The following is a 60948-nucleotide window of genomic DNA, read 5'->3' on the forward strand; positions in this document are numbered from 1 at the left end:
TAAGAAAAAGTTGCTCTCGTTGCAATTGGCATGCTGATGCATTCCACGGAGAGAGAAGAGGAGAAAAAAAAGAAATACAAAAGAAAGAGCATGGTCCATTGAGAATGATGGGTTTCTCAATTTAAAAAAACGGCCTTTTTTTTGCAGGTGAGACACCCACATGCTGGAATACACAGGGGCAGCATCATGGTGTCTCCCTTGTCACTGTTCGCCCCCTTTCCGTTCGTGTCTGGGACTCGGGGGGCTGCCCTTTGGCTGTGCTACTGCCGTCTGGGCCAGGCGATGCTTTGGTGGTAGGATCGAGTAGATGCCACCGGCGTCGCCGTCGGAGGATCCCGGCGAATTTCCGGAGATCCTGAGAGATCATAGACATGTGACAGCAACAAATACGATGTCGTCTCTCGCCGGCATGTGGACAGCCAGCCGATCCGTACGCCCTGCAAGCAACGGCATTTTCGTGACATATAAGGTTTCAGTTTTCTGCATGACGACTACACCTTTCTGCTTGGAAATCGACGTGCTAAAATTTGACAACTGCGCAACGAAGTGAAATCATCCGAGTTACTTGCACAAGATAACAAATTTAACGCTGACGTAAAGCCAAACTTTTAGTGCCTGGAAGATTGTTGCCGAAAAATTCAACGAGCACGGATAGCAAAAATCCACTCAAATTTCCGATCGGCCGGGTGTTCTATCTCCTGACACACATGTTCTTTTGATCTTTTCTATGTCTAGGAGGCTAGGAGGTATATAATGACGTATGCAAAAGGGGAAAAAAAGATCCTTTAGACCTTTCCATTGATCTTGTTCTCCAAAAAAGTGCCCTGGCCATCCACAGCGCGTCGCCGTAGTGGTGCTTGAAATGGAGAGAGAAGAACTAGGCTCCGCTCCGCACAGTGCAGCTACCGATGCCCGCGCCAGAAAAATGGAGAGCGGCGCATGCACACTGCAACAGTTATACAAAAGAAGAATTCGAGAGTATTACGTGCTAGCTCCTCTTCCTCCGCCAACTTGTAGGCGAACTACTGTGCTCGAAACTGAATACGCCAGCTGCGCGTGCGCGTTATCTCTCCTCTTTTCACGCTATCAGTCTGACGGGCCGAGCGAGACCATTGGCCAGCAGACGAAGCTAGACCAAAGCTCCCAACTTTGACATTATGTAAAAAGAAGATTCCCATCACATCAAACTTACGGTACATGCATGAAGTACTAAATGTAGACGAAATCAAAAACTAATTGCACAGTTTTGTTGTACTTTGTGAGACGAATCTTTTGAGCCTAATTAGTCAATATTTGGACAATAATTCACAAATACAAACGAAACGCTACAGTTGCGCATTTATGGTAAAATACCAATTTGACCACTCCCAAATTGGAAACTAAACAAGGCACTAGACACGACCGCCGACCGGTGGTGGTGTGACGCGCAGTGGTTCTCGCGCCTGCACCCGGCCGTGGCTGGCTGGTCGCGGGAGCACGGCTCGCCCATAAAAACGTCGGACAAGTACGCGTACTGGCCGGTCCGGCCGTCCAAGGCAGGCACCGCGCACGAGCGAGGGCCCGCCGGGTGAAGATGCACATTGAAGCGCCGACTCGGCCGCTGGTAGCCGGCAGCGGCAGGGGCGCGTCCGGGTCGCTGGATCCTGGTGCCGCCGGGTCAGGGCGGATCGCGAGAAGGATCCGGTGATCCGACTATCTGAGGAGGACTGGCACGTCAGGACGATCAGCTGATGCCTAGGGTACTGTATCGGTCGGTGCAGCACTGCAGCTTTGTTCCCCTGCCGTCTGGTCCGGTCCGGCCCGGCCTGCCGATCAGGAGTCAGGACAGGGCTTGGTGCCCAGAGTGTCTACTTGGCAGGAAGGCAGTTTCTCCTTTTTCTTTTATCTATGACTACCTTCTGCTGGATCCTGGAGTCGGTGACGCCTGCTGGTGATCGATGAAGTGAAGCAGGACATTTGAATTGGCGATCTCCTGCCGGCCGGATCCTCCTGTGAGTCTGTGACTGACGACGACTCTTTGATCAAAGAAGCTGCGTAGGAGAGTACTCAGCGCTGCTGCACGGGAGGGGATACCGTCCGACCGCGTGGGACCTTGCGTGTTCGCGTGCCCGATGCTGAAGATTTTTCTGCTGCAACTGCTGCTTCAGGGGAAGTGTTGAGACGATATGCTTTGCTTCCAAAACTTGTACGTACATCGTGATCCAACGCTGAATCTCGAGTTTATTTGAAACTTTTATCACAAAAAGCGACCTATCTTGCTTCTTTGGTATAGTAACTCATTTGGTGCTTGGCAGCTTTTTCAGTCACTTTGGTGTGATCGATGTTTTGCTGGGGACGACGGTGGCCTTGAGCGCCAATGAAGCTACTACTACCACTAGCACAAGGAGACACGCGGTGCCCTTGATGACACTATGCTTCCAAGGAAGATGTCATTGTTGACTAGTTAAGTCTTATCAAATAACAATAAGTTGAAATATAAAGTGAGTTGTTCATCTTTTCCTATCAGGTTATCTACGTGATACTATGAGGACATGGTTTTTTTTTTCCGCGTAACACCTTTATGTTTCACATTGGCCCTAAGACAGTATTAGGAAATACTAGTGGCTATCATTATAAGACACTACATGTGTAGAAAAGACATTATGCCTTTGACTTCCTTTTGCAAAAAATTTTTATGTAAAATCTGAAAATAAATTGCATGAATAGGGACTATAATATTGCATAATTCTCCAAAATTTCAAGGTGAATTATAATGTGCGCATGATTTTTCCCTAAAAGGTGTCAACTTAAGAGCATAATGGTCTTTGGCCTCTCCTCTAGTGTGCTACAAATAAAATCACAATTATGTGGCATTACAAGTACTCATGTTGCTGTACTAATTTTAAAATTAGTTCGCGATATGAAAATTAGACATGTTGTGGATTTTTTGAATTTATTTTGGTGATGCAGTGATCTTGTTGGGAATTACAAACATACATCGTAAAGAAAACTGTTAAAATTTGTATTTTGGGAACCATGTTTGTATCCAAAACACTAAGTATTTGTGATTGGAGATAGTAATAAATACTTAAACTTTAGACATATATGCACTTATGTTTGTCGTACAAAAGAGAAGAATTACAAAAGAATATCATATGGATTTTGGAGAAAATTTACTAATGATCCCTTGGAAACTCCTGCTTGCTGTTTGAATTGCAAGTGACGAGAAAAGGGGTAGACTAATACCCTAGTGACTAGACGTTGCTGATATGCCCTAAGACTAAGCATGGAGGTCAGCTCCAACTCCAGGATAACAAACAAACTGCCTGGATCTTTTGCTTGGTTGTCTGCCCTCGCGTGTAAGGCAAGGAAAGCAAGCAAAGGGATGCTACCTCCTGATATCAACATATCATCCTCAAAAAATCTCCTCACAGAGTAGCTGCACACATAGCGGTGCAGGGAAGTAGGAAATTATTCTTGACATGATGTGAGCCTGACCCAATGGGCACATAACAAATCACAAAACAAACACGAAGGTAAGAGCCTCTAAAGACACTAGTCTAATGCAATAATCAAAACTACAAGCTGATGAGAGTTTGTTGAAAAGGTTGCTCTTCGTGCAGCTGCAATTGACACGCTGATGCATTCCAGATAGAAGAAAAAGGAAAGGAGGAGGACAAAAAATCAGAGAAAGGGCATGGTCCATGCCATTTAGGTTTCTCAGCGAAAAAGATGATCTTTTTGGCAGGCGAGATACCACATGCCGGAATATACAGGATCAGCATCATGGTGTCTACCCTGTTACTGTTCCTACCCCCTTAATGTTCGTGTCCTGGGCTACTGACATGTGTGGTCGCGTGATGCCCTGGTAGTTGGATCGGTAGATGCCACCGGCGTCGCTGTCGATGGATCCCGGCGAATTTCCGGGGATCTTGAGAGATCGTGGACATGTGACAGCAACAAATACGATGTTTCTTGCCCGGCTTGTGGACAGGGACAGCCGATCCGTAAGCAACGGCGTTTTTGGGGACAGATGTCTTTTTTTTTTGAAATGATTGGGGACAGATGTCTCGTCCATCTCTCCTCTGTATGACACATCAGCATCTTTTAGCTTGGAAATCGAACGTGTTAGGGGGTGTTTGAGCCTAGGCTAATTCGTGAGACGAATCTATTAAGTCTAATTAATCCATCATTAATAAATGGTTAGTATAGCACCACATTGTCAAATCATGAACTAATTAGGCTTAATAGATTCGCCTCACGGACTCTCTCTATGTAATTTCCTAATTAGTATCTAAACATCTGATGTGACAGGGCTAAATTTTAGGCCCTTGAGCCAAACACCCTAGGCACAGCAAAGAAGTAATTTTGTTATTTTGTTTTTGAATTATCTGCACAAGAGGACAAGTTTTTTACAATTACACTGATGGCTACAGGAGCATGAAGAAGGTAGGGCTGAAGGCAGCATGAGCATACTGCCAGACTATTTGAGTGTTGACGTTGCACAAGAGCCAACTACAAAAATCCACTCAATTGATTGGAAAATCCCGAGAATCAGGTCTTTACATCAAATACGATATGATCCAATTATCTCAAGTTTTTGGAGTAGTCCAGAAGAAATATAAATGAAAACAAAAAGGCAGATGGGGTAGCAAGCATTGCACAAAGCGGCTTCTTTTTCACACAGGAAGCTAGTACGGAGTACAAGGCAACATCAAACTGAACATGATACTGAACGCTTCTTCCTCAACGGGACTTGTGGAGATTCGGGAACGGTCCATGAACATGCTCGGGCATGAAATCGTGCCTCGTCAGGATCCCAACAACGAGAGGTATCTGGCTCTCTGCAATGGACAAGAAAGAAATTAGCTAAAGGCACAGGTTTGTCAAAAAAGCATGACAGGTTATGCAACAATAGGAATTCAAAACAATGCCCGATGCTGCAATATTTGATCACCGGAGTAAAGCGTCAAGGAAGGAAGCTCACCATGGAGTCTTGGGCACAACCAAAATGTGCCTTAATCCCCTGATGCCGCGGCCTGTTCCAAGTGACATTTTTCTCACCACTGTGTATTCTGAGGTATCTGTTCTGGGAATCTGGGATGGAGCCTGGCTTGGTGAAACCAAAGTGACCACATCTTTGCAGCGCGAAGCCAGCTCCCACTGGTTTTCACTTTTCACCGTCTCTTTCATGAAGCACTTGTCCCTTCAGCAAAACTGCACTGCGCTGCAACGGTTCTGCTGCTCAGGCGCGTCACAGGGAGAGCGAGCGGCCGCTGCCTGATGACCATCTGTGCATGAGCTCGCCCAGGCACAGCACGGCGTACACAAGCAGGACGAGCTTGAAGAGCAGAGGGAAGTACTGCGAGAGCTCCATCCTCGACGAGTGCAGGACCTGCAGTGACAGCAGCAAAGCGAAGCCGATCAGCGTCGCGCAACAGATCTTGCCTTCTCAATTTTCTTCTCCTGTGATGGAACAACCAGAGGCGTGGGGGTGGCAGTGACGTACCATCGCGAGACCGGTGAGATGTCCCCGCGGGCCCGACGCCGTCGCGGCGCCGACGGGAGCGCGGTGGTCGGAGGGCGGCGGCGGCGTTATCGGCGCACTCTTGGCCACGGCCTCGCGCGGCGCGGAGCCCTTGTGCCTGGCGGCGGAGCAGCTCCGGACTATGCGCTGGACGTCCTTGCTCTGCAGGGGCTTCACAATGAAGTCCTCGGCGCCAGCGTTCAAGCATCTGTTGTTGTCAGTAACAGAGGAGTTAAGAGCTCGTTACGATCAGTCGCCTGCCAGGACGTATGATTCCATCACACAATCAATGGTCAAGATTTTGTATGGGTGCGCAAATTTGAAGACGAAATCTTTGTCTGGTACTACCAGTCCTTGATAATTACGAGTAACTCATAATGGGAGAAAGCAGGTCGAGGAGTACAGTAGGCTGAGTGAACTTTTACTGAACAGCCATGATGCATTACAGCAAGGTTTATAAGGGCTTTAACCCATCAAGAACTGTCAGGATGTTTTTCAGCAGACATTCAGAGGGAACAAAGGCACCAAATTTGCACAAAAACTGAAACTGAAAAAACGAAAGAAACTAAATACTCCTGGAACAGGAGGGTTACCTGCTGATCCGCTGGGGCTCGTTCTCTGACGACATGACGACCACCGGTATCGGCCTCAGGGTGTTCAGCGCCTGGAAAACACCCGTGAAATTTGCAGTGTGTGAGGGTGAGACAATGAAATTTGCGTACGCGTTTCAGCAAATGCGGTGATTTGTATGCAATGCATGCTTGTGTGCTTACCTTGATGGCCTTGAGAAGGTCATAGCCAGTCACCTCAGGCATGGAGTAGTCGGTGAGCACCATGTCGATGGCCTGCTCCTGCAAAATGCCGCAAGCTCAACTTTTAGCCTGGTATTTTTTAAACCACTGTTGGAAGCACTGCACTGAAATAGAGGGAATGCAGGAAAGAAAACGAATAGGGACAGGATTCTGTTGGAGTCTGCACTGTCCCTACTCTCTCGTCTGGTGCTGAGCTTTTGCAAGGCATGAAGCAGAGAAACCATACCCGAGCAAGCTTCCTCTAATGCAGCACTGACACTATCATAAGCATGGCACTTTTTTACTGTTAGGGGCAGTGGTACTACACTACAGCTTTTTTTCAGGCTGTTGTGCCTTTGGACGCCATGAAAATTGAAAAGTGGTGACCATGTGCTTCCAGGAGAGAGAGGAGAAGGGAAGAACAGAAGCCGTCACGCGTACGGTACGGCGCGGCACCATGCGTTGTGTGTGAGGTGTGGTGTAAACCAGCACGGGATGCCGGGTCAGTCTTCTGCTAGCTACAGCAAGCTGAATTCTCCTCTTCGCACCAGCTAGTAGGAGATGATCAGAAACTGTCAAACGGATGGTGATGAGAGCAAGGATTTTTACCTTGCCGTCCTTGAGGCCGAGGAACTCCATGGCCTTCTTCGCGCTGTCGACGGCGATGACTGCAAGCAAACTGAGCTAGTCAGACCCCAGCAGTGTTGTCAAGCAAATTGAGCCCGTCAGACTCCGCCGCCAGCTCTGTAACCAGAGTCAGAAAGAGCAAGCAACAAGAGGAAGTAGCAGAGTGCTACTACTGTGCAGGCTGTGCTGACCATGGAAGGAGCCGGCGCAGGAGTTGCTGCTGCTGAGCAGGAGCTGCGCCACCCGGCGGTCGACGGGCGAGTCGTCCACCACCAGCACCCTCGTCACCCCCTCCTCCACCTCCGCTCCTCCTACCTCCATGTATTCTCTCCCTCGGTCTCGGTGTCTCTACAACAGACAGCAGCGGGGGAAACTTCTAGTCGTGGTAAGAAAGAGGATCGCCGGCTGCTCTTATAAGCGTGACGCCACCACACAACCAAGAAACGGCCAGGCGGAAGAGGGAGAGGGCGAGGGCCGAGGGGTGAAGTGTCAGGCGTGTGAGCGAGCGGAGGGAAAAGAGAGGCTCTGATGAAGGAGAAGAGCAGGAGCGTGTGGGCCCCAACTCGCGTGCGAACGAAGATGCTATGACGATATGTGGGGCCATGCCTGATGGCCCACATATCATTGGCAGGACGTCTCGCGTGGCACGGGAAGGGGGAAATGCCTTTTCGCTCTACCCTAAGATTTTGCTGTCGGGGAATCTCTCCATGCTCTCCTCCAGTTCCTCTTCTTCTTGCGCGCTTTTTTTTTTTGTTCCTCTCTCAAATCATTTTCGTCTCTTTTCCTTTCTCCGAGACCTTTTTCTTGGATCGCCAAAAAAAAGAAAGATTATGCGTCGAAGAGGAAATTTTGCTTTTGGCTAATCTCAACCGTTGAGGTTGCTGGAAGGGCCATTTGGGTGATTGAAGCGGACGGATATGATTTGATTCGCGGCAGTGGCTTTCTTTTCTTGATGTCACTTGTCAGCTAGATACGGTGGGATTTATGAAAGGCAGCACGTGGATTCGGTCCTGCCTGCTGTCATGCGTCCGCTGGTTTTGTTCCGGCGCTACAATTTGCATTGCATTGCATGGTTGGTTTGGTCAAATGGGAAACGGGGAAGGGGTAAGGTGTTGAACTTTGGTATAAGCTGAGCATAGTGTGTGTGTGTGGGGGTACTTCCCCGTTTCAAATTATAAGTCACGCAGGTTTGTTTAAGTTAAGTTTATCTAACTTTTACTCAGTTTATAAAAAAAAATATTAACATCTGTAGCACTACAAGAATTTATAATTCGAAATAGAGGGAGTACCATAAATGATTAATGGATAAGTGGCCAGTTGATACTATCTTTATCATTTTTCAAAAAGAAAACTCGCATAGTTGTATCTCACTGCATATCAACAGAACCATTAAACTGGGACGGTCTCAAATTATGTGGCCCCTCGCTCATGCCACCACTCAAATTGACTTGCATTTAGCAGGGCCTTTTGAAAATGTTTCAAGCAAACAATCTGCTAGGCTTAAGCTTTGCTACACATGTATGCAAAGGGGGAAAAGGGATCCTTGATGCCTTTCTATTGATTCTGTTCTCCAAAAGATGCCTTGGGATATATAGATTGCACATGCCAAGCCTGCATCAAATAAAGCCGCGCAGCAGCACCATAATGAACAGGCGCAGGGCCTTTTTAGGTTCTTCACACACAAAAGTTCCTTTGCCTTGAGATCTCGCCATTATTTGGCCTGGTAAGCGAGCGAAAGCAGCTTTGGAGATCTCCCCAGCACTGACGACCCTCTTTTAAGCTTTGACCCGTCGATTGGTTGTGCATGATTTGTGATCTCCACACAGCAATTATATTATACACCTGCAACCCCTGTTGCTTGCGAATCACAGCGTATCTCGTGGCTCTGCTACGAAGAACTTATTACGCCAAAGGTTTGATGCAGATAGGCCACGGATTACGTACATGCGCCAAAGATCGGCGGTGCAGACACATACTGGTGATCTCTGTTTCCTCGTACGCAACTTTAACAACTCGATCAGGTCTCTGGTAGGAAAACGGAGTACACATCGCAGACGAGACCACGCATGATGAGCCGGGCAGCGCGTTTGTACAGGGGATCCGAGGAAAGCAACGTATACGCATGCACGGGGTGGTGAAGGGCAGGTCGCGTCGGTTCCGTGCGTCCATGCTCAGACCTCCGATCCTTCTGACACGACGTGTGACCCGTCAAATCGATGCGCTTAGGATTAGTAGCTGTCGGAGTTCAGGAGGGGACAGATTAATGGCTGCACGCTCGGACCGATCCTCCGGCACGGCGCTCGTGGTGGGAGGAGGTGGTCTCGGCGAGAGGTAAATGGAAGAGAGGAATCGCTGGCGGCTGGCAGGGTGTTATCAGGGGTGGGGACGTGGGGCTGGGCTTAAAGGCTAAACGCCCGGAGATCTCTGCAAGATCCTCGATGGAATGGAGTTGGTGCAACGGTGGATCTCAGCAATTATGTAGATACATAATTAATTCTACTCGGTAATATACCCAATTAAGAAGAGTTATTAGAGATACTTTTAGCATTGCTACTATCTTAATAATTTTTTAAAATAGATAGTTTTTATGGGACGGAGGGAGTATGGCTCGAACTCTTAGGCGAACTGGCGGCCTCTCTTGTCACGCCACCGTCGGACGGTCCGGAGACGTGCGCGCGGCCGAAGAGAAGCAGGACGGCGAGCAAGCGTACCCAACCCGCGGCAGAGCACGCGAGGCCGGCCAGTCCCTTCACCGGACCTGTCGTCGCACGGGTTCCGGTCCATTACGCGGGCGCGGGCGCACGGCTGCCTTCATAAACCTTGGCCACGTACGTACGGGCACCGCGCTCCGGCCGTACTCGGCCGCGACGACCGGCCAGCGCGCGGCCAAGCCCATTGAAGCGCCGAAAGCGGGGTGGCGGGCCATTACCTCCGGGATCCGCCGTACGCGCTGCCGCGGTACGCGCGCGGCGCGACCGGCGCACGGGCGGGTTCGGTGGCTCGGGCTAGCGTACTCCGTACAGCAGGAGCAGGCAGGGGCACGGAAGCCGAGGTTGGCGCGTCGGACTCGCCGGATCCCGCGCGGCAGGGCGGGGCGAATCGCCAGGAGGATCCCGCCATCCGTGGACAGCAGGCCGGCGCGCGCACCAGGCCGACTGCCTACTGGTGGCTTTCTGCTCCTGCCTTCTCAGGACTTGGGTGGCCCGCGAGATCTTGCCGGACGGCAGTTTCTATCCACGTCTTACTTCGACGTCGACTTCTTGCGAGATCTGTGGGGGCGTTTGGTTCCTTTGCTTATTTTTAAGCAAGTGTCACATCAATGTTTAGATACTAATTAGGAGTATTAAATGTAGGCTATTTACAAAACCCATTACATAAGTGGAGGCTAAACAGCGAGACGAACCTATTAAGCCTAATTAATCCATCATTAGCAAATGTTTACTGTAGCAACACATTGTCAAATCATGGACTAATTAGGCTTAATAGATTCGTCTCGTCGTTTAGCCTCCACTTATGTAATCGGTTTTGTAAATAGTCTACATTTAATACTCCTAATTAGTATCTAAACATTCGATATGACGGGTGCTTAAAAATAAGCAAACGAACCAAACCAGGCCTGTGTCCGGCGGAGCGGATGACGCCGTGGCGATCTGTGAAGTGGAGGCACCGCTGGCTCAGCTGTTCAGCGTGCAGATCAGCAGCTACCGGTTCAAGTGAAGTAGGAGCCCACCTTTCGAGTGGAGAAAACTCTTGCTCGAACGGATTGGGCGTTTCATCGATCCGAATCAAGAACCGGCGCGCCGCATCTGATCGGAGTATCTGACTGACGAGGGGACGGGACGAAGGCCACAGCCCGTCCCGGTCCCGTCCTCCCCGCGGCGGCGGACCTCGATCCCGGGGTGCAAGTGCAGCACGGAGGTTGGCGCGTCGGGGCCAGTGGTTCCTCGCAAACTGGCCAGGCGGATCGGATCGCGAGCCGAGGATACGGTGTTAATGTTTGGTATCCGGCCGGGGATAGGCAGCAAGATCAGTGCCGTCTGCTGCAGGGAGCCGAGGAAACGCAGCAGCTTTGAACAGCGCTTGCGTCTTCTGACAGGATCTATCTATTATCTTAATACAATAATATTAAAAGAAGTCATCACGTTCGCTAAGGAGGTTAAAAAATTATCAAATTAATCAGAAAAAAGAAAAATATACACCATTAAATTTATAAAGATCTAACAGTCTCAACTAATAATACTGAACGATCAAATCATATCAGGCAAGAGTCCATGTCTATACAAGAGTTGGATCTCTAATAGTCCACCTTCCCTCTTTCCTCCACCTTTATTAAATAAAAACATAATAATAAATAGCATGGCACGCAATAGGTACGTCATCATATAATCTAATTGGCAACATCATCATGTGCTGAAGAAGAAAGTGCAAGCATGAGGGAACGCAATCTGACTTAAGGGTTCCTTCACGTTGGTGGAGAAGAAGACATGAGGAAAGTAGAAAAGCAGCCTGATCGCAGGAAAGGCTAATGGCCACGGTCTCTATGCGCTGCACTGTTGTTTTGTTTTCTTCATAGAGCCAGGAAAACGGGCCCGAGCTATGCAGATGACGATGTAGAAGAGTAGCGTTGGAGCTTTAGATATTGGCCAAGTATGGGTCAGGAGAGGCGATGATGGGGAGATCGCAACAAGGAACCACGTTCATGCTGTCACCTGGGATAGTTGCCTCTCGATGCCCAAACTTAGGTGCGCTTGGCAAAGGTTCCAAAACTGATTCTTGGTTGAATCCAGCAGGAGCTCTGCCAAACAGTTTTTCAGACAGAAGTGATTCTCTACTGATTTTGTAAAGTAATTATCTGAAATGAACTAGAGCTGAAAAAGCAGCTTCTCCTAATTTTGTGAAGTGATTCTCCATCCTGATTTTAAGAGTTTATGCTAAAGAATCAAAGAGAATTGCTTTCAGCAAAATAATCACTTCTTTGAGAGAATCAGCTCCCATAGAGAATTAGAATCAGATGGAGCTCTACCAATACCCTTAAAAATTCGGGAACGTATTTGGTGCAAACCATCTACCCCGTGCAATCTTGGAAACTATGAATTAAGGACACAAGATGCTAATCCAATGGATAGGGTTAGTGGTGGGATTATTTTGCAGTTAAGCACCCCCACCTACCAACCACTTTTGCATATCATGGAAAAGGTGCTGCATCAAAAGTGGCCGGCGGTGGAGGGGCTTAACTGCAAAATAATCCCACCACTAATCCTATCCATTGGATTAGTATCTTGTGGTCTCTATTCATAGTTTCCAAGGTTACACGAGGTAGATGATTTGCACCAGATACGTTCCCTAAAAATTCACATCCTGTATGGAAGACTTAAAGAAACTGTTCCTGCCGCTAAGACGCTGACTTACCACGCACTATGCTGTGTGCGTTTTAGATTTTCAAAAGAGGGATGTGACAAGACCACGGGACGACAAAGAGGGAAGAGTTTTGTTCCTGGCTTCCTGCACGGAAATGGATAGCTGCGAAGCTGCTGTGGAATAAAGAAAATCCAGGAACGGTGGGCTACTGCAATTGAGTTCAGTAAATAAAAAAGATTAAGGAACTATCACGTGTCCTCTATCATTGACAGATCTCGACCATCAAGGAGGAGTGTAGCGGCAATATTTTTCTCCACGTTAGAAGGTTGTGCAGTCTGCATGTCCATAAATGGGTAGCAAAACTGTAACACCCATGCTATCTTAACTTCATCTATGGATGGTGGGACCCAGCTATCAGCATGTGAAGGAGAGATACAAGAGGGAGTCGCATGAGCGGGGAGGCATCGAATAGAAACTGAATCATAAATTGGACCGGGAGTTTTCCCTTTCATGCTCATCCTCGGCGGCGACCATCTCACGTCACGGAGATCTCGCCGGTGGCCACGAGAGAATTTATCTAGTGAGAGCTTGTTATCTTCCTTACGTCTCGATCCTCACCGCCGGTGGCCTTGGGGTTGTGACAATTGATTATCAGAGCTCGCGATCCTCAGCTTCTTCTTTGCGTGCGCCGTTGGATGACATGGCGTTGCAGTTGGAGGAGGAGTTGTGGATGACAACGAACAGGAGCCCGGACTAGCTGCGCACCACGGGTTGGAGCAAACTAGTGGCAACTCGTGAAGCAGAGAGACGTGACCGCAACATGCACTCAGAATAGATGTGGCCAAGCCATGGGGAGCGACAAGAGGTCGTGGTTGGGCGCCCTCATCCTCTACTATCATGAGGTGAGATGATTTCGAGGGATGGTGGCATCAATTTGCTGTAGCAAGCACCTGCTTTGTTGTCTACCTCCGAGGTGTTTCTTGAAATGCCACAACAGGGGAGCATGCACATGTTGTTTGATACAATGCCTTTTGAGGTTACATGGGATGAGGATATGCAAGATGACATTGATACACACGAAGGCCTATTGCAGCAATTAGCCTTGGGTGTGGATGATAAGAACACAAAGGGTTCTGCACATGTGTTGCTCGATGGAATGTCCAGCCAGGAGGTTGCACAGAAGGTGTGTGATGAAATGCTTGGCAATGTTGTGTGGGATGAGCAAATGTCATCCGAGCTCGACATGAATAATGACTTATTGCAATTGCTAGCTCCCGGTGGAGGGTACCCAGATGATGACCAGGTTGTTGATGGCTCCTCAGGAATCATGGAGTTTGGATTGATTGATGCAAACCATATTTTTGTGGAAGAGATCGATGAGGACAGCATACTAGTTTGTGAGGAAGGCATGGATGATGAGCTAACTCTTGAGAGAAACACTCCTTTTCTCTTGGGATTTGGTATGGATCATGTGAATGAGATGCCAGTCAATGTCGATTCGCATGATGGCCTATCACAACAGCTAGCAAGTGGTAGAGAGTATGTGTATGATGAGAAGATGAAGTCTACTATTGAGCATGACTTTGGTCTTAGTCCACCTGTTAGTACTCAAGAGGAGATGGGTATTGGATCATTTTGTGAGGGTGCTAGAGCAAGCTCTTATTGTGAAAACTGGGAGACATCACTTTGGGCAGGGAAATGGAGCAATCATTGTATTGGAATAAATGACAGTGCTGCTAGAGCTGTACAAACTCAAGGATTTCTACTTATTGATGATTGTTGCAAACAAGCTTGTGCATATGCCTCGCAAGGGGATTGCAAAAGATATGTTAGAAGCAGCATTGACATATTGGACCAAATCACATGCAGATTGCTTAATTAAGCTACAAACACCTACGAGTTATGAGCTTTGCCATGGAAAACAGAGGACTGGGCAGGAACCTGAAGAAATATCACTAAAAGTTATGAAGCTATTGACTGTGTGATTTTGAAAATAAGTAGCACAGAATATGTGTTAAAAGAATCGCCACCATGGAGAAGAAGTGACATACTTGATCATCCACCTGATGGCCAGAAGTTGAATTGTGCCAATAAAAACACGATCATTTGTGGAGGAATGCAAGGAGTAAAGAGGCTGTAGCTTGTGTATGTTGAATTATATGTTGAATTAAAGCCTTGGAAGCATAGTGTCTTTAGCACTAGCATGATTAGCATGAAGGTTGATTGCTTAGTGCTTGGCAACACACAATTGTAGGCTCGGTATGGTTTCAGTCAAGGGAGCAATGCCACTCACATTGCGCTAAAAAAAATACTAATCAAAAGGGCAAGTCTAATAGTGTGGTAAGATTTAGTGCCACATTATTGCTACTCACATAGAAGCAACTTGGTGAAGATGCAAATGTCCAAGGGCAATGAGTGGAAATGTAGTGCTTTCAGCTCAGAAGAAGTTGACCAACAACCTGATCTACACAAGAATACATACGTTTCTGCAAGGCAACGGGATCCTGGAGGAGTAAACAATTTTCTCACAAGGTGTCTAAATAAATGCTAAACATACAGTGAGCAGAAAGGAGTATACTTTGCAAGGAATCATTTTGCTTGGAGACAACCAACTTTTCAAGCGGGCGGAAGTGTAACACCTTGGTCTAGGGATGGTGGGGCCCAGCTGTCAGCGTGAAAAGGAGAGATACAAGTGGGAGTCGCATGAGAGGGGAGGCATCGAATAGAAACTGAATTAGAAATTGGATCAGGAGTTTTCCCTTTCATGCTCATCCTCGACAGCAACCATCTCACATTACAGTGATCTCGCCGGCGGCCACAGGAGAATTTATCCAGCGAGAGCTAGTTATCTTCCTCACATCCTGATCCTCACCACCGGTGGCCTCGGGGTTGTGACAAAAATACTAAGCATCGATATAAAATATCTGAACTTTGTAGTCGGTTTTAGAGTTGAGATTTTGCTCATTGTAAGAGGAAGAGATGGTTCATGTTCACTATTGGGCTCGATTTTCCAAACCAAAAGGAGCAGACAAAACATAAGTTTGTAAATTGTAATTTGGAGCTCACGGGCTCACGCCACAACTTATAGCAACTTCAACAAATCTTCTAAACAACCCCTACTCTAACTTTAAAGGGTCAAGTAAAAAATATGCGCTCCAGCAGGTCCTCTACTAGACTCCCTATTCTGGAGAAGCCTCCAAATTTTCCTCCCCACCCTCCATTCCTACGGGTCTCTAGATAGGCCTCTATCCATAGGGGCTATTCACTACTAGAAAACGAGATATCCTTCCTCAACAAAAATCTTGGAAATGAATTGGACCTAGGCATTAGTCTCGGGTCTAAATTTTGTAGTTCTCGGAGACATTTTAGTCCTGATTTTTTAACACCAATGGGACTAACGAGATGTCTTTAGTCCCTAGGTATTTCAACCAAGGTTGAGACTTTTAGTCCTAATTTGGTTATCCAAGTTGGGAAATGGGTTCTTTAAGGGTGCGTTTGGTTCCAGGGATGGAGCAGGATGGGACGGGACGATCCAAAAATGAGTGTTTGGTATGGAGTCACGAGGTACAGGTCCATCCTGAAATGGGAATATTCCCGTTAGATTTGGGATGACCCCATCCCTCCAAATCGAGTAGACGGGCTCGTCCCCGATCGATGTCATCTTGCTCCGTCAGCCCCGATCGACGTCGTCTTGCTCCATCAGCTGGCGGGGGCGCTTTGTCTCAGGCATGCCCTGGGCCCTGCCCACTGCTGCCGGTAGGGAAGCTCGTCCTGGGCGGCGGTGCAGGTGAGCACCTAGCCACGGCCGCCAACGCGTTAGCGCATCCCGACCTTGCGCCACCCGAGCTCGCGATGCCAGAGACGAGCGGGGCTTCGCCCGAGCTCCATGGATTCATGAATACGAGTAGTAAAATGGGTTAGCAACGCATCAATGAAACTTCGATTGCAAGTGATTGTGTTTGGATTCAACAGGGATTGTGAATTTTACCCAAGAGTGGCTGGCAGCTTTGACGAGAGTGAAGGTAAAGAACAGAAGAGAGAACAGAGGAAGAAGATGGGAAAGTGAGGCTGACACACGGGTCCCACAGGATAGATGAATAACGGTGTTAGAGTCTCATCCATCATGTTCGACCCGGTCCCTCATACCAAACATGAAATTGGGACGAATCCATCCTCCTTAACCAAACAGCAGATGAGACGGTCCCATCCCACAAAACAGGGATGGGACCATCCCATCCCATATTGTCTGTGAACCAAATACATCCTAAGGTTTTCCAACAGGGACTAAAGAGGAGTTTTCCTATAGTGATCGCTGAAGTTGGAGAAAAGTTTTTATGACCCTTTAGAAAATAGATAAAACTCCATTTGATCGATCTTTGGGAGGTTTTAATTTGAGGGCTATTTTAACATATATTTATTCATAAATTCATCCCCCGCTCAGCAGTAGTATATACCCGGCGGGCGCCCACCATGCACCACATCATTTATATGCATAGCGCTAACGAGAGGATTTGTGGTCGTATAATTATTATTTCTTTTGAAGGCTAAAGTCCGAAGTCTAGAGGCTCTATGGAACTTAATTTGTCCATCGGTTGTTTAGAATAACTTAAGTAGAAGCAAGGAAGATCAAACACAAAATTGATGATGAGAAGGGCAAAAAGTTTTCAAAGAAGTAGCAATAGAAGTGAAACACTATTTTGCTGCATGCTTCAGAATTAGCATAGGATTCTCAAGTATTTTTTATTGCATCCACTCTTTTCTTGCTACTTTTTTATAATAAACTAAATGGTAAAAAGATTAGAAGAAGAAAATACAAATATATTGGACATTTCTGCTCAACTAATTAAAAAACCATATAGGCCCATAACTCCAAAGTTGTATGTAAATATTAAGAAAAAAATGGAGGAGTGTCTTCTTCGGCAATACTCAACGCTTTTAGTGTGACAATGCTCTAACTATGCATTTAAATGGTATGTCAAGCAAAATCTTCGCAAACTAACAAAACAAAGAAAGCTAAATTTCACTTGAGCATTTTAAGGCCTCCAACGCAAGTTTTCTTTTGTGTGTCATATATTTGTGCCAATTGTAGTTTAGAGATGGTGAGTACATAAAAGAAGAAAATCCAAGTACTCAGAAGCTGTTCAAAACCTGGATTTGTATATTTAGTTAAAATTAGTTTATATTGAAAATCACATTTACTTTGCGCATGAATTACAATTGCTATTTCTGTAAATAAAGCATACTACCATTATAAACAAAATCTAAAAAAGCGAACTGAGGGCCTGTTTGTTTCCACCCTCCTAAAATGTTAGCTCGTAAAAAGTGACTAAAAAGTGACTAAAGAGACAAACACTATGACTAAAAGTGACTAAAAACTTTTAGGAGGCTTCAATTTCTTTAGGAGCTCCACCCCTCCTAAAACCTCCTAAAGCCCATCCTGGACCCCCATTGTCCTCATTTATTGTCCTCCTCTCTCTCTCTCACCCTCCTTCCCGCCTAGGCCCCCGCATTCCGCCCGCCACCGGCGTCCTCCCCACTCGGCCCCGCCGGCGGCGTCCTTCCCGCCGCCCGCCCGCCGCCGCACGACACCCCTAACCCCGCCGCCCCCGCTCCCTTGCGCCGCCGCACGGGCCGGCCGGGCGCTCCCCCACCGGATCCCCCCGCCGCCGGATCCGGGCGAGGGAGGAACGGGAGGGGGGCGGTGCCAGGGAAGAAGAGGAGGGGAGAGGCGCAGCGGCTGGGATTCGAAGGGAGGGGGCGACGCCAGCGGACGGACCAAGCGCCAGTGGAGGGGCGGTGCGGCGCCGGCGATGGGCAAGCCAAGCGCCGGCGGAGGGGTGGTGCGGGGCTGGCGGAGGGGCGATGCAGGGGCCGGCAACAGACGAGCCTAGCGCCGGTGGAGGGGCGGTGCGACGCCGACAGAGGGGCATGCAGGGGCATGGAGGAAGGGCATCTTGAGTATTTTACACTTCATTAATTGCCTTTAGTCACTTTTAGAAGGTGGAACCAAACATACTTTTAGGAGAGGAGGTGCCTAAAAACTGCCTAAAAACCTTTAGGAGCTAAAACTTTAGGAGGTGGAAACAAACAGACCCTGAGTTATATTAGTTTCGTTATATTCCTCGAAGTTTACAAATCACCATTAATGTAAGAAAACAAAAAAGTGAGATATGGAGAGAGAACCACGTAGCAAAAAGATCTATGTACCCATTCGACGAAAAGTGTGTGGCCTTGGGAGCGAAGCAGCTATGATAGAATGCGTCAGCTGGAGATCTTGACGAAGTACGAAGAAGACAAGGTCAAAATGACATCCGACAAAGGTAGTGATATAGATGGGAAGTGAATACCTCGGTCCGAGTTACTTGGAAAAACAATGACAATAGAACAACATAAAAATCATTTGAATAATTTGTTTTTTAAGTAAAAAAACCTAAATGTTAGTATGTAAAAACTGCTAGCTTCCCCCGCTATTTGTGCGGACCATCTTGCTAGTTTATTTCGTACAGCATGGAGGTAGCTGATGAGTAAAATATACACTACCTTGTATATTACTCGTACCTCTGTTGCAAATACTTGTCGTCTAGGATTTATTTTTTTCTTATAAATTTAGTTAAATACACAAAAAATCATGTGTGGAGTTCTCGTAGGCTATTTCATGGTACTATCACAATGCAGATTGGTAATAAAAATGCTTTTCAAGACTATGATCATGCCTTCTTTAAAAATTTAAAAACTATGTTTATGTCAATATATTACTCCATCCATCCTAAATTACCAACATATCCTAGTAGTGTTTGGTTGCTACGGCTATATCCTACAAGTAAGCAAGCAGGTCAGCTCTGAGACAAGAAACCGCAAGGATCTTTTGCCTGCCCTCTCGTGAAAGGCAAGGCACAAGGCAAGCAAAGCATCTGTGTTGCCTCCCATACCAACATATACCATCATCAACAACAAAAAAATCCCGCAGAGTTAGCTGCACTCATATGCCCTTGTAGGATGTAGGAGCTCATCTGGCAGTCTCAACATGATGGCCTAATCCTGTTTGCTCACATGGGCTGTAACCCTGCAGCTGAACCAGCAGCCATCATCATCATCATCCCCAGAGAGGCAACAAGGGGCAGAGGCAGACACAGAATCTCCATCCAATAATTCAAACTGCTGAAGCAGGTAAAGAGATTGTTGAATTAAATTACCTTTTTCCTTGGCGCAATCGGCATGCTGATGCAAACCCGCACAGAAAACACACACACAAAAAAAAAAAAAAAGAAGGCCGAGGCTGGTCCATGGCGAGTGATGAGCTTCTCTCAATAAAAAACGGCATTTTGAGCAGGTGAGACACCACCACATGCCAGAATGGCAGAATCCAAGGGGGAGCATCATGGCGTCCACCTGTCAGGCTGTCACTGTTCTCAGGTACCTTCTTGTTCGTGTCCTGGGCCACTGGCATGTGGGACCCCGTGATGTTTTGGTTGTTGATCAACAGATGCCACCCGCGTCACCGTCGGAGGATCCTGGCGAATTTCCGGGGATCTCGAGAGATCCTGGACATGTGATAGCAACAAATACGGTGTCGTCTTTCGCTGATCCGTTTTCCCTGCAAGCAACGGCATTTTCGTGACGGATAGTTTTTTCTTTTAAAAAAAGCAAGCTTGACAGATAATGTTTGAGCTTTAGCCATTATATTCCGCATAAAGACTGCTTGTTTTCTGGTTGCGGGTCAACATGTTAGTAATCAGTAAGTCAATATATGCACAACAAAGTACTTAAAACTATGAACTATCTGCACGAAAAGACAACAGATCGACTTTGACAGAGGTTAAAGGGCAAAAGTAAGCGCCCTCTACTCACTTCAGGAGCGTGAGAAGCACACGGCTGAAGACAAACATGAGAATACTGCAAAATTATTGTTGAAAATCGACAAGAGGATGAACTACAAAAATCCACTCAATTGCGGATGGGGTAATCAGCTCTTTACAACGAATACAATATTATTCAACAGTTTTGAGATTTTGGAGTACTCCAGAATAAATACAAAAAGGACAAACAAAATGCTAGACGGGGGCAGCAAATGTTGGCCCAAATTGATCTTTTCCATTAACCATTCCTACAAAAGGATTTTGGGGTACATATAGGCTTACCATGGGTAGGTGGCTTACAAGCTAAGCAAAGTATCTAAAGAGCATCTGACAAGCATCTAAGGAGCATCTAAGTAGATAAGGTGCGTACAGGCACATAGATAGATAGATAGCACACCCAACACACACATGACTTAGTCTATCAATCTCCCCCTAAGTCTAGTGTGTCTTGAGCGGCACGTGGACCATCCCAATCTTAGAGTAAAGTTCTTGGAACTTGATCCTTCCAAGAGACTTGGTAAGAAGGTCGGCGAGTTGATCCTTGGTGCTGATGCAGTTCGTCCTGACACTCCCTTCCTCCAAACGACCTCGGATGAAGTGATACTTCACTCTGATGTGCTTGCTTCGCTCGTGGAAGACGGGATTCTTCGCTAGAGCCAGAGCAGACTTGATGTCCATCCTAAGCTCCACTGCTTCAGCGTCCTTGCCAAGGAGATCACCGAGCAGCCGAGCGAACCAGAGAGCCTGAGTCGAAGCGGAAGAAGCAGCGATGTACTCGGCCTCACAGCTGGACAGGGCCACCACCTGCTGCTTGACCGACTGCCAGCTGACGAGGCACTTGCCAAGGAAGAAGAGCATCCCGCTCGTGCTCTTGCTGGTGTCAATGTCACCAGCGTGGTTGCTATCACTGTAGCCGATGAAGTGTGCCACCCCAGGACACCTCGTTAGTGGAGGGCGTAGTTGAGTGTCCCCGCGACGTAGCGGAGGATCCTCTTGACAGCCTGCTGGTGCTCCATCGTCGGTCGCTGCATGAACCGACTAATGTAGCCGACGGAGAATGCCAAGTCTGGTCGTGTGTGGGTGAGGTAGCGAAGGCTCCCCACAAGGCATCGGTACTGTGTAGCATACACCTCCTCAGCTGTGCTATCGCGACTTAGCTTCAGCCTCTCCTCAATCGGTTGGTGTACCACAAGGGTTGCAGTCAGTGAGCCCACCCAGCTCAATGATGCGCTTGGTGTAGGTGGTCTTTCGAAGTGTGATGTCGGAGTCGTCCTGGTGCACCTCGATCCCCAGGTAGAAGGAGAGAGGCCCCAGGTTGCTCATTTGGAAGGCAACCTTCATCTCCTCCTTGAATGCCTCCCCTCCTCGTCCTTGGTGCCCGTGATCACCAAATCGTCGACGTAGATGCCCACAAGCAGGGCATTGCCTCCGTTGCCCCGCCGGTAGACGGCCGCCTCGTATGGGCTTTGCTCGAAGCCTATAGTCTTCATGGTGGAATCCAGCTTGGCATTCCAAGCTCGCGGTGCCTGCCGCAAGCTGTAGAGGGCCTTGCGCAAGCGCAACACCTTGTCCTCCTTGCCAGGGATGACAAATCCCGGCGACTGGTGGACCTAGACCTCCTCCTTCACGTTGCCGTTGAGAAACGCCGACTTGACGTCCATGTGGTGGACGCAGCCCTCCTGGGCAGCCAGCGCAAGGAGGAGACGCACAGACTGCATCCGTGCAACACGAGCGAAGGCATCGTCAAAATTGACCCCCTCCTGCTGCACGAACCTGCGTGCCACCAAGCGAGCCTTGTGCTTGACAATAGCACCAACTTCATCCTTCTTCAGCTTGTACACCCACAAAAGGTGATCGCACGGTGACCGAGAGAAAGATCAGCTAGCTCCTAAGCCCGGTTCTTCTCAGCAGCTTCCATCTCCAACTTCATCGCGGCACGCCATGCCGCGTGTCCCTCAGCCTTAGCGAAGGAGCGAGGCTCACCGTCATCGTACGCGAGGTGCAGCTCCGCCTCCAAGTCGTGAGGTATCAATCCCGGCACTGGCTGGTCGCTGAGGATGTCCTCCATGGTACAATACCTCAGAGGCTCGCCGTCGTGGTACGCGTTGACGTGGTCCTCATCGAGAGAGCGGAGTGGCGAACTCCACCGGGCTATGCTCATCGTGAGCCAGTGCTGATGCAGGCGTGCCCGAAGAAGTAGGTGCCGGCACAGGAGAGTGCAGCGTGGCCGGCTGTGGTGGTGGTGGTGGTGGAGAGCTCGTCGCAGCCGGAGTAGTACTCGCCGGAGTGGGTGGAGACCCGTGGACTGGGGTAGGCACGCTCGCGAAGAAGAGCTGTCCACTCCCCTAACTCCTTCGAAGTGGACGTAGTTGATGGTGAAGTTGTCGTACGTCGAAGTCAAGCTGTCATCCACCATCTTGCCCCATGCCCAACCTCGTCCTTCATCGAACACAACGTCGCGCGCCATGCACACACGCTGTGTCTCCGAGTCGAGGATGCGGTAGGCCTTCACCCCCTCAGCGTAACCAATGAACACCTCTAGGGTGCTCCTGTCGTCGAGCTCGCCGACGTGGCTTAGCTCCTTGACGTACGTGAGGTAGCCAAAGATGCGGAGGTGAGCGACCGCCGGCTTGCGCCCATTCCAAGCCTCGTATGGTGTCATACCGTCGAGGGCCTTGGTCGGCGAGCGGTTGAGGATGTGGACGGCCGTCAGCATCGCCTTTCCTCAGAAGATGGTCGGCATCCTCCTCTACTTGAGGAGGACTCGGGCCATAGCCACCACCGTCTGGTTGCGCCGCTCGACGATGTTGTTCTGCTGCAGGGTGTACGGTGCGGAGTTGTAGCGCTGGATCCCCTTGTCCGCGCAGTACGACGCGAACTCAGCCGCCGTGAACTCGCCGCCGTTGTCGGTACGAAGCACGCGCAGCTTGCGGTCGCACTCGTCCTTTGCAGCAGCTTGCGGTCGCACTCATTCTTCGCAGCAGCTTGAACGTGCTTGATGGTGTCTGCAGCAGCTCCCTTGGTGTCAAGGAGGACCACCCACATGTACCGGGAGACATCGTCGACAAGTAGTAGGAAGTAGCGTCGCCCTCCAGGTGTAGCCAGCGTCACCGGACCGTAGAGCTCGCCGTGCACGAGCTCGAGCTGCTCCTTGGCTCGGAAGCTCGCCTGGCGAGGGAAAGGGTATTGCTTCTGCTTGATCATGACGCAGGTGTCGCAGAGCTGCTCCACATGGTTGACGCACGGCATGCCCTGCACCATCTCCTTGGTGCTGAGCTGCTTCAGGGCTTCGAAGCGGAGGTGCCCAAAGCGCTCGTGCCACCGCCAAGCCTCGTCATCGCGGCAAGTAGCAAGGCAGAGGGGCTACGCCACCTCCGCGTAGAGGACGTGAAGGTGGTTGCTCCCTCTCTCCACCTTGGCGAGTAGGCGCTGTCGTTGATCCCAGATCCGGAGCACTCTACCGTCGATCTCCACGTGCGAGCCACTCTCATCCAGCTGTTCAAGGCTGATTGTCAAGTTTCTTAGCGCGGGGATGTAGAAGACTCCAGTGAGGAGTCAGTGCTCGCCAGCCTTGGCGACGAGAACGACGGAGCTCATGCCCTTGATGTCCACCACCGAAGAGTCACCGAACTTGACGGAGCTATGTACGTCGACGTTTAGGTCGGAGAAGTACTCCCTATGCCCGGTCATGTGGTGCAAGCCGTTGATCTTGTCGTCGCTGAGGAAAATGTGTGCGAGCGGCTCGTCGAGGTGGAGGAGAGCCATCGCGGCCGATGCCGCTGGAAGTAGCTCAATGCTCCCATGAGCCAGGAATAGAGCCGGCTCCTTCTCCTTCTCACCCTGCGTGACGTCGGCCTAGCCGCGCCTCGGCTGGCAATACTCCCTGGCCCAGTGGCCAATCCTGCCACAATTGTGGCACTTGTCGTCTCGTGTCGGCTTGCGCTCATCGACGGCACCACCCTCGGTGCCTCCTTGTGCCCTGCCCTCAATGCCTCCTCGCGCCTTGGGCGCCTTGCGTGGCTTGCCGCGCTTGCAGCCGCCTATCGAGGAAAAAGGCTCCCCCTTCTTCCGCTACCTCTGGCGGGCGAGCCACTGCTCCTCAGTGAGGTGGAGCTTGCCACCGATGGTGATAGGCCCACCAGACGTCAGCTCCTCGCGGTCGTCGACCGCATTGAGTCACCCCGTCAACTCCTCATCGACAACGTTGAGAGGTCGAGCAGCGTCTCGATAGAGATAGTGAGCTGCGAGTACTTCTTCAGAACGACATGCAGAAACTTTGCAACGGCTTTCTCCTCGTTGATCTCGTCATCATCGTACCGCTCCGTCCGCTGCATCAGGCAGGAGAGGCGGAGGATGAAGTCATCGACGTCCTCGCCCGGCTCGAAAGCTAGACGATCCCACTCCTGCTGAAGCTTCTGCAGAATGGACTTGCAAGCGCAATCGCTGCCAACTCAGGCCGCAGTGATAGGGTCCCAAGCGGCCTTGGCAGTCCTCTTCCCCGAGAGGTTCGCCGCCATCTCCAGCGGGACCGCGGCAAGCAACGCCTCGAGCACTCGCCGATCCTCGTGGTTGTCGACATTGTTGTACTATACCGCGTCCCACATCTCCCGCACTTGGAGGTTCACCTTCATCACCGAGGACCACTCCATGTAGTTGGTCTTCGTCAACATCGAACATTGCATGCTGCCGACGGACTCCCGGATGATGGTCTTCACAACATTCATGGGTCGGTGCCCGGAGTCAAGGTCGAAGTCGTAGTAGGAGTCGAGGCCGGACTTGTGGACGGAGCTCCTCCTGCTCCGAGGACGCCCGCCGTCCGCGCCTCGACGTAATATCCTAGACCAACCGGTTCACCACCGCATCCCGTCGCCGGTCCGCCTCGTCCAGCTCGGAAGGGTCGCCCTGCGACGTGCGCCTCAGCTCCTCCGCGTCGCGCCACGCCATCTTGCGCGTCGCCTCCACCTCCTCGCGCAGCCGGTCCGCCTTTAGATGCAGTTGGGTAGCGGCCGCCGCTGCTGCTTGTGCCTCCTTGTCGGCGAGGCGGGCTGCCTCGACTGCGCGCGCCGCTGCGGTCTCCATGATCGTTGCGCGCGCTGCCCGAGCCGCAGTCGCCTCCTGCGCCTCAGCGTCGTGCAGCCACGCCTTCACCGCCGTAGCCTCCTCACGCGCAGCAGTCGCACACCGCGCCCGGCACCGCTCCTCCGCCGCCTCCTCCTCACGCCGCTCCGCCGCCGCCCTCCTCCGTGCACTGGACGTCATCGAGCCACAAGAGGAGGCATGCGAGCGCGTCAGGGAGCAGATTGGGGCCACTGACGGTGCGCCGGCCGCCCGTTGGCCGCCGAAGCCGCACCAGCCGCCGGGCTAGCGCCACCCGCGCCGACCGCCGGGAGCCTACCATGTCGAGAAGGAGTTGAGGGAGAGGGTGATGCCGCCACCCCAAATCACGCTGCCGCCCGAGCCACCGCCGCCCGAGGAACCGAGTTGCTGGCACCCAATCCGCCATAGGAAACGCCCGCCACCGCCAGATCCGTGTGAGGGATAGGTGGGGAAAGGACCCCGCCGGCTGGATCTTGCCGGAGAGGCTCGTCTTCGCCACCGCCGCCGCCGCTTGGTGGCCCACCGCGGGCTAGGGTTGGTGCTCAGGTGTACGGGCATAAACAGAGTAGCACGGGGGAGAGGAGAGATGAGAGGGTAGGTGGGAAAGAAAATTAGGCTCTGAATACCAATTGTTGGCTCAAGTTGATCTTTTCCATTAACCACTCCCACAAAGGGGTTTTGGGTACATATAGGCCAACCATGGTTAGATGGCTTAGAAGCTAAGCAAAGGATCTAAAGAGTATCTGGAGAGCGTCTAAGGAGCATGACACATAGATAGATGGATAGATAGAACACCCAACACACACATGACTTAGTCAATCAGCAAATATTGCACAAGGCAGCTTTCTCTGCGTACAGCTAAGCTACCAGGAAACAAATAGCAAACAAAACATGTACTGAATTCTTTCCTCAGTGTGACTTGTGGAGATTCGGGAATAGCCCGTGAATGTGCTCCGGCATGAAATCGTGCCTTGTGAGGATTCCAACAATTGGTGGTCTCTGCAATGGAACAATATAGAAATTAGTTACCGGCGTAAGTCCGTTAAAAAAGAATATGATAGGTTATGCTGCAACATGAACTCAAATGTCATGCTCGTCAATTTTTTGCAGTGAAGCGTGAAGTGTGGAGAAAGAGAGCTCACCCCTGGGGTCTTTGGCACAACCAACAGGTGCCTCAATCCTAGTGCCCGGAAAAGGACCGCAGCCTTTGCAAGGGACATGGTCTCAACCACGGTGTATGGTGAGGTATTTGTAATTGGATGGAGATCAACATACATATCCATTTCCTCATCTGTGAAATCAAGGTCCTCAATCTTCAGACCTTTTCCAGATCCAGCCTTGGCAAAATCAAAGGCGCCAAACTTTTTCAGCACAAAGCTACCACTGGTTTTCACCTTCTCTTTCATGAAGCCCTTGCCTTTCAGCAGGACCAGCAGATGGGACCTAAGCACGAGTCCAACGAGCTCTGGAGCTTCTGATAGAGGTGGCTCATCCACCACTGGAAATCCATTGTGTCCTGTGATCCTCAACGCCTGAACAATGTTCCCTACTCTCTCAACGCCTGAAAAGGAGATCAGTGGCCCAGATACAACATCGCCAGCAACCAACTGCCTCATGTATGGTTCGGCATGAGCCTCCAGGAACGGCATTCCTTTCATCACTATGATCTGGTCATAAACCCCTTTGTTGAAGCTGTCGGCTATAGTCTTCGATATCAGAAGGACGAGCATGACCAATGGGAGCATAAGGAGGTCATTTGTGAGCTCCAGAAGTATCACACAAACTGAGACAGTCATCCTCATTGTTCCACCAAGGAAAGATGCCGCACCAAGAAGGGCGAAGAGTCCAGGGTCAAGGTCTGATATTGGACCAAGAAGCGTCCCCACTATGCGTCCATACGTAGCCCCAGCAAGTATAACAGGGATGAAGAGACCAGATGGGACAGCAATACCGTATGTCACAAGGCCAAGGCAGTAAATGGCAGTGAAGAAGACAAAAAGAGTGGACATGTGGAATTCTTTCTCGGTGCCACTGCTGAACAGATTGCGGATGGCATCGTCATTTGTGTTGAAGAAGAGTGATGCAAGACCGTTGTAGTAACCTGCTGGGCACTGAAAATTCTTAAAATTCCCAGAGCGTCCAATGGTGGGACACTGCTCCACGGCATCAGCTGGGCACGGAGTGCATGGAGCGAGCCAAGGGAGCCCGTAGGAGCATGCTGATGTGATAATCGATATTGTGATAGTAAGAAGGATCTTGTATGGAGCACCTTTCCTGCAGGCAAACAGCCAGTGAGAATAATGTAAATGAGATTGCATCTTGAAGGAAAATTTTTGAGTAAAGTAATTGCACACGATGGATCCGTACTCATTGATAAAACTGTAGGCGCGGAGAATCCTATCCAAGAGAAAGTTGAACAGGCCTCCAAAGACCCCTCCGATTATTCCAAGGACAATGATTGCGATCATATCTTGTGTACTGTAAGTAGGTATGGTTGAGCTAAGATCAAACATAATCAATCCTCCTTGACCAAAGAGACCGCATTTTCCACTACGGCAGAACTGGATCAGGCCCCTCAATACAACAGCAACAACAGCAGTAGTAAAGAATGCTCTCCACAGGAGAGCACTTCGCCACCTGAAAAATGGAGGAAAGAGCCCTTTAGCAATGGGGAAAAACTGGATAAGAAAAGGCAGCAAAATGAAAATGCCCATCCACTGCAGTTGCAATCAGATTCGCCCACTCTCAAACAGTTCTCCAGTCAGTATACTAACGCAATATAAACTATGATTCCTACCTACAAGATCTGACATAGTCTAAGTCATATATCTATGGAACACAGCTACTGCTTTCGTGATCAAGGTGTGCAATTTTTTTCTTGGTGACAAGGTTCTAACAAATCCAAGGGCATATGCATGGCAAGATTAAGTTCCTGCTAAAATATGAGTTAACAAAGAGAAATACCATGATGCTGCTTCCTCAAGAGCGAAGAGCACACCACCAACAGGTGCACGGAATGCTGCTGCAACTCCAGCAGCAGCCCCACAAGTAATCAAATCCCGCCTATCTCTATCATTCTTAAAATATCTGAGCCAGTTACATGTAAGATGGTATTTGCGTGACCCCCCTTGACCAAGCAAGTTGGCAATGCATGCTCCTGTATGTACCATCGGACCTTCCTTTCCAAGTACAAATCCAGCTGAAACTCCAAGTATTGAACCAAATATCTGCAGGGCAATAGAAGTTTTCAGAAGCTTATTCTACTCTAATAACAATTAGAAAAACATGTGCTCATGATAGAACTAGTACGTGTCAGCCACAAACGCAATGATTCTGAATATATTATCGATCATAAACAATATAAGCTGTCCTAAATTCTAAATGAAAATTTCCGCCTAAGCATCACAATTGGATAAAATATCCAAAGTAACAGACTCCCTTTGGCAACACATATCTGAAGAAATACTAACAATGACACTCTTTTGAATTTTTTGTAGCCTCAAGGTAGTATGGCTATCCTCCAAGCAAAAGAATAGTTAGCCTGTTGATTCAGCTTCATAATGGCCTAGTGGTCCTTGAAAAGGTTGAATGAGGGTTCTACAACATTTTTCAAGGGTGCTTCGTGTAACGACCCAGCCCAGGAAAACAGCTTATGCCCACTCTGCACGCTGAGTGGACCACACCTACACTACAACCAGCTTACGCTTTCATCCTCGCTTCGCGTAAAAGGGTTAACCCAAGGTTTAAGTGCTTCCTAGAGCTAGCTATTTAAGTTGGTTCATCCCACTTTCCACTTCCCATTTGGAACTATTCTAGAGCTACCATGCCTCATGCATGGCACTCAAATTGCTTAGCCCAACTTGGCCCATGGGTGTTACACTTCAGGACATGTCATGCAAATGATAGAAAATCAGTAATTCAATCAGGTAAGCTAGCTCTAAAAGTTGTATAGGAAACAAATGCTCAGAGAGTAAGAAATCAAACATTGTTTCTCTGTAAAAAATGTCTGACATGGCTGCATGTATTTCATGTTGAGATGGACTTTACCTTCACAAAGAGTGTACTAGGAGCCAATATAGCATAAGCATCAATTCCATTAAGGTATGCTTTAACTTCAGGGATACCAGACCCAGCAGCAGCAGGAGCAATGTAAGCGCAGATTGCTGCAGCACTTGCTGCCAAGACTAGATTGCAGCCTGCATATGCCAGAAAGGCTGTGATGTACCTGCACTGGAAGCAACAGACCATTTATACTTCACATTATTTAATTGATGTAAGCAAGTTAAATCTTATGCAAGTTGATCTCTGTGTGTTGTCACTGAATTGATGACAAGTTATGTAGAGCAGCTGGGGGAATCAAACTAACGTTTTCTTTAACGAATCAAGCTGACTTCTAGTAAAATGTAAAATGCAAAAGCACCAGAGTGAAGCTTTACCTCTGCTTGAGCATTAGATCACCTGTCAGCAACAGTTTGAACCCAGCAATGTTTTCAACCGCAAGGTTGTTGAAGAAGCCAACAAGTCCCGTACACAAGCCAATGAGAAGAACTAAGGACCATTTCAGAACAATATACTGGAATATTTGCTGCTTCTTTCTTGATCGCCAATCTTGCTTGATAAGGTCATTTTCCACAATTCTAAAACATGCAGTGAAAGAACTCTAGATAGTAAGTAACATAACAAGCTTGCTAAAGTTTACAGAATTTTTTTTGGAATCTACAGTCTGCAATTTACTTCTGGCAGTTTTGAAACTATCTGAAGAACTTCTGCAGTCGACATTTTCTCAATTTATTAGCAGACATCCTACTTATGCATGCTGCAGCCTGATTTAAAAGCATATATAAGTTCAATACTAATTCATACTGGATACCACAAGATTGAAACTCATTGTTCCTGTCTGATCTCATATATTTGTTGAAATTCAAATGGCACTGGAGCGGTTCACAGTTCAGAACCCAAAACGGTTAGTTTATTTCTTCTTCTATGCCACATACTTTACACTAAGTGTTCATTAAAATATATGCATAATGTGAACTCTGGAAGATCCTGAATTGGACCTCTAAAATTCCATGAATTTACCAATAAGCCTCCCTCAACCCTATTCAGTAATACCATCATCACAAAAAAGGACTAAACATTAGAATGTCATCGTCGATGGCTGTATGAATTCTTTAGAAACTTCAGTGTAGAAAGGCGCATCGGTGATCACATTTTCTTGAAAAGATAATCATTCCGTTTCCCAACGCATCACAAGATCCTAGCTTTCTTTTAGTGGCCGTGCCAAACAATACACTAATAACAACGATCCCTCGTCAAGATCACCACCATGGTCCACGAAACATTAAAGATCACATCTTTTTCTCGAATCAATCTGGAATGCTCTCGAGGAGCAGATAATATGAATGGAAGGGAATACAGATAGGAGAGGGTTTGCGGAATTGCCGGGGGTAATGAACGTACTCGTAGTCGAGGCTCTCGATGGGGCAGACGTTGGCGCCGACGATGGCGATCTGGGAGGTAGTGTTCCTGGTGCGCTTCCGCAGCAGCGGCTCCCGCGGGCCGTCGTCGTCGTACCGCAGCAGCGCCTCCGAGGCCGTGTGCGCGCCGCGCCACGCCGCGTCCGTGTTCTCGATGTCGTAGTTGAAGCTGCCGTGCCGCTCCGGCTGCGCTGCCGGCGCCTGGTGGGAGGGCGGCGGGTGGCGGCCGTCCATTATTGCCGTCCGCGTGGGTGGTGGCGTCTCTGACGCTGCCTCTTCCTCCTGCGCCTGAGCGCCTCTGCCTGCACTATATGAGGTGCAGAGGAAACCAAAATGGTCAGGAAATAAGTTCGACAAAAAAAAAGAAATGGAAAATGGAGTCATGTTCGATTGTTTGACTAGAAATTACCCTTGACATAGCAGTGAAAAATTAAAAGAATTTGAGGGGGAAAAAAACCTGCCTAGTCATGCCAAGGTTCGGATCTAATCATTAGAATTCAATCCAAACTTAAATCGAATTATTAACATAGAGCAAATCTCATTTGAAAATACCCTTTCCGAACTCACATTGTCAGTCGTGTTGGTATGCAATTCTAGCTCCAGTATGAACGATCATGCAGCTTACTACCTACTAGGAATCAAAAGATCAAAACCCACAGCTGGATCCCTAAATCATCATGAGAATTTTGTGTCGAACTGCCATTCATTCAGAGTTTCAGACACGCCTGAGGCCCCTCCCTGTCCCTGGCCCGGGACCGGGACAGAAAGAAAAGAAGAATCAGGAAACTGGGAGCAAAGCGATGCGGCAACGCGACAATCAGAGCGCACTATGCCGGGTCGACTCCGGCCTACCACGTGCCGCCACTTGTCACAACAGGCGACCGATCGGCGTGGAAATTTTGCTTCCGGTGATTGCAAAGCAGCGGGAATCGGTATGCTTCTTTTTCATTGCATTGCCTAGCCTGCGAGAAGAGGCCGTGAGCTTTCGCTTGCCCCACGTGAAGACAAATTCGTCTACTGGCTTCACATTCCCTTTGATTTCGATCAGAAATTTTATCCACCAGGTGCTCTCCGGAAAGTGATAATGATAAGCAAAAACAGACAACTCCCTAAAAACAAAACCGACGCCGACGGAAATGGTGCTTGGATAGCAATGTACGGTGAGTGGGACAGGGAGAGTAAGGCCTCCACCAGTTCCTCAAAAAAAAAAAAGGCCTCCATCAGTTTGGACTTTGGAGCGTCAGGTGTCATCCTCTCATGAGAGGGGAACGGGGACGTGGTGTTCTTGTGCGGGGCCTAAAGATGCCGCAGTTTTGCACGCTCCCGGTCGGGAAACGTTTTGGCGCGTGGGGTGCACGAGATGCGCAGCGCACGATCCATGGCCCCCGCATGTCCCCATGCCATCAAACCGACCTGCCGATCGCGTTCACGCCGCATTTTGTCGTGATGCCGGCGGTCACAGCGTTCAGCGTGGACTCCGCTCCAGATGGATGGCTGAAAAAGAGTAGAGACGCTCACGCGCACACCTTACCCACCTGCTCCCCATTTTCCCCACCCTGCCCTGAGAATCCTACGGTTCAGTAACCAGTATCGCATGGGCGTAAAGAACCTGCTAGTGCTATTGTGATATTCCGTTCCCGTCCAATGTCTAGCCGAGGCCAAAAGGCAGATTGCTTTCGATCCACCAGCGCCTATTGACCAAGCAACAGCTGGGCCAATTCCTTCCTCCGTTGATGCTAACCCCAAATCACCTGCGGCTTTCCGCCGCTGGCGGCTCATCCACCAAATAAAAGAGAGTCAAAACGCAACTCCGCAACCACTCTCCGCCGGCCAATCCCATGATCCGGACCACGTGTAAAGTCAAGGGATTCCTCCCGCCCCCGCGGGACAAATTCGAGTCCACATCGATCTCCTCCACATGGCGCGGCGGCAGCCTCGCTCGCGTCCGGCTCGCCCACTTTGCCGGTGCCATTTCCCTCACGGCTCGTCGATTGTTTGTTGGTAGCCTGATCCTGATCCCACTTGGGCGCTTTCCGGCTAATAAATTAGCCTGGCCTCTCAGGAAGGGGCTAATAAACTATGCTAGCACTAATCAACCGGCTAATCTTCCTCCTTCCCAAGTGGACTAGAGGACAAGAGCGGAGGGTTGCCGCGGGAGGAGGAGCACCTCCTAGTTCGTTCTAAAAATTGTTTATCACGCTCGATGCCGGCCACTTGCTCTTCTTTTCTCCATCCAGTCTCCACTAGTTTCGGCTGTGATCAGTCAGTCAGATCAGAACGTGCACGATCCCTTGTCCTTTCCCTACTATGATAGCGTCCCTGCTCCTCACGTTTCTGCACCAACTCACATGAACGCCGTGAGGCGAAGGGGAAATTAACCCAACCCAACCCAGTTAATTTTTTTTTTTTGAACGAACGGCACGGACTGTGCCATTTCTATTAATATAGAAGAGAAGTTAATTGGTTGTTCAGCAAATCAACATTTCACTAATTATTATTACTTGTTTGATGACCTTGGTGCTATACAGCGCCAAGCCACCAACTGGCGGGGCAGATGATTGCTAGTAGACTGTAGGGGCCTCGAATCCAGCTTGGCCTATTTGTGACGCTGGCAACAATCTAATCGCAGGGAACGGATCAACGGAAGGGGACGTGACGTGCTGCACTCGAAATCTGCCTAGATCATCACTTGAAATTTACATTTCAGTTTAGAAATTCACTACTTTAGTTGGTATATTTCGCAACTGCAACCATCAAGTTGAACTCCTTTCCAGGTATATTATATTCCACCGCCCTATTTAAGAGGCCAACTACAACTCTAGAAAATCGTCTCGATTCTGGAAAGGGAAATGGGCAATAATCGCTTGCGATCCTGCTGCTACACGAACAGAACGCGATCCCCTGCGGCCTCTACGAGAGAGAGAAGAATGCGAGCCGTAATTTCAAGCGATCAATGGTAGCGGGAGTTGAGCGCGCACCTTAGCACTTTAGCAGTAGCAGCGACCTCGGCTCGAAGGATGAACTGATCCGGCCGCCACGAGCATGGAGGCCGAAGGGATCAACCGCCCAGCCCCGTCCGCGCGGGCTCCTCCGCGCGATCCGGGAACTCCACCGCCCGTTCCCCGCTCCTCCTCCTCCGGCCGAGCCCGTACGGCGCGGGGCTCCCTGGAGGGCGCGGCCTGAGACCGCCTGGCCGGGTTGGTGTAGAGTGGAGAAGCTTCCAAAGAGAAAAGAAGGGGAGGGAGCGGGGAAGATGGCGAGTGGGGTTCGAGAGACGGGAGGCGCCTTCGCTCGCTTTAAATCCGTCGAGTCGACGCCCTGGCTCTCTCCCCGTGTACACTCGATCGAGATCGTCCCGTCTCGTCTGGGCCTATCGAGTCGAGCATCCCCTCTAGTCATCAGTCAGTCGTCACGAGGAATGCCCGCAACGTATGCATCACCCATCGGATGTGCATCCGACGGCGCGGGGTACACGCCCAGGCCCAGTAGCAGCCAGCGTGGCATTGATGACGACGAGCCCACGCGTGGCTACGGTCCGGACGGGGTGACACGTGGGACGCGCCGGGTGACCTTGCCAAGCGGACGGCAGCCGTGACAGCAACTGCAGACCTGATTTCCCGCACCCCCCCCCCCCCCCCCCCCAACCCTCCTTTTCTTTCAATGCTTCTTATCCCATCTATCTATTGGTACTTTGGTAGTAGGAAAAAAACGCTTCTTTCATCGATTCATTTTTGTATATCCTATTGGCTGACCGGATCAGAGACCCCATTGAGGCCCTGAGGCCTGAACAGTGAACACTGCTTCCTTCCTGTGCTTGCCCGCCGATCCCATCCGATCCGAGGCGAGAGGCATCATTCTGCGTGCATCATGTGATCCTGATGCAACCGCGCGGCAGCGTGCATCCCAGGGAGGCTTCAACTGTCCGACCTGGCCCTGACAGTGACTGAGTCCTCAAGAAATTAAAAAAATGATGAAGAAAATTGATAACGATGGAGAGAGGGATCTACCGTGTAACGTGGTGATGCGTGTTTGCCGGTCTTACGAGGTAATCCCAGGCGCACCAATCAGCGCACAAGATACCGGATGCCACCATGCAAGGCAGCAAGGGTGGCCGGTGTGTGTATTAACCTATAGTATGTATTAGAAATGCAAATAAAGTCAGGCTATATATTACAATATTTTATTACAAGCTAAGCGAAGATTCGATCTCTGAAAACCCGTGATGCTTAGCGTTAGATCATGTCGGAGCTACAGTGAAACAATGTCGCTGCCCCGTTGCATACGATTCTTCTTCGCATGATGCTACACGTATGACAGGGACGGGCAACTGATGATATTCCGGTGTCGTCCCTTATTCGGATCCAACAACACTTATCTTCTTTTTTCCCTGATGACACGAGATCCGTGGATCGAGAAGCTACGTTGATCTACGCTGCTTGGGCTAACTTGAAGCTACGTTGAACGAGCCATCTACGTTTTTCCGTCTCACGAAGAACTACCCCTGCACTTGCACTACTATAGAATGGAACTTTCGTCCACGACTTTAGTGCTGGTTGAAATTGGACCCGGTACTAATGCTCACATTAGTATCGAGCCTAACGGATAGTTCCTGATGAGGTCCCCGTGAACCCCTTTAGTATAGGGTGGAAGCTCCACCCGGTACTAAAGGGTGGGTGACTTTTAGTACCGGGTGGAAGTTCCTCATCCTCATGCCCCCACCCCGGCACACTGCTATCTCCTTCTATCCCTCACACTTCCTCTCCTCTGCTTGCCTTTCCTTCTTCTCCTTCTTCTTATCCTCTGCCTGCCTCTCCACGACGACGGCAGGAGCGGCGGGGCCGGGCAGTTGGCAGAGGCGGGAGCTGGCGGAGGGCGGCGGGGCCGGGCGGCTGGCGGAGGCGGACGGGCGGGTGGCGGGAGGAGGAAGAGGAGGAGGCGGAGGCGAAGGGTGGCAGCGGGGGGTGGAGGGGCAGTGGGAGGGCTGGTGGGGGCGGGGGGATTTCTTTTTTATTTTTTAATACCCCTTTAGTACTGGTTATTTCAACCGGTTCCAAAAGATCCCATTTAGTACCGAAGTAGTAGTACCGGTTGCGAACCGGTACTAAAGGGTTTCCCACGGTACTAATAGCGTATTCCCTTGTAGTGTTGGACCCCTCCTCCTCCTCCCATCCGGCTATAACTTATTTAGATGTTCTTTGGATTTAGACTTTCCACCGTGATTGTGTTAAAGTGTCGTCAGCTAGCTAAGGTGATTGTTGATTCAAGTTATACTTACTTTAGTGGTATTTTAGACCAGTCCCAGTGCACAGTTACTCAGACTGAGAACTTGGTGACTGACTAAATGAGCCAGTTAACTGTAATGGGGATGAAACTCCTCTCTCATCTGATGAAATCTTTCATTCTCTCCCCTCATAATGATATTGAGAAGTTAGCAAAATTGCTGACGTGGGTTGTGACATTATGTATGCCCCATCCATTCAAAACAATGTAAAAGTTTTTCAGCATAAGTTTTTTAAAAAAATTCAAGTTTATTCATGTTATATAAAGGATGAGCTATGATTTAATTTTAATATAATCCTATGTGAAAAGAAACAGCTATGCTAATCTCACTCCATTATCCGAGATCGTGCCAGCCACGAGGCGAAATTGCTGGCATGTGCCGATGCTTCGCACTTCCGCGAGGCCTCGCGCAGCGCGCCCAGATGCACAACAAGCGGGGCGCTTCTAATTAGCGCGCGCCTAGAAAGGCAGCCAGCGCTCGATCACCCGCATCCCCTCCGCTTTCCCGAACTTTTCATTTTTGAAAAAAATTAATTCCTGCAAAAAAAAATTTCGAATATCATAACTTATACACATAAATTCGATACATAACTTCACGCTAACAACTTCTTATGAGATAATTGTTTAGCACAATTTTGATGGTATGTAGACTTATGCGTACAACTTGTACATACAATTTCAAACGAATACACTCGAATTTTCATTTACAAAATTATAACTTATATACACGATTTACACGCAAACAAATTACGTGTTAAATTTTGTAGTAAAACTTTTATAATATACACAACTTATACACTTGCTACAATTATTACACGAATATTTTTAAACAACTTATGCACGTAACTTATACTGGTAACAATATTTACTTGATAACAGATGCTATGAATAATTGAATGGAAAAAAATGGAAAGGAAGAAGAAAAGGAAACGCGGTCGTGCGTAGCAGGGCGTTTGCCCCCTGCGGGACCCGGCCGCTCGCTGCCTCCCGTCGCGCGCCAGGAAGCGCGCTGGCGCTCGCGGGTAGGATCAGCTTCGCGACGAACAAGCTGACTGGATGCACTGTGCGGGCACTGCACATGGGCCCGCGCATGTGGTTGCACCATCCCCGGGCCCCGATGCGCTTGCAGTTGCAGTTGCAGGCGATCCCTGATGGGCACATGGAGACGTACGCCCACGTGACACACGAGATGTGCGTACGTACTCCTAGGATCCTAGCTCGTTTGACATTTTGACCTGACCAGTTTGCAATTGATCCGGCTGTTGGCATCTGCCGCGCCAGGACTCGAGATCGGAGTACGGACACATGCATCAGCTTGGCACTACATGCTATGGCTATGCTACCCTGGTACGTGCACGGTACACATGTTAGGTGTGTTTATCACCTGTCACATTGATGTTTATACTAATTAGGAGTATTAAATATAATTTAATTATAAAACTAATTGCACAAATGGAGTCTAATTTGCGAGATGAATCTATTAAGCCTAATTAGTCCAGAATTTGACAATATGGTGCTACAGTAACCATTTGCTAACGATGGATTAATTAGGCTTAATAGATTCGTCTCGCGAATTAGTATAGGGGTTCTGCAGTTAGTTTTATAATTAGCTCATGTTTAGTCCTCCTAATTAGCGTCCGAACATTCAATGTGACCCTCCTAAAATTTAGCACCTCGTATCCAAATACCCCCTTAGTTTCTTTGTTTCCTTTCAACTGGAAGGTAAGGAGTGAGAGTAGAGGTTGGTATCCAGAGCAGATGGGCACGCCTCCTCACCCTTGGATGATGCAAATTTGTTACCGAGCTAGGGTTTTACTGCTGGATCGGAAACGGCAATTCAGCTTCTCCAGCATGTTACATCACTACTAGAAAACTGACTTTCCATCCAATCCCTTTTATCCTGATTAACATTGAGCCCGTAACTAAAGTGGCTTTAGTTCCGGATAAAAAATGAGGCACCGAAAGGACATCGACGTGAGAGGCTTTAGTCCCGGTTGTAAAGATCTGGCACGGATGCCCCCTTGTCCCAGTTGGAAATTCCAACCGGGACAAAGGAGGGGGCCTACCGGGATAAAAGAAGGTCTTTTGTCCCGGTTGATAACTCCAACCGGGACAAAATGCTCCTCACGGCCCCCCCTTCAATTTCTCTCCACACGGGCTCCTGCGCCTCCACCTCCTCTCCTGCGCTCATCCTTATCTTCTCTCTCTCCTCCTCTCCCTCCTCTCTGACTCCACTTCCTCTCCTTGCGCCACCCCGCCCCATCCCCTCTGCTACCCCGCCCCTTCACCCTCTGCTTGCCCCTCGCTGGGAGTGAGGAGCGGCAGCGGGGCGAGGGAAGGGCCGGTGCGGGCGTTGGCTGCGGAGGCGGGTCGCGGCGGGCGGAGCCGAGGCGGCGGTTGGGTGAGGGCAGCGGAGCCGAGGCGGCCGGCGGTGTGGCCTTTTTTTATTTTTTTTTTTAAAATTTTAGTCCCAGTTGGTATAGTCCCAGGTGGATGATCCGGAACTAAAGGACCCCTTTTGTCTTGAAAAATTAATCCCGGATGGTTTTTCGGGACCTTTGAGCTCTACCAACCGGGACAAATGCTCAATTCTCTAGCAGTGCATGTTCTTCCATGAATCTATGACAAGCACAGTGTGGCCTCGGAGAGCGTTGTCATCGTCCAAATAGAACACAAGCTGGTCGTAAAACAGATAATTGAATGAAGCTGCAGGATATCATGCGTTGCCAGCAAATGGAAGGCAGGGTCTCCCCTCCTGCGTGCCCTCGGGCCGCAAAAGCTGATCAGGGACACCAAATCCATGGATGTCCTAAAGATTTCACAAGTCCTCGAACTCTTCATGCGTGTCATCGAATTTTATTTATTTTCTCGAAGAAAAAGATACCAGACCGTAGTAGTACGTACCAAAGGTCTCGGAACTCGGTGGAGGACGTGGTCGTACATCATCTTTTACGTTTCAAAGAAAAAAAAGTACGTCATCTTTTATAACAACCAAAGCCCAAAAGATGTTTCAAGGTGGCACCTAGGCCCAAAAATAGCTGCTGCAGTTTGAAAATCACAATCTACCCAAATTACCGGGCTTGGCGGATCCAGATCAGCTTCATTCGTCCGGGTGTTGTTAGCGCCCGGTTGACGTTCTAATAAACCGCCATCGGATTTTTTTCTATAGGCATCATCGTGTTTAGTCTCGTACCGGAGACTAAACACCCACGAGTGGACGCACCAGCCATATATGCAACACAAGGTGCAACCTTAGAAATTATTACTTACCTGGACAGGGTCTATGGGTGATCAAGGAGCCTCATGGACCAGTGGCCTGCATTGCATTGGCGGGTGCGTTGGTCTACCGTCTCCTCAAGTGCCTCAAGTGGGAGATTGGACGTCATAATTTGTGGAAGAAGAGATACAATTCAAATATAAGATTACTGTTTTTTTCAAAATTTGATGCTATAGATATAAGCTTTCAGATTTGTTAAAAATCAATCTTACATGTATCTAATGCAATGTGAAGTTGATAAGTAAGAGAAACAAAGCTCGTTCCAGCCATGGTTTTGTCATCAGATTGATATCCCTTCGAGTGATCCATGAACGTGGAGGATAATATACGGGTGTTCACTGCTAGAAATATGAGCATTCGTCTTTGACGTTAGTACCCAATAGCTTTTCGTTCGGTACTAATGTGCTAGAAATATGAGCATTCGTCTTTGACGTTAGTACCCAACAGCTTTTCGTTTGGTACTAATGTGCGAAATTAGTAACACGTAAAAAATTTCGATCCTCGGAGGCCTCGTAGTACCGGGCAACTGTTTAGTACCAATCGGTGTTATTGTCATGTACTAAAAGGCCTCGACCATTTAGTACCGGGCAATAACACCAGTACCCCGTGGAGTACCATTTAGTACCGGTCGGTGTTATTGATCGGTACTAAATGTCACCATTTTGTACCGGTTGGTGTTATTGACCCGTACTAAAGGCATCTCCACGAGTTACCTATAAAGGAAAGTATATCTAACTCAATCACATGTGTTGTGTAGATAAGATGGTAAGGAAGCTTCGTGCGAGGCTTAAGGTCGTGGGTTCAAATATCATAGACCACGTGAGCGTATATTATGCGTGACTTGGGATTTGGCACGATGCGTGTATGCGGAGACCTTCCTACTAAATGATGTGGCATTTAGTACCGAACAAACAGTACAGTACCGGTTACGCCTGCTACTAAACGTGGTTACTGGTAATGGTCAGGACAGTCGTGCATGCACGATCTCGCATGTCACGCAGCTGAAAAGATGATAACATTCATTTCGCGATACTACTCGTCTACTCCATCGGTCATCTGATCCCGATGCCTCGACTGGATAAGCCTTTTTTGAGAGGTCGGATAAGCTAAAAGATTTGGATAAGTTTTTCCATTGCACAAAAAATATAAAAACAAAAAAGAATGACAAGTTTCATGGGTTGTATGCACGTTGCAGTCCGTTCAGTCTCTTGACAAGCATTTTCAGAGAAGTCTTTCAAGTTTCAACGGGTAGCAACCTAATGTTTTCTAATCTAACAAGTTCCAACCATCTTTCAAAAAGATGGCGAGTGGACATTCGCACGACCCTTACCGAGCTCCAAACACCAGATATTTTAAAGGTTGGAATGTTCTCTCTTTTTTAGAGATGGCATGTGCATTTTGATAGGCTCTTTAACCATCTTTCTTTCCTTTTCACGAAATGGTAAGGATGTGACACGATTCCACATGTCGGCGTCGGGGGCCTGGCGGACTCCGTGTTGGGCCGCATAGGTACGGTGGTGGGTGTGCGTGAATGGTTGAGTTGAATGTACCCAAGTTAATGGGCCACGGCCCATATAAGATTACTTTTCTGTTTTCTCCACGAGGCTCCTTCAATTTCTGCCTTAGATTTCCACCGAAAAAGACACGCCGGAGTTCGATAGCCGGAGCGCCACCGCCCCGCCGCCGACTCCTCTTCCGGCCACTACGGCTGTACGCTCCCTGCCTGCTGTCACCTCCATGGACCCCTCTATCATCGAAGTGTCCGTCCCACCCGTGAAACTCACTGGAATTTCTCGCTTCTTGCAGCCTCCGCTTGCCAAATGCCAGGATGACGCCCGCGGAACCCGCATCTCTGCTGGAGTGCTACGCCAGCGGGGAGGACGATTCCCCCGACGAGGCGCGGGTGTCGCTGGAGACGGCGGCGTCCTCGGCGGAGTCGGCCGCGGCCCCATACGTCGGGCAGCGGTTCCCGACCCACGACGCGGCGTACGTGTTCTACAGCGGCTTCGCGCGGCGGTGCGGGTTCTCGATCCGGCGGCACCGGACGGAGGGGAAGGACGGCGTGGGCCGGGGCCTGACCAGGCGCTACTTCGTGTGCCACCGCGCGGGGTCGGCGCCGGCCAAGCCGCTCGCCGGCGCGCCCAGATCGCAGCGGAACAGGAGCTCCTCGCGCTGCGGGTGCCAGGCGTACATGCGCATCGGCAGGGGCGAGGCCGCCGCGGGGGCGCCGCCGGAGTGGCGGGTCACTGGGTTCTCCGACCACCACAACCACGCGCTCCTGGGGCAGGATAAAGTGCGCCTCCTGCCGGCGTACCGCGTCATCTCCGGCGCCGACAGGGACCGGATCCTGATGTTTGCCAAGGCCGGGATCTCCGTGCAGCAGATGATGAGGATAATGGAGCTGGAGAAGTGCGTCGAGCCTGGGAGCCTACCCTTCACGGAGAAGGATGTGAGGAACCTCATGCAGTCCTTCTGGAAGGTCGATCATGAGGAGGACGAGAGCGTCGATCTGCTTAGGATGTGCAAGGATTTCAAAGAGAAGGATCCCAGTTTGATGTTTGAATTCACCAAAGACGTGAACAATCGTCTACAGAACATTGCCTGGACATATTCGGCTTCGGTTCAGGCTTACGAGATGTTTGGTGATGCTGTTGTGTTTGACACCACTCATCGGTTATCTGCACTCGACATGGCGCTTGGAATATGGGTTGGATTGAACAATTATGGAATGCCTTGCTTCTTTGCTTGCGTGCTTCTAAGGGAAGTGAATCAGGAATCATTTGCATGGGCATTGCAGGTAATACAGTTCGGGGTGAAAACTCAGTGTTCCTTTTTGTAACTGTTCCCTTAGGCAGCATTTCTTATTGACAGGTATTTCTCAACTTCATGAACAGAAAAGCTCCACAGATGATATTGACTGATCAAAATATGTGTCTCAAGGAAGCAATTGAAAAGGAATTTCCTAGCACAAAGCATGCCCTTTGCATATGGCTAATTGCAGCCAGGTTCCCATCTTGGTTGAATGTAAATCTTGGGGAGCGTTACAATGACTGGGAAAATGAATTCAGTAGGCTGTGTAACATGGAGAACACAGTGGCCTTTGATATTGGGTGGAATGACATGGTGAACTGCTACGGACTTCATGGAAATAGGCATATTGCTAGTCTGTTTGCATCAAGAAATCTCTGGGCATTGCCTTATTTGAGAGGGCATTTTTCTGCAGGGCTGACTGCTTCTCCATCTGTTTCCAAGTCAATAAATGCCTTCATTCAGCGGTTCTTGAGTATTCAGACACGACTTGCCAACTTCATTGAACAGGTGAGTATCTCATATTGTCCAAATACAAATTTCTTGGTTTGATGCACATCACAATAGTTTTCAGATACTTGTCAAAGAAAAAAAAATGCGACCTATTTTCCTACAGCTTCAGTTCAGTTTAGCCATGTTTTTACACGCTAAATTGCTTGCTCGGGGCTTTGGACTTCTTGCTTTTTGTGTGACAAAAAGAAGTAATATGTTCCCTGTGCTAATTTTTTGGACAGGTTTCAGTAGGTGTTAACTACAAAGACCAAGTTGGGGAACAAGAAACGATGCAGCAAAATTTGCAGAACATAAGCCTGAAGACAGCATCTCCAATTGAAGGCCATGCTGCTGCACTTCTCACCCCCTATGCTTTCTCTAAGCTACAAGATGAGCTTGTTGAGGCTGCCCACTACGCATCGTTCCACTTGGAAGAGAACATTTTTCTTGTCCGACACCATACTGAGGCGGTGGGTGGGTATAGCGTCACATGGAACCAAAGGGAGGAGCTCATTTCTTGCAGCTGCCAAATGTTCGAGTGCTTAGGGATCCTCTGCCGGCATGCCCTTCGCGTGCTCTCAACACTGAACTATTTGCAGGTCCCAGACACTTATCTTCCTGTCCGATGGCGCAGGATTCAGACACCACCTTCCAAGTCCTTGAATGGAGCTCCCCCTCAGTCGCAGCGTGTAGCATCTGGGAGAGTGGGAGCGTTGCAATCCTTGGTCGCAGCGCTGGTGAGTGAGGCAGCCAAATCGAACGAGAGGATGGATCTTGCAACACATGAGGCCTCTGTTCTCCTGTCCAGAATAAAGCAGCAGCCTGTTTCGATGCATGTTTCAGGTGAACATGCTCCTAGGCTGCAGTAGGCCAGTAGCTACACCATTATTGCATTTTGCGCAGGCAATAGTGATTATTAACAACTATAAGTAGCAGACTAGCAGTAGTTGGCAACAAGAGAACTATGGAATCGATGTGATGTGATTCTGTTCTAGATGTGCATTTTCGTAGCTTGGGATCGAAATCCTTTTGCACCGCATTTGAGTTCCAAAAGCACTTGTTAAACATGTATTTCAACGATCTAATCACCACGGCCCACAGCTACGAAGAAATTCTTTGTATAATTTACTGTATCGAAATTCGAAACTTCGAAAGTGAGTCATGCGAAGGATGTTTTTATCACTTTTGTTCTTAAAGATTATGAAATACTGCAGTACGTGCAAGCCGTCTTAGCTCAGTCGGTAGAGCGCACGGCTTTTAACCGTGTGGTCGTGGGTTCGAATCCCACAGACGGCGATTTTCCTTTTTTTATTTATATTACTCTTTTTTGCTGTTTCTTTGGTAAACATTTTCTTCGCTTGACTTTGATTGGGCAGTTGCATTCCAAGTCAATGGACTCGATGAGATCCAGAAATTAGTTTCGCTATATTTTTTCTTGAGTGATTTTTTTTGTTTTACTTATCTGTAAACTTTCTTTGTTCGTTGGGAAAAACAAAAGGCACATACATGTCTGTTTTGTCTGGAAACAAGAAGAAATAGTACCAACTAACCGTGTGCACTTAAATAAATTGTACACCGGTGGCAAATACAAATATACAAGGAGAAATTAAAATAAATCGTGGCACGAAGAACACCGCAAACCGCCTGAATCCTAACAAATCGTGGCCAGCTGACTACTCTACCAAAGGAAGCGAAGCATCGACCGCCGCCGCCGCCGCTGCTGAGCCGACGATGCACAGGGGGCTGGACTTGAACCCGACGACCGGGAAGGACTTGCTGACGGGCCCGATGTGGACGGTGACCTCCCCGCCGGCCACCTCGACACCAGTGATGGGCACCCAGGCGAACAGAACGCGGACGCGGACGCCCTCGAGCCCCGTGACCGCCCCGGGGGACACGGTACCGGAGAGCTTGATGTCGTAGCCGACGCGGTAGCCCCCCACCTCGACCACGCAGCCGTCGTCGAGGAAGAGCTCGAAGGTGCCGTCGTTGTGGAGGAGGTACCGCCGGGCGGTCTCCGGGAGCAGCGCGCGCGGGAGGCCGAACCGGTCCATCAGCTCCGGCACGGTCGGCGGCTCGTACGGCGCCGCGGCCGAGGCGGGGGCGGCGAGGCCGAGCAGGAGGAGGAGGGCGGAGGCTGCTGCCGCCGTCGCCATGTTGACCAATTGGGGTTGTGGTTGGTAGTTCTTGGTTTTGGGCGTTGCTTCTTTGGATGGATGGGAAAGGTCCAGGACAGCTCTTTTTTACTAGTCGGGTTTTAGAAGAGGGAACAAAGATGAGGAATATTGAGGATATTCTATTAGGTTGAGTGAGGAGTGAGGAGTGAGAAATGCATGCTTAATGTCCTAGCGTTCTAAAAAAATTCTTCTAAAATTTTCTTTTTCTAAAATATTATCATCCCCGATATTTCAAAATAGATCATGTCATCACGAGTTGATCCGATCCAATCCAATTGGCTGCCTCACCTCCTCCTCACGATCTCTCCCTCCCCTCGTGACCTCTTAGAACAGAGCAGAGCTCGCCGCTGGCCAAATCCGCCATATCCCAGCCGCCTCCGCTCGATTCCTCGCACCAGCAGCCTTCCCTTATCATCCCGCATCCATTTGACCCATCACCGACCTCTTCCGTCCAGTGTCCAGGGTCCTCTACTTCTGCGGGAGGCGGTCCGTGCCATCGGAGATGAGGGGCGGTGCGACGCGGCGGTGGCGCGAGCGGATGTGGGGCTTCGTGCGCGCGGGGCACTACGGGATCGACGGCCTGGTGATCAACCCGATGGCCATGCCGCCGGAAGAGTGGCGGCGACTCGCCGGCGCGCACGTGCTGGTCACCGTGGTGGGGCTGGACCTGCTGGCCGTGAAAGGTCGTGTGTACGTGCACGCGCTCCAGGCGAGCGGGTGGCGCGGCGAGGCGGATCTGTATGAGACGCCTGGTGAGTACCATGTCTACTTCCTCGACAAACCCAGCAGAGAGAAGGCAGCCAAGGAGATAGAGGTCGTGGTGGACTTCATCAATGGTCGGCGGAAAGGAAACTAGGGAAGGAGAACGGGGGTAGCGGCAACAAGGAAATAAGACGGCTAACAGGCGAGTTTTTAGCGTAGTTATATTTTTTAGGAAGAACAGGGATCTGTTGGAGCTTGATTTCTTATGTTTTTCTCCATAAACAAGATTTGGGGGTAATATGAGGGAACTGTTGGAGTTGCTCACGATTTAGACCAATAACTACACTATTAATGTGTCATCTTATTCTATAAACTTTTTATCATAAATAATTTTTTGAAAATGAAACTAACAACATTTTGCATTATAAAAGTTCTATACTTAGAGTTCCTTTGGTTGGGCTTCCAAAGTGATTTTGCTACCAAGAAAAGTCAAAAACCCAAACAAAAAGGTAGAACCAGCAACAGCTTTTCACGAAAGTATGTGCTTTCTCCTAGTGTAGTTTTCACAGCAGCTCGCAGGGTGCTTCCACCGGCTGCGGCTTCCAAACTTTCGTGAAAATTACCCACCTGCCACTTGTAAGTCACGTATCCCTTCATTTCCTTTTTTTCCCGTCAACTCTCTCTCGCTTGTTCCCTCCGTCGGCGCTCGCTCACTATCCGGCGGCTCCCGCTCCCTACTCCGGCGGTGCACGGGGGACCGGCGAGGGGCTCCGGCAGCGGCACGGGATGGAACCGATGAGAGGCTTCGGCGGTGGCGCGGCGGAGCTCCGGGGTTGGTGGCATCGCAAGCTCCAAGAGGGTGCGGGGCAGGGCTAGAGTGGGATGGGAGTGGGGGGGGGCTCTAGTGGAGGCGCTGCGGATCTCCGGGGTCGGCCGGCGGCAGCGCGGGACGGGACCGGCAAGGGACTCCCGCGGCAGCGTGGCGTAGCTTCGTGGTTGGCGGCATCGTGAGCTCCAGGAGGGCACGAGGCAGGGCCGGACTGGGATGGGAGCAGCGCGGGCTCCGGTGGTGGCGCGGGAGGCTCCAATGCTGGTGTGGGATGGGAGCAACACAGGGGACTCCGGTGGCGGCGCGAGCTTCAGGAGGATGTGGGATGGGGCCGACGCGGTTAGATCCGTCGCCGCCGACGCGAGCTCTAGGAGGGTGCAGCGCGGGGTGCTTGGTCGGCAGCGCCCCTTGCTCCAGACGCTGGAGGGGGGACGATGAATCGGGGCTGGCGACGAGCTCGGGTCGGCCGGCCGCGCTGCTGCCCCTCCACGCGAGAGGGGAGATAGAGGAAAAGAAGAGAGAGAAAGAAAAACATGTCAATGACTGTAGGGCCCATATGTGAGTGAAAGGGATTGTGAATGACATGTGGGGTTCGCTCGTAAGTGTTTCCAAAAAGCCACAGTTGTTTCATCAAACGGCTTTCAGCTTTCTCACAGCCCACAAACTACAACAGCTTTTCCACAACCCGCAGCTCACAGCTATTTTTTCAAAAGCCACAATTCAACCAAGCACACCCTTATAGAGTAATTGTTGGTGTAGGTCAACGTTCTAGCCTTCAATTCTTAGACAGAGTGAGTTCTTTGTAGCTAAGACTAGTTGTGCTTCCAACTCATTAATTTAAAATTCAGCAAACAACAAATTTTAGGGAAAGAAAATAGAACAATAGGCCATTTGATCTTTCTACGGAAATGTGAATGTATTTATCCTTTCTTCAAATTGTATCTTGATAGCCATGTTGTTCTAATATAAACCAGCAACAAAGTTACACCTTGCTCCACTGTCTCGCCCACTCACGCCTTCCATCTCTGATGATGCTCCCGCTACCGCGTCACCACCTCAAAAACATGTTTCGTTTGGATACTCTTTCACCTCGGATCCTTGTTACTAAAGAAATTCCTATTTTCAAGATATCGGAGGATATGAAGTTTATGAAGTGAGAAACTAATATCTTTATTTTTTTTAAATAAACTAATGTCTTTGTGACCATGCTAAACTTTGTCCAGCCAGAATTCAAGTCGTGTCTTAACCCCATATTATAATTCCCCCATATCAAACTTTAAGGCAAAGCGAAATAAGACCAAAATCCCTTCTTGAATTTCATTCTAAGTTAGGATTGTCCTAAATATAATACTATGATGAAGAAAACCATGTTGTGGGGCTATTTGTAATATGTGAATCTCAAACATGAATCCTTAAAAAAATGAAGGATTTATGAAATCCCATCAAAGCTACGAAATTTGGTTGGTCATCCTCCTATCTCCTTGTAAAATTTGCAAGACTTTCACATGAATTAGTTAAATTTCTATTGCATTAGAAAAAAAGAATCGGGTTGCAAATGGGCCTCTATGGACAAGTTCAAATGAACAAAGTCAACTCTATTCAATCCCCCAAGCACTATAATGTTCATTGCATGATATAAGTCCATACAGCCCTTTTATATTCCATCAATTGTTTCATAACAGGAGATCATGACCTAAAGCTCATGCAAGCAAACTACGTACACGATCCTAGCCATTTATTTTCAACTCCAACACGGTCCAAAGAAGAAAGAAGAAAGGAGAGGAAAAAGAAAAGAAGGAAAAAAAGGGGAAGAAGAGCCATATCCTAGATTCTAGAGGCTGGATCCACCCTTAACACGGTCCAACATATCTGGAGCATTGATTTTTGCTCCTATGACACTTTCTGCAACCGGTGAAGTGCAATAACCGATATGATTAAGCCTGTTCGCTTCAACTTATTCAGCTAGCTTATCAGCCACCAAACAGTATTTTCCTCTCACAACAAATCAGCCGTTTTAGCTTTTCAGCCGGCTTATAAGCTGAAGCGAACAGGCTTATTCACCTGGTTTTGCTTCCACGCATTAGGCTCCCAAATTGAGAAAAACCATGTAAAATATTCAGAAGCTCATCCTATCAGTTGGTACTGCTTTGCTCGCAAGGGCAATTTTTTCTTCGTTTTGTTTTCTCAAAATCCCAAGGTGTTTTTTTTCCATTATACCATCTAAACAACAGTAATTAAGATACATGATTCGTCAGTGTTTAGCGTCATGGTTAGTGATGGTAAAGCTAGCTCAGCTCTTGTAGGCGTCGGCGAGGTAGGCGAGGCAGCCAACGAGGGGCGTGTTGGTGTACGTCGTGGGCTCGGAGAGCACGCGATGGCTGCTGTAGTCTGGGAACACATCGTTCTCATCCGGATTAAGATACATTGTATGATTATTCACACGCGTAGTACGTACACAATCCTAACTTTTCATTCTCAACTCCAACGCGGTCCAGGGGCAAATTGGGGGTGAGTGGGGGGGGGCTAGTGCCCCCTCCCCCACGCAGAAAGAGAAAAAAAAACGGAAAAATGAGGAAGAATAGCTTCTCTAAGCTTAGAGGTCGGATTCTGACGTTGTCCATGTTCTTTGTAATATTTTATTGCAATAGTTATAAATATATTGAGAGTTGATCTTTAATCCTGTGGTACTTCTGCAACTGGATGAATTGCAACGACGGATACGATTGTTCATATAGTTTCCCTTCTATATATTGGCCTCCCAAATTTGATAAAACCCACGCAAAATAATTACTTTTGTATATCATGCTATCAGCTAGTATTTTTTTTCTTGAAAGATCCAACATATCTTTTTTCCATTACCATCTAAACAACAATAATTAAGATACATGGTTCGTCAGCGATCATCGCCGCGTGATCAGTGGTCAGCTAGCTCTGTACGCGCCCGCGAGGTAGGCGAGGCAGCCGACAAGGGGCGCGTTGGTGTACGTCGTGGGCTCGGAGCGCGCGTAGTCGCCACGGTCGTCCGGGAACGCGTCGTTCTCGTCCGGCCCGCCGACGACGGCTCCGGTGTGCACGTTGGGGTTGGCGGCGCCCGAGTAGAAGTAGCTCTGGTACCCCTCCTGGCACCCGATGTGCGCCGGGTGGCTGGCCACCGACGGCAGGGACGACGCCCGGTGGTGGATCCTCTGCGGCCACCGCGCGCCGAAGCCCACCATGTAGGACATGCCCTGGGGGTTGGCACCCAGGATGTAGTCCACCTGTTTCTTGGCGAGGGCTCGGAGGGACTTGGCGGTGACGGGGAGGCTCTGGCAGGAGAAGGTGTGCTTGGAGACGGCCATGTACTTGGCGTAGGTGGCGAGCAGGAAGCTGGCCGAGGCGACGTACTGCAGGTTGGCGTTGCCGGACTTGTGCATCAGGCCGCCCGCCGTGTACCGCGTTGTGGAGGAAGGGGAGCCGGGCAGGATCCGGCAGAAGAAGTCCTCGGCCTGCTGCCGGAACGGCTCCAGCGTCTTGTCCCCGTTCACCAGAGCTCTCTGCATGCGCGCGCGCGATTAAGCACGTGAACAAGATGCGGATTACGTGTTCGATCCGTGTCCGTGCTCAGGCACAGGTGACCAGTGTGCTTGGTGTTCCCTCGTGCTACGTACCCGTGACAGGAGCACGCGCGCTCCGGCGAGCTTGTTGTCCCAGCTGAACATGTCGACGCCGTCGTTGTCGCCCAGGGAGTAGAGGTAGCCGAGGTACGAGGAGTTCTTCGTCGCCCACAGCAGCCACGCCGATCCCCACAAGAGCTCATCCTGCGCAAGCGAGATCACGTACGCGTCCAGTCAGCTGCTTGATCACGTGCAGGTGCAGATCATTGTATTTGTATGCGTGTCCCGGGACATAACCGACCTTGTAGCCGGAGTAGGACTGGTAGTAGGCGCCGATGTCGCCGCCGATGGAGTCGCTGTACTTCCCCTGGCTCCGCACGGCGAGCTCCATCACGCCCCGCGCCGCGGCGAGGAGCCTCCGGGAGTAGGCCCGGTCGGCGGCCCTGAACACCATGCTCGCCGCGGCGAGGGCCGCCACGGTCTCGCCCGCGACGTCGGACCCGGGCGCCGACGCCGACACCGCGTACACGGACCTCGGTGTGTCCATGTCCTCGGGCCGCTCCCAGCACCGGTGGTCCGCGTCGGGGTCGCCCACGCCGACGTAGAGCGTCCCCGGCGTCTGCGTCGCCGCCTTGAGGAGGTAGTCCGCGCCCCACCGGACGGCGGCGCGCGCGTCGTGCACGCGCGCCTTCATCTTCCCGCCGTGCTCCAGGACGCTCCAGGACAGCATCGTCGTGGTGAACGCCATCGGGAAGCCGAACTTGACGTTGTCGCCGCCGTCGTAGTACCCGCCGGTGAGGTCGACCTGCCAGTTCCAGTACGTGCCAGACACGCACGGACGTTTCAGCCCCGGGATCAACAGGAGTTAAGGGCACTAGGTCAACGCGAGGACCATGGTCACATTAACAAACACGTCTTCGTCTACAACAAGAAGTATCAGAGGTGTGTACGTTTGCGGCGGAGCCGTCGGAGAGGCCGGAGTTGGACCTCCAGGTGACGGCCTGGTCCGGCGGGAGCTGGCCGGACCTCTGCCCCTGGAAGAAGAGTATGGCCTTCCCGAGCGCGTCGGCGTAATCGGGGTGCCCGCCGGCAGCGACATGGCCGGAGCCGGAAAGGAGTGAGACGACGACGGACGCGACGGTAAGCACAAGGCACCGCGACGATGACGGCGGAGGCATCTTCCTTGCTCGCGCTGCCAACGGAGCTCGGCTTGACGAGGCAGAGCTCATCGCCATCTTCTTCTTCTCCACCGCGACCCTTGCGAGTCCACTGCAGTACAGTACTGCGACGCATGCCAATTTATACGACGTGCTTGCTGCATGCGGCGAGGCTAATTTGATTTTGCCGAATTGCATGTGACGGATTTGTTTATGTTATCTCGAGATCGACGGATCGACCTTGCTCCGAGGCGCGCGCGAGTCAGAGCGAGCGGCCGCCATTGCTGGGGATAACACGATCCAAGATTTGGGTCCTAATTCAGTGTTGTTCATGTCATGATGGCGCCTGGATAACTCCATTATCAGTGTTTGGAGTATTGTTCTGAAGCTAATCATACTGCAAGTGATGAGCTCTGCTGCTGTAAACTGCAGCTGCTGCGATCGGGGCATCCGGAATTTTTCGAAGGACGACACTGCGAGGATGGTACTGTAGAATTTAAACGGATGATCTCGTTCGGCGAGACCTCCTCTCGGATCGGGATGGTGCGCCTTGGAGTTTGTGATCGCCGCAGGCTCTCCGGTGGTGGTTGCTTGAGGGTCACTTAAAGGCGCATAGCAATGCTGGAATACTGGAATCAGGCGATGGTAGTTAACGTTACAGGCGATCAGGTGGAGGATTGAAGTGTCTGTACGTGGGCACTGTTGGTGAATTGGGAGAATGCATTTACCAAGTAGAGATGGGAGCGTGAAATTGGGCAGGCGACGTCAAATGCTGAAACAGGATGTGTGGGTTCGTCGTAGATGAAGGTTCGAGGGAGGCTAATCCTGCATATGAATGTGAGGCCAGGAGAACAAAAAAAATTGTCGACAGCAGGAAGAAATCGCACACCTAACTGACAAATTAGCAGGATTCCAAATAGTACATTTCTACTGCCTGCAACAGTGCAACTACAATAAAAACAAGAAAACGAGAAAAAAGGGAAAAGAAATAACTGGAAGGGGACAAAAAGAGGAACTATTAAAAATAAAAGAGGAAAACCTACAGATATCTGCCTGCAATTATTAATAAAAAAAAGGAGGAAAAAACAAGTAAAAAAACGTGGACGGTAGGATTCGAACCTACGCGGGCGAAACCCACATGATTTCTAGTCATGCCCAATAACCACTCTGGCACGTCCACGATAACGTTCTAATTTCAGCCCTCCATTTTTATATCTCTGGTTCTCTCTGATGTTGACGAGTTGTGGCAGCAACAACCGTTAACTCAGTTCGAGTTCGGCTCATTTCGTGCATCTAAACTCAAGTAAATACGAAGTCAGAAAAGGCGGAAGGGACGGGACGGGCCAGTGAGTCGACGACGTCCAGGTCCAGGCCGTACGTGCACGGTCCGTCCGGAGCGCCGGGCGCATCAGGAGGGGACACGCGCGCAGTCTACTGGCTACTGCTGGTAGCCGTCGCACTCGCACGGACGCGCAGCCCCACCACGGCTCCACGGCGCTGCGTCCTGCGGCGGACCGGCGGTGCGGCCGGCCAGCGACGACGACCGGTGGTGCCGCGTCATCTAATCGGCCGCCGACGCCTGCTCCCCCAGGTCTGACTTTCGGCTCACCGCCACCGTCCGACATCCCACATCTGTCACGCGCACGGCGCTTGCCTACGGATCTAGCTCACCCCGAGAAACGAACAAAGCGTGGTGCAGAAACCGCCTCCGTGCGGAGAAAGCGCATTCTGCTTCGGAATCGCGTCTTCCCCTTGCCTCTTCCCCCTGCTCCGCTCCGTTTCCATTCGTCACCCTCCCGTCCTTTGCCGTCGTGCTCCTGCTCCCCTCTCGCCGTCTCGCGGCTTCTGCTCTGCTCGCGAACACCACCGCCGCCGGCCTCTCCCGTCGCCAGCGCGCAGCCGCAGCGCCGCCGTCCATGGAGCCCGCGCCGCTCTCCTCACTGCAGGAGGAAGGGGAGGGGGAGCCCGCAGGCGAGGAATCGTCCGCCTTCTCCGCCGCCGCTGTCCCGCCCCGCCCGGCCACGCAGTAAGCCCACCCGCTCCTCCCGAATCTCCTTCCCCGGCCTTTCCGGTGCCCTGACCCGGTGCCCCTCCGGCCTCCGCAGCAGCCACTCCCTCCACAAGTACGCGCCGCTGGACTGGTCCGCCTACTTCGACGAGGAGCGCAGCGTCGCCATCCCCGGCACCGACGACGTGCGTGCGCTTCACAAACAAATTTTCAGGGTGGCTTCTGTTCCGCAATCCTTGATGGACGCGATCTAAATACTGGATCGTTTTTTTTCTTTCCTTCCAGGTCTTCAATGTGTACACAGCCGGATCGGATGGGCCCGTAGTGTTCTGCCTGCACGGCGGCGGCTACTCGGGGTAAGCCCGCGCCACGGTTTTTATTATCTGTGAAATCCTCTACGTGTTTTGCTGGTGAATTGCGCTCACATTCATGCCTTGGGACTTGCTGGAAATGCCTAGCACTGAGGTTAATTGGATTGGGTGTAACCCAAGTAGTAGTAGTATTTAGTTTTACACTGTAAATTCACTGGTGACTTGGTGAGGATACAACATAAAAGATTTTCTAAACAGCGACTGCTATCTGTAACATTCAGATTTGTGGGAGTGAATAACTAGCGCTTCAGAACTGTGCTTGAATAACCCAGTGTGGAATGGTTGCTATGTCTAATGTAGAGTTGCACGTGCATCTTGCCAAATTTCCAGTGCACACCTTCTGGAGACTTTTTTCCTGGGTGCTATTGAAAATGTAGCAATCCCATCTTCTGCTGCGGTTGTGAAACTTCTGTCGAATTTCATTTTTGATTAATGATTAATAGAATACATGTTGAACGTAGAAATGCTGCAATCAAATAGTTTTTGTTCCTGAAAATGTTTGCAATTGATTTTTAAGGTTCTAAATAATGCCTATAGCTGTGTGACACATGCCGTATAGATGCTGTTGTGTATTTTGGCGTCTTGCCGCTGCAAACGCTATTTAAAACCTTGCTTGGTAAGGAAGCATGTGAATACAAAATTCACCTTTTTTAATTCCGATAGTCTTGTAAGGCCTGCATTAAACGACTTGACCTCCTTATGAAATGTTGCCATAGCAAAATTATTTATTAAAGAAAGATGTGCTTACGTTACTGTGATTATTCTTTGATCTCTTAGGCTTTCATTTGCTCTAGCAGCAAGACAAATGAAGGATAAGGCCCGTGTTGTTGCCATGGATCTACGGGGACACGGGAAATCAACAACAAGCAATGATCTGGATTTGTCCATCGAAGTATGCAAACTTGTTTTTTATAACTTATAATCGATGGTTACAGTTCGTGCTTATGAGTTGATTGATGGCTATACTTCCATTACCGAAGCTGCTTCATGACTTGTTGCCCATTGCTGGCCACATGTTAGTCTTCAAAAGTGTTTTTGTTTGCCACTGCAGACTCTTACCAATGATGTCATAGCCGTTATACGTACCATGTATGGAGATTCATCACCAGCAATTATACTTGTTGGGCATAGGTGAGTCAGCACCATGCATTTTCCTCTATTCATTTTCTTATGTGTATGCATCCCTTACCTGAAGTAGTCTACAAAGGTTAACTAAAAATCCTAGCTTTAAATAGCTGAGGCTTTCCAATAGACTATCAACAGAGGAGGGAATTACACAAATAGGCCCTGAAAAGTTATTCTGCATCATTTGAAACTACCACCAAAACATGATCCTCTTAATCACTTCCAGCTTCATATACGTTACTAATTTTCTGCGCTAGGGAATGTATCTTTTCTCTTTTAGCTGTTCGTTCAGAATATCTCGATTGATATCATTAAGTATTAAAAAACCTTTAACTATGGAATGCTCGAACTTCCTTTTTAGCATGGGTGGTTCAGTGGCTGTACATGTGGCTGCAAGAAAAGAAATTCGAAATGTTCATGGGCTTGTCGTTGTCGATGTTGTTGAGGTTAGTAATTGTTTTTCCTTATGTAGCACCTTATGTTTCTAACAATCATAATCATTGCTGATTTTGGACATATTCCTTTTTTAAATAGGGAACAGCAATGGCTTCACTGGTTCATATGCAGAAGATCTTATCAAATCGGGCACAGCATTTCCCTAGCATTGAAAAAGCGGTATGTTAATTTCGGCCTACATTGTTTCTGATAACGCCAATCAGCTTTATATGTGTAATTTCCCATTGCCATCTGAAAAGATATTTTGTTCATTCCTTAAGCTGAAATGAGTTAGTAACATATGTGTTTGAGTTGTGCACGACATACCACAAACATGCAAAGGATGAAACAGAAATGAAAAGCAATTATTGGATGAAACTAAATTCAGTTTTGAATCAGTATCATGCTTATTAAGCCACGTGATTGTAATTCGTACCCATTCTTACTAAGGAAGCATTAGTTATTAAGCCATGTGATTCTAATTGTTCTTACTAAGGCAGCAGCAGATCTCTCTACCTTATTTCTTGCTTGATCAATTTTGAAATTATGCAGATTGAATGGAGCGTCAAAGGTGGGTCGTTAAGAAACGTCGAGTCTGCTCGTGTGTCCATTCCATCTACCTTGAAATATGACGAATCACGGGAATGGTGAGAATACCTTGCATGGTGTATGTTTGTAGGATTGCATCTCTCATGTCTGTGCATGCAAACATAGAATTGGTTATTTAAGTATACCGTTGTACTTTGTTTCAGCTATACATATCGCACTCCTCTTGAGCAAACAGAAATGTATTGGAAAGGATGGTATGCTTTCAATCTGTTGATTTCTTTAAAAAAATGTCTGCATTTTTAGTAAAATCATTTTAATCTTATGTGCCCCTTTTTTTTACTAAATTCTCTGATGTTTGTTTGTTAGGTATGAAGGTCTTTCAGACAAGTTCTTATCTTGTCCAGTGCAAAAGATCCTGTTATTAGCTGGCACCGACAGACTGGACAGGTTTGTTATGCCTGACTGAGAAATTCTGTATTTTCTAGTCCATGTCCATGACTTCTGCCAGAATGGGTTTGCAAAGCGAGCTTGTGGCGTATTTTATGAATTATGGTTTATCATCTGTTTATTTGAAGAGATTGCATTAGCAATCAAACTATCATGATTATGACTGGCAAATATATGGAAATTTCTTGCCAGGGTTTGTTGCTAGAGCCTTTGAATTGCAAATTGGATGGTGCTAATCCACTACCAAGATTCAGCTTTCATTGAAGCCAAACCTATTGTAAATCATTTGTCGTGTTCTAAAATGCTGCTTTTATTGGATGTGTGCAGTCCTATTGCCGTCATAGTTAGTACTATTCTGAAATGTGAAACACCTCCTATAACTCCATGATCAATTATGAAGGATTAATTGTGCAATGTATTGGTTAATGCATTTTGCAGAGCTTTAACAATTGGTCAGATGCAAGGAAAGTTTCAAATGGTGGTGGTTCGGCACACTGGGCATGCCATACAGGTTAGCTCTTAATATGTTTGAATTAAGCTATTTTCATATGAGTCCCTTAGCATTAATTATTTCAAGGCTAGAAGCTTTTGCGCCATTGGTCGAGATTCATCAGTGGTTGTTTCTAGAGATTGTGATAATCCTCCTATTCCTAGATGCTCTAGGACTACTTTAAATATTTCAGAGCGACATGCAGCAATAGCAGGAATTAGCAACCAAAGGTTCATCTGCTGAGTGCTGTTAGTTGTGTTCAGCTATAGTTTTGTGAACTTCTCTTTTGGAAGCATTGCTTTTAGCAGTTTGGTTTTAATCAACGATTTGCAAACATTTACCAGTTTTGACACATTATTAAAATCATTATTTTCAGGAAGATGTACCCGAAGAATTTGCATCACACATACTGAATTTTATATCTCGCAACAAAATAGGGCCTAACGGTGTCGAGGTCAGTAATTAACCGACCATAGTCTCTCATCCTTTATTTGATTTATGCACAATTTCTCCATTTTGTTTTCTTTCTCGGTGCCTTAACTGAATGTTTGGTACTTCATTTCTCAGATACCTGGCCTTATTAAAAAATGGGGGCGCTAGACAGAATGCACAAGGAACTGTTCCAGTATTGACAGTATATAGGAAAATGATGTGTATCTGCCTAAGCTAGGAATTTTGATATGGAAGAGAAATTCTGGGGGAAAGGTTCATGATGACCATTCAGGCGTGAGCAATCAACCATTGGTTTCATCATTTGGTGGCGACTCCTGCATCGCATGAATTGCTTTGCTTATGACATGTTTTGCGTCCTGCGGGTGCCTTTTGTACGAGGTTTCTTGTATGTTTGTATGTAAAGCTGAGTGCATTATAATGCTTTCCGTGAAGTTTCACTCCTGTCAAGCAGGATAACTCGCTACGACAAGCCCCTGTTTGCTGTTTGTTTCGTTTTTCTGCTGGATTGTGCTTGGCTCATAAGTCATAATGCAATGGGAGGCAATTGGAGAAGTCATTTCAAAAGCCGTGCCGATTGTCTCATGTTGCACTTGGGGGAGAGCCCAAGCAACGTAATTTCGCAGGAATAATGTGTGCGACGATTTAAAAGATGTATAATGTGCGTCACTAAGGTAGACCAAATGAAACCATCGATGGCACGGTTAACAGCTGAAGATAGAAATAAAGCCCAAAAGCAAACGAGTGTGTTCATCATCACCAGTATTTCTGCTTAAACAGCTGCGACCAGTTGGTCAGAGGTTGCAGGTTCGATCCCAGTGGGGGAGGCCTGCGACCAGTTGGTCAGATGTTGCAGATTCGATCCCCAGTGGGGGAGGCCTGCGACCAGTTGGTCAGATGTTGCAGATTCGATCCCCAGTGGGGGAGGAATTTCCTATGATTTATTCCTAGACTACAGTAGCCTTCACATTTGCTGGTAACCGGAGTTCGAGACCACCTTGGCCTACGAATAGCCAAGGCCTACTTTTCAGCAGTTCCGCTCCCTGAAACCAACCGGCGTGATCATGATACATCTCAAACACTTAAATAGGTAGATTTCAGCTGTCGAAACGAAAACAATGCCAAATAATTGTAGATAGCGAAGCATATTTAAGCTGGGAAATCAAATGAATAATGTTAAACATTCTCACAGAATGCGCAGGAAATATCATTCTTAACTGCCAAAATGGTCTACATCGCTCTAAACTCACTCGTCTCAACTGCCAAAATGGACTTCGCTCTAAAGGATATAAGCTCAGTCGAGATGCTGATAGTACAAGCTTTACCTCAATGTACAAGGTAAACTTTCACTAAGGAACTATTTTACAGGACTTCTCATGCCACATGAGGGAAGATGAAGGGGAGAAAAGTAAATATGAGAATGTCATCCCTACTTTAATCTGTTCTATCTTTACAAAATTCCGGAGTAAAGTCAGCTGCAGTTGCAAGACTAAATATGGCCACAGCCAGGGGAAGCAGCATAGGAGTCCCCCTCAGTTAGTCCTTGAACAAAAAGCTGAACATTACAAAATTCCGGAGTAAAGTCACAGCTGCAGTTGCAAGACTAAATATGGCCACCGCCAGGGGAAGCAGCATAGGAGTCCCCCTCAGTTAGTCCTTGAACAAAAAGCTGAACATTAAGTCAAAAGGCTATCATAGGATCATGTCACGACTTGCTTGCATCTCAATATGCTCCTGGTCACCTATGGCAAATGTATCAGCAACTGGAAAATAGACCAGAATAACAATACCGACCATGGCAGCAAGCATCAGCACAAGGAAGGAGACAAACACAAGAGCCTCATGGACTTCACCAGGCCAAGGAAGAACCGATAACCCAAGAAGTGTCGCGCGGGGAAGTAATATTCCAGTGGCGACAATCAGCATATATATCCTTCGCCGGAGTCCCTTGTTGATCACCAGAGACAGCATTTGACGACCGACAAACATGACATAGACAGTCAAAATGATGTAGAATGCCCCAAGAAATATGCTGCTCAACAATGGATATGTGCATGTAATGTCGCCGTTATGGATTTTAGAGGCAGAATACCAGTACTTTGCAATCTTTGGAGGCTGACCGTCATCTGATGAAATATGAGCACCAACGAAAACAACACAAGCGTCCCAGATGAGAGAAGGCGAGCAGAGAATGAATGCTGCACGTATGGTCTTCCGGTTCCATTTCCGGTTCAAGGTACCAAGCTCTTGCTTCTGCAAAGCTGCGCTAAGAAGGAAAGAGAGCAAGAGGAACAATCCTGGTTCTGCAAACCCCAGATTTGAGATGATGTAGAATTTGCACACATTCACTTGCCATGCCCGGTCAGAAATTAGCCTTCCCTCCCCATTCACGAAGGTGAGTCTGAGTACCTCTCCAACACCCCACCAAAATCCAACCAGCATCAATGTTATCCGAGTCAGCCATGGCCCGTTGAAGTAGCTAAGCCGCTGGTAGCCTCTTCTTTTGATCCACAGTTGGAAGTACACTGAGCGGCAGAGGCAGACCAGGCCGAAGATGGAGACTATGGAGATGAGAGCAATGGTCACCACACCAATGATATTGGTGAAATAAGTGATCAAGTGCATTACATAAAGCACCACAACTCGAGACCTCCAAGCATTCTCACTTTTATCATCAACAGTTCAACACAAAGGCTGTTCTCACATCCTACAACAAAACACTAAGACAGAAAAACCTGCAAGGAAAGGGGAGCAAGACAAATTATCAACAGATGGAAGACATGCACAGATAGGTGCTGGCAACGCTGCTATTTATTTGGAACAATAGATGAAAGACAATACTTGTCAACGGTAGACTTCAAACGAGCAATATAATAACAAATGAAGCTTCCAATCTACTTCGTGTTAGTGCTTATCTTTCACATGGCTTATTCACCGTGGACGACTGGACGTGTTCAACATCAAAGGTACATTACAAGTTTACAACCCCCTTTTAATTGTCTAACAAAGTTCCGTCTCACTTCATCCAAGATGACTTTTATAAAAGAACTCTCTCCAGATCCACCAACTATTGCGTTATGATTAGGTGATCATCACCCATTACCTAATCACATATGCAACACCAACACGACAGGGGAAAAGAGAAGAAGCCGACAAGGACTCCAACAAGCAAATATTATCCAGATTGACGCGCGGACGCTGACCAATTCAGAGAGGTAAATCTACTACATGATCTCCAAACAACCTAAAGCTTCCGGGCATATAGAAGCAAAATTATCGAATATCACTGCAGAACTAGAAACAAATTTTAAGGCACACAATCTGTCGCTTACCATACCCCCAAGTCTTAGAAGAAGAAGAAAAATATCATACAGTTCGTAAAATTGAAGCCCTAACCGTAGGATTCGAAGAATTCAACTAATGCTAATAAATTGAATCCCTAGATTATCAATTCAATAACCACACATCGAAATTAATTCAAGAGAGTAAAAGAAGCTGGGAGGTAATTTACCAAACGAATTTCCGAGATTGAGCAGCCGAGGAAGCGTCGGTTGAGCCGGGCGGCAGAACAATGCAACGGAGAGCCGAGGCGGAGCAGCGGGAGACCAGCGGGGCGGCAGCGCGAGGCCCCCCAGCCCCCAGCCCCCAGCGTTTCGGCCGTCGGCGATCGGCGACGGGGCGCGCGCCGCGCGGGTGCACGGTGCCGCCGCTGGAATCGGTCTCGGCGTCCTCCTCCCGCAAGGCTCTCGATGTCTGTCCTCGTGGGAATCAGAATTGCAACGGAAAAGGAGGAGACGGACCGGACGGAGGGGGGAGGGAGGTGGTTGGTCGAAAGAGGACGATTGCTTACAGCTGTATTTTATTTTGTTTTCTAAAAAATATTGTTTTAATTTTTTTTTCAAAGGTCATCATACAGTCCCAATCAGATCTTTTGCGAGGTATCTATATCTACTCGTTTACTTCATGCCTTTTTCTACTCTACAAATAATATATGGATTCAGCCAGCTTCGTCACCCATCATAAAACCTAACCTTTTTGTAATGTTG

At 49.0% G+C, this 60948-nt stretch overlaps 9 protein-coding genes and 2 non-coding genes across 13 annotated transcripts; 4 read left to right on the plus strand and 7 right to left on the minus strand.

Moving 5' to 3' along the window:
• Nucleotides 1-4495: 4495 nt before the first annotated feature.
• Nucleotides 4496-7482, minus strand: LOC117865170 (two-component response regulator ORR1). The gene is made up of 7 exons (XM_072295226.1): nt 7116-7482; nt 6907-6965; nt 6280-6357; nt 6100-6170; nt 5489-5714; nt 4967-5374; nt 4496-4823 (listed from the first exon to the last, which is right to left on the minus strand). Exons 1-6 carry the CDS (start codon nt 7243-7245, stop codon nt 5234-5236), a joined length of 705 nt encoding a protein of 234 aa, XP_072151327.1. The 5' UTR covers nt 7246-7482; the 3' UTR covers nt 4496-4823; nt 4967-5233.
• Nucleotides 7483-21082: 13600 nt separating this feature from the next.
• On the minus strand, nt 21083-21479 carry LOC117864727 (uncharacterized mitochondrial protein AtMg00810-like). The gene is made up of 2 exons (XM_034748834.1): nt 21326-21479; nt 21083-21276 (listed from the first exon to the last, which is right to left on the minus strand). Exons 1-2 carry the CDS (start codon nt 21477-21479, stop codon nt 21083-21085), a joined length of 348 nt encoding a protein of 115 aa, XP_034604725.1.
• Nucleotides 21480-25864: 4385 nt separating this feature from the next.
• Nucleotides 25865-33990, minus strand: LOC117863060 (chloride channel protein CLC-c). 2 transcript variants are annotated; one of them, XM_034746642.2, is made up of 8 exons: nt 33691-33990; nt 30696-31014; nt 29672-29872; nt 29283-29460; nt 28200-28462; nt 27603-27872; nt 26378-27509; nt 25865-26234 (listed from the first exon to the last, which is right to left on the minus strand). In XM_034746642.2, the coding sequence occupies exons 2-8, from the start codon at nt 30944-30946 to the stop codon at nt 26145-26147; spliced, it is 2385 nt and encodes a 794-aa protein (XP_034602533.1). In that variant the 5' UTR covers nt 30947-31014; nt 33691-33990; the 3' UTR covers nt 25865-26144. The 2 variants fall into 2 exon arrangements, with proteins under 2 accessions (XP_034602533.1, XP_034602532.1); XM_034746641.2 differs by having other exon boundaries at nt 30696-31019; nt 33691-33989.
• A 6880-nt stretch (nt 33991-40870) lies between these two features.
• Nucleotides 40871-43608, plus strand: LOC117865409 (protein FAR1-RELATED SEQUENCE 11). The gene is made up of 4 exons (XM_034749606.2): nt 40871-40979; nt 41076-42066; nt 42141-42587; nt 42812-43608. The coding sequence occupies exons 2-4, from the start codon at nt 41098-41100 to the stop codon at nt 43436-43438; spliced, it is 2043 nt and encodes a 680-aa protein (XP_034605497.1). The 5' UTR covers nt 40871-40979; nt 41076-41097; the 3' UTR covers nt 43439-43608.
• A 184-nt stretch (nt 43609-43792) lies between these two features.
• TRNAK-UUU (transfer RNA lysine (anticodon UUU)) lies at nt 43793-43865 on the plus strand. The gene has a single exon. It is a non-coding gene; the product is annotated as a tRNA-Lys (tRNA).
• Nucleotides 43866-44082: 217 nt separating this feature from the next.
• LOC117865410 (uncharacterized) lies at nt 44083-44819 on the minus strand. The gene has a single exon (XM_034749608.2). The coding sequence runs from the start codon at nt 44723-44725 to the stop codon at nt 44243-44245; it is 483 nt and encodes a 160-aa protein (XP_034605499.1). The 5' UTR covers nt 44726-44819; the 3' UTR covers nt 44083-44242.
• Nucleotides 44820-45248: 429 nt separating this feature from the next.
• LOC117864728 (tuliposide A-converting enzyme 1, chloroplastic-like) lies at nt 45249-45602 on the plus strand. The gene has a single exon (XM_034748835.1). The coding sequence runs from the start codon at nt 45249-45251 to the stop codon at nt 45600-45602; it is 354 nt and encodes a 117-aa protein (XP_034604726.1).
• Nucleotides 45603-48948: 3346 nt separating this feature from the next.
• On the minus strand, nt 48949-51792 carry LOC117865325 (endoglucanase 11). Its single transcript, XM_034749495.2, has 4 exons — nt 50821-51792; nt 50172-50675; nt 49925-50074; nt 48949-49810 (listed from the first exon to the last, which is right to left on the minus strand). Exons 1-4 carry the CDS (start codon nt 51223-51225, stop codon nt 49199-49201), a joined length of 1671 nt encoding a protein of 556 aa, XP_034605386.2. The 5' UTR covers nt 51226-51792; the 3' UTR covers nt 48949-49198.
• A 333-nt stretch (nt 51793-52125) lies between these two features.
• On the minus strand, nt 52126-52207 carry TRNAS-AGA (transfer RNA serine (anticodon AGA)). The gene has a single exon. It is a non-coding gene; the product is annotated as a tRNA-Ser (tRNA).
• Nucleotides 52208-52747: 540 nt separating this feature from the next.
• On the plus strand, nt 52748-57368 carry LOC117864022 (uncharacterized). 2 transcript variants are annotated; one of them, XM_034747988.2, is made up of 13 exons: nt 52748-53053; nt 53136-53220; nt 53321-53391; nt 54184-54298; nt 54458-54537; nt 54893-54977; nt 55066-55146; nt 55519-55613; nt 55719-55769; nt 55882-55962; nt 56401-56473; nt 56829-56906; nt 57020-57368. In XM_034747988.2, the coding sequence occupies exons 1-13, from the start codon at nt 52944-52946 to the stop codon at nt 57050-57052; spliced, it is 1038 nt and encodes a 345-aa protein (XP_034603879.1). In that variant the 5' UTR covers nt 52748-52943; the 3' UTR covers nt 57053-57368. The 2 variants fall into 2 exon arrangements, with proteins under 2 accessions (XP_034603879.1, XP_034603878.1); XM_034747987.2 differs by having other exon boundaries at nt 52749-53053; nt 53133-53220.
• Nucleotides 57369-58073: 705 nt separating this feature from the next.
• On the minus strand, nt 58074-60697 carry LOC117864023 (uncharacterized). The gene is made up of 2 exons (XM_034747989.2): nt 60414-60697; nt 58074-59637 (listed from the first exon to the last, which is right to left on the minus strand). The coding sequence occupies exon 2, from the start codon at nt 59525-59527 to the stop codon at nt 58595-58597; it is 933 nt and encodes a 310-aa protein (XP_034603880.1). The 5' UTR covers nt 59528-59637; nt 60414-60697; the 3' UTR covers nt 58074-58594.
• Nucleotides 60698-60948: the final 251 nt, after the last annotated feature.

Source organism: Setaria viridis, chromosome 7, assembly GCF_005286985.2.
Source record: "Setaria viridis chromosome 7, Setaria_viridis_v4.0, whole genome shotgun sequence".
Lineage (NCBI taxonomy): Eukaryota > Viridiplantae > Streptophyta > Magnoliopsida > Poales > Poaceae > Setaria > Setaria viridis.

Excerpts from the sequence above, each read along its gene's own strand:
- LOC117865170 (XM_072295226.1), bottom strand. The coding sequence starts at position 7,245 with ATGGAGGTAGGAGGAGCGGAGGTGGAGGAGGGGGTGACGAGGGTGCTG. Across the intron at positions 6,966-7,115 it reads CTGCGCCGGCTCCTTCCATG|TCATCGCCGTCGACAGCGCG; the intron begins GTCAGCACAGCC and ends GTTTGCTTGCAG. Across the intron at positions 6,358-6,906 it reads TCGGCCTCAAGGACGGCAAG|GAGCAGGCCATCGACATGGT; the intron begins GTAAAAATCCTT and ends GGCATTTTGCAG.
- LOC117864727 (XM_034748834.1), bottom strand. The coding sequence starts at position 21,479 with ATGAAGGTTGCCTTCCAAATGAGCAACCTGGGGCCTCTCTCCTTCTAC. Across the intron at positions 21,277-21,325 it reads CACTGACTGCAACCCTTGTG|CTGAGGAGGTGTATGCTACA; the intron begins GTACACCAACCG and ends GCGATAGCACAG.
- LOC117863060 (XM_034746642.2), bottom strand. The coding sequence starts at position 30,946 with ATGGACGGCCGCCACCCGCCGCCCTCCCACCAGGCGCCGGCAGCGCAG. Across the intron at positions 29,461-29,671 it reads GATCTAATGCTCAAGCAGAG|GTACATCACAGCCTTTCTGG; the intron begins GTAAAGCTTCAC and ends CTTCCAGTGCAG. Across the intron at positions 28,463-29,282 it reads CTAGTACACTCTTTGTGAAG|ATATTTGGTTCAATACTTGG; the intron begins GTAAAGTCCATC and ends ATTGCCCTGCAG.
- LOC117865409 (XM_034749606.2), top strand. The coding sequence starts at position 41,098 with ATGACGCCCGCGGAACCCGCATCTCTGCTGGAGTGCTACGCCAGCGGG. Across the intron at positions 42,067-42,140 it reads CATTTGCATGGGCATTGCAG|GTATTTCTCAACTTCATGAA; the intron begins GTAATACAGTTC and ends TCTTATTGACAG. Across the intron at positions 42,588-42,811 it reads TTGCCAACTTCATTGAACAG|GTTTCAGTAGGTGTTAACTA; the intron begins GTGAGTATCTCA and ends TTTTTTGGACAG.
- LOC117865410 (XM_034749608.2), bottom strand. The coding sequence starts at position 44,725 with ATGGCGACGGCGGCAGCAGCCTCCGCCCTCCTCCTCCTGCTCGGCCTC.
- LOC117864728 (XM_034748835.1), top strand. The coding sequence starts at position 45,249 with ATGAGGGGCGGTGCGACGCGGCGGTGGCGCGAGCGGATGTGGGGCTTC.
- LOC117865325 (XM_034749495.2), bottom strand. The coding sequence starts at position 51,225 with ATGCAATTCGGCAAAATCAAATTAGCCTCGCCGCATGCAGCAAGCACG. Across the intron at positions 50,676-50,820 it reads CCGACGGCTCCGCCGCAAAC|GTCGACCTCACCGGCGGGTA; the intron begins GTACACACCTCT and ends TGGAACTGGCAG. Across the intron at positions 49,811-49,924 it reads CGCGCGTGCTCCTGTCACGG|AGAGCTCTGGTGAACGGGGA; the intron begins GTACGTAGCACG and ends GCGCGCATGCAG.
- LOC117864022 (XM_034747987.2), top strand. The coding sequence starts at position 52,944 with ATGGAGCCCGCGCCGCTCTCCTCACTGCAGGAGGAAGGGGAGGGGGAG. Across the intron at positions 53,054-53,132 it reads CCGCCCCGCCCGGCCACGCA|CAGCCACTCCCTCCACAAGT; the intron begins GTAAGCCCACCC and ends CGGCCTCCGCAG. Across the intron at positions 55,770-55,881 it reads GAAATGTATTGGAAAGGATG|GTATGAAGGTCTTTCAGACA; the intron begins GTATGCTTTCAA and ends TTTGTTTGTTAG.
- LOC117864023 (XM_034747989.2), bottom strand. The coding sequence starts at position 59,527 with ATGCACTTGATCACTTATTTCACCAATATCATTGGTGTGGTGACCATT.